Here is a 60,948-nt window from a genome sequence, read left to right on the forward strand (position 1 = left end):
TGTAAACATTTAAAAACCTCACATATTATGTAATTGAAGCAATTAAAAGTAAAAGATTAAATCTAAAGCTTAGTGAGACTTATATTTTGACTTATAAATAAGGTATCAAAGTGAGTGCAGTTTATTTAGTTATTTATTATTGTTGAGGAAAACTTGTGATAAGACAATCTCATATTATTATTTTAAAGAATGAATTTTCAAATATAATTTTAAGAATAATCTATTATTTTAGAAAAAGAATATTTCTTTCGATTTTTCAGAAATGTTATTTGAATTTATTTTAGAGCATAAATTGCCCACAAGTACTTTACATGGTATCTATGTTCTAATTATGAATGATTTCAGTATGAACAACCCAAATTGTGATTTTTATGATCATAAGTTGAAATCGATTCTGATATGGGAGTATGGATTATTAAATGAATATGGTATGATATGAAAGTCCATTGTATGTTAGATTGAGAGTCGTAGGTACACTTGACACGCTAGGAAGTTGAGTCAAGTTCAAGGTAACTTATGGTACATTCATGTACATTACATATGGCACCGTTAGTGCGCATGATATGATTTGCCTTGAAGTGCATCTTATGATACAGTTATGATGATTGACATCGTGATGTGCCTAGTGTGCACCTTATGTTATACTCATGTACCTTGTATTCTCTTACATATATATTTGGCTAAGAAGGTAAATATGAAAGTTATGAAAAGTACATGAAAAAAAATATAGAAATGGAATGGAGTTTATAAAATATGTATGAATGAAAAGAATATGGAATGTTTGTTATATCTGATGTTGATTTACATTATTTTTGATAAAATCATGAGATAATGATTTTCAGGTTTTCAAGAGGAAAATTTGAATAGTCGGTTTGAAAGTTGTAATGTTTTTTTTAAATTAAAGATTTATGTTTATAATACTTTATGAAATTTATGTTTTATCTCTCTTTAGTTATGTTACTGCCTCACTAAGTTTTTGTTTAGCGCATGATGATTTTCATGCATAGGTTCGGATAGAGAAAGGAACGTGAAGTGAGGAGCCTCCTAAGCATCTTTCTAGAAAATCATACCTAATATCAGTATGAGTAAGACATCTTATTTTTAACCTACTAGTGGCATGTATATTATATATGTATGTTACTTTATCGGATTTGTTTTTAAATGGCCAATAATTAGGACCATTTTTTTTGTTAGTCTAGTTATATATATATATATATATATATATCTTTTAAATGATTTCCTAATTAAACAATATTTAGGTAATTTTAAATAGTTAATGAAACAACACTAAACTACCTAATTGTTACCTAAATCTGGATTTGTTTTGAACGTTTAATATTATTTTATGATTTTTCACGATTAATGAAATAGTGTAAAAGTTGGAACATGAAGGTTTTTGGAATGAAACAAAATTTTAAGCATTTATGATCAAGGGCATCATTTTGAATGAACTAGTGGTTGATTTATTTGATATTGAATGAACTCTTGTTTTGTAATTTGTTTCAATTGCGAGCCTGAAGCAAGGGCACCATTTTTTTATCAAATTCTATCATTCTTTTGAGTTCTAAAATAGAAGAAATGAAAAAGACATTTTCAAACAAGACAATTGCTCGAGAACGAAGGAGATCCTTGAAGATGATGAGGTTTTTCCTTGCCTGAAGTGTTAGCCAAGGCAAGAAAAACAAAACGATGCAGAAGCAATGAAGACATTTCTCAATTTCAAAAGATCAATAGGCTCGAGGAAGAAATATCTCACACTTCTTTGTAAAGTTATCAACATTAGCAATCCATCAGGAAGCAGACGATTGTCCTAGTAAGATGAGGCATGATTTATTTTGAGGTTTTCTCATATCTCAGATCATAGCAAAGATTCAAGACATTTCTGTTATAGGAATTGATCATTTCTTGAGTGTTCATCTGATTGAGACGTTATAAAAAGAAAGCCTTAAGCTATTTTCATGGGCAAAAAGGGCATAAAGACCGTACACTTGACATATGAGTGTGCATAAATGCATAATTTTTACATTTATATGACAAAAGGGGAAGAATACAAAGGCATTCAATTGCATTCGTATTTTCATGCATAAATGCATAATTTTTATAGATTTATAAGACAATGGACATTGCAACACTAGAATGACATATGAATGCATATTTAGGCATTTGGAAAATATAAGCATGCACATTCATTTCATTAATTTAAATGTTCGACAGGAATTCAAGAAGTAAATAAAGATTTCATTTCATGATTTAGTACATAACAAGAGGATTTTAGCGAAGAACCAACTCACATTTTCACCGTTGAAAGAATCAGATCTCAGTAAAGAATTGAGGACAACCGAGTCAATACCTTTAGGTACCTTAAGCACATATCACTGACATATAATATTTTTTGCAGGTTTCAAACTCTTCAAAGAGAGGATAAACCAATCAACATTTCCAATGAAGGGTTCATAATTTCAATGAGGGAGAAGGAATTCATAATAAGAAGAACTTGTTCAACGTTAGCTCATCCATCACATAAAGAGTTGGATTAGCATTTTCAATGGAATGATTCGTAATGAGAAGAACTCGTCCGATGAGAGAGAAGAAGCTCCTAATGAGAATAACTTGTTTGACCTTAGCTAATCCATCACATAAGGAGTTATATCAGCATTTCTAGTGAAAGGGTTCATAATGAGAAGAACTCGTCCGATGAAGGAGAAGAAGTTCCTAATGAAAAGAATTTGTTTGACCTTAGCTCATCCATCACATAAGGAGTTGGATCAGCATTTCCAATGGAAGGGTTCGTAATAAGAAGAACTCATTCGATGAGGGAGAAGATGTTCCTAATGAGAAGAACTTGTTCAAACCTTGGCTCATCCATCACATAATGAGAAGGATCAACATTAAATTTTTGTTCAATTTCATCACATAAGGAGTTAGATCATCATCAACATTTCGCTTTATTCCATCACATAAGGAGTTGGATCAACATCACCATTTTGCTCGATTCCATCACATAAGGAGTTGGATCATCATAACTATTTCGCTCTATTCCATCATATAAGGAGTTGGATTAGCATCAATATTTCCCTTGATTCCATCACATAAGGACTTGGATCAACATCACCATTTTTCTCGTTTCCATCACATAAGGAGTTGGAACAACATCAATATCATTTTTTAGTTGATAGAAGACAAATGAAATGGAAAAACTAAAAAAATTCAAAAATAGAGAAAATTAGAAAAAAGAGAAAAAGTGGAAAAAATAATAAATCCTCCGACGTACAAATAAATATCCATTTTACCTTTTGCAGATCCACTAGTTATGAGATAAAGGCAAATCAAAAGAGAAATAGATCGATCAGTTGAAAATACCAACATGTGAGATTAGGGCAAATCAAGTGGGAGGATTTTCAGATATAGAGAAGCAGATCAATTGATTGAAAGGAACAACATGTGATATTGGGCAAACCAAGTGGGAAAATTTTCAAATATGTTGGGGCAGATCATTTGATTGAAAGATGGAGAAGTGATGAATTGACGAAACATCAAAGAAGAACATTGATTATCAGATTCGGGTTGCGACTGAACCCGAAAAAATTAGGCTATATTTTATCTTTGCTTAATTTTTTTACACATCAACGAGCAAAGAGTGGTAGTTGTAATACCTAATTTTTCTTGGTATTTGAAAAGGAATTTCAAGGCAATAAAAAATCGATTCGAGTGGCCTTGGTGTAATGGATGAAAAATAGTCCAAAGGGTTTTGAGAAATATTAATTAAGATTAGTGACCATTTATGTTGATTTGGTAAATTTATGACCCAAATTAAAACCATTATTGTGGAATACCCAAATAAATGAACAAATTTACAAGTCCAATACAATATTAACACTAAACCCAAATTTGCCTACCCATTTACAATATTTTTTCCATTCTTTCTTTTTCTTTGTTTCTGTTTTGTGTGTGTACATGTCATTTTAAATAATAAAAAAAAGATAAATAAAGAGAGAGGTTTGGGTTTATCTTTGAGAGTAGTCATCGTCGCCTTAGGTCGCTGAAGTCGAGAAATCGAAGTGTCTATCTAGGTCAAGGGGGTTTAGGGCTTAGTTTGGTTGTTTTGGCCTTGTGTTTAGGTTATAGGTTGTAGATCGGGGTGATTGGGTTCATTTGAGGTAGGTTTTGAGTTTATAGACCACCGTAGACGATGGTCGAATGTTCGGGAAGGCCACCAATTAGTAGTGGTCGGCGGCGTTTATGGGAGTTTGGGCTTCTAGCCAAGAGATAATAAAAGGGGGAGAGTTTTTTTCAGTTTGGATTAAAAATGAATCAAAAAAATGTCTTTTATAGCCAAACTTTTGGGTAAAATTGCATTTAAGTCCACTATCTCTACTGTGTTTTTTATGAATTGGTCATCTGTTTGTCTCTTATTTTATTTTATTTCGAAATGCACGTCCTTATAACGTGGTTTACATTTTTTTTGTGTTTCCTTAATTATTATGAATTAAATTTATAGGTTATTTATGTTTAGATCCCTAAAATTTACGTGTTTTCATAGCTTGGTCACCAAATCCTCTATTTTTTATTTATTGCAATTTTGGCTCATTTGTTTCCATTTATTTCTATTTGGTTACTGTTGTTAATTTGTTTTATTTTTTAATTAACCATTGTTTGTTTATTTTTTATGCAATCTAACCCCTGTAGTGAGCTGCTTTGGGCTAAGATCATCATTATTTTTTGTCCAAATAAAATTCTAAAATAACACTAACTTCTATTTCACTAACCATTAGCTTTTACCTTTTATTCGATTTATATTTCCTTTATTTATATTTACGCACTTTATTTTTATGTTATTTACATTTATGCTCTTTTTTATTTTATTTTATTTATGTTCTTTCATTTTTTTGTTTATATTTAAGTATTCTATTTTTCTATTGTTTATATTTTTGTCCTTTAAATTTATGTACTTTAATTTATGTCCTTTAAATTTCTAGCATTTATATTTGAGTCCTTTTTATGTTTCAACATTTATTTCTTCTGTTTGCTTGAGTTGTGTATTTTATTATATCTTAGCTTTAGACTCTCATGTTTTTTAGCTTTGTTTCATTTTTAGTGCATGTAATTTATTCAGTATACATTCAATATAAATGGAGGCAATGCATTTTTGTATATGGATTCTATGGAAAAGTCTCCCAGGTACAAGGGGAGTGCGTTTCCAAGGATTGTTCATACAAAAAGTTTCTTTTATATGGGTAATCTATGGAACAATATGTTGATATAAGGGAAGTGTATTTTCGAGGATTGTTAGTATAAAAGAATTCCTTTTTAAATGGATCATATTTTAAATATCATTCAAATTTACATTTTTCAAATATAAAGATGATTTATAATCAAATAGGGATCGATTTTGGGCTTTGTGGGGGTGCTCGTCCATCCACACATGTAAGTTTAGAAACCATATTTAATTTAAGTATGAAAAATTTTATATGGACAAATGAATAATGTTTTTGAAATGTTTTATTTTATACTACTTATTGCCTCACTAAGTCAAAGACTTAGCATGTGGATTGTTTCACACGTAAGTTCAAAGAGACCAGAAGAGTAAAGATTGGAAGAGGATAACATAAGCAGTGAAAATTAGATTAGAACCATTTAAAATCATAGGTTTATAAGTTTTGTACATTTTGTTGGCATTATCCCTGGTTAAAATGAAATGCTCTGATAAGTTTTTTTGTAAATGTAAATTTTAATGGTGTTTATGTAAATGATGAATTATATGTTTTTCATTTGAATTAGAGAGTTGTACTCTTTATCTTTTATAAAAATGTTCTACTGTTCAAAAGAAAATTTTTGTATTGTCAACTATTTGTTAAAGGTCAAAGATTTGAAAAGGTAATGTGGCGCCTCGAATTCGTATTCGGGTAGGATACGGGTTGGGTGTTACATTTATTAGTATGAGAGCTATGGTTTAATTGATTGTATGTTTGAAATGAAGAAGTTTTGTTTTAAACAGTGTATATGCCAAGGAAAAGATAAATTTTTATGATATGATAAGGTCATTATTATGTTGTCCTCATTGATAGAATAGTAATTCCCTCTTAATAGATGTTGGATTTTTTAGGGCTCCCGAAGTGAAGCGGGAGAAGGTCATGAAGGAAGTAGTAATTCGCTTGCCCCAGTTAGGCAAGGTGAAGAACATGTGTCTCAAGGGGTGCCTATGCAAGATCATGGAATATTTTTCAGAACGTTGGACGCTATCCTGACATGTTTCCAACCTTCTGCTTCTTCAACTCCTAAGATGAACGTAGCCAAAGAATTGAAAGGATTAGGAGCATCGGAGTTCAAAGTGAAGCTGAAGAAGGTCTTGTGGCTACAGACCTTTGGCTGAATGATATAAAGATTGTGTTTGAGGGTCTTACTGTTCTGAAGTGGAGAAATTAGATGGAGTTGTACCGTTGCTAAGAGGACAAGCTCAGATATGGTGGACAAATATGTCGATGAGAGCTACAAGGGATCAGTTGACATGGTCGTTTTTCCTGGTGGAGTTCAAGAATAAGTATATTAGGGATCAATTTATTCACCAGATGAAATAAGAGTTCATGAGCTTGAAACAAGGGAATCGTATGGTATATGAGTACGAGTGTGAATCTAATAAGCTAAGTCGATTTGCATCGGAGTTGGTTCCAATAGAAACAGATTCTTGTGACTGGTTTATGAAGGGTTACACCCTAGATTGAAAGAATTAATGTTAGCATTGAATCTTTCAACGTTTCAAGAAGTGGTGAATAGAGCTAAAACTTTAGAGCGAGCTCAGAATGAAAGATTTGAGGAACAAAGGAGCCAGTGGAATAAGAGAGTTAGTGCCTCGTCAAGGGTATCGCAATCAAAGAAAAGTTAAGGTTCAGGTTTTCGACCCCAATCAAGATCTGAGTCAGCTGCATCCTCAGGTAGAGGATCCAATCCGGGAAGAGCTGGGCCAAATCAATCAGTAGAATCTGGAGCAGGAAAAGCAAATCAATGTCAACATTTTGGTAAGCAACATAGTGGCATTTGTAGAATGGCCTCTGGAGCATGTTTTCGGTGTGGAGACACCAGACATTTATTCGGGATTGCCTATTAATGACTAGAGGAGCAGTACAATCTGAAAGATCTGCTGTTGTACCTTAGAGGGGTAAAGGATGAGGCAGGGAGATGAATCAATCTGAGTCGACTAGTAAACCTGAAATCCGTTCAACTGCTCAGGTCTACAACCTCAAGACTAGTGAAGATCACGATGACCAAGAGATCATTGCAGGTACTTTTCAGTTATGTGAGAAACCTGTTTTGGTTTTGATTAACCCATGATCAACCTATTCTTATATATGTAGTAACTTGGTGAAAGAATTGAAAAATCCATTAGAAGCTATAAACAATGATGTGATAGTGTCTAACCCATTGGGGCATAGTGCTCGAATAAATCAGTGGTGTCAAGGGTGTCCATAAAGATTCAGGGAATTGAATTCCCTGATAATCTGATGGAATTACCCTTTGATGAGTTTGAGATTATTTTGGGAATGGACTGGTTATATCGGTATCATGCCAATGTTGATTATCGATTGAAGCGAGTAATTTTATAAGTCCTGAGGGATCTGAAGTGAGGGTGATTAGTGAAAGATTCAATCCATTAACAATTGTAATATATGTAATGTCAGCCAAGAAATTGATACTGCAAGGATACCCAGCTTTTATTGCAAATGTAATTGATGTTCGAGTTAAGGATTGAAAAATTGGAAGATATTCCCATTGTTCGAGAATTACCAGAAGTATTTCCAGAGGAATTACCAGGGTTACCTCCAGATAGGGAGGTTGAATTTCAAATTGAAGTTATGATGAGAACATCACCTATTTCAATGACCCCTTATAGGATGGCTTCGAAGGAACTAAAAGAGTTAAAAGTTCAATTACAAGAGCTTCTGAATAAAGGATTTATCAGACCTAGTGTATCACCGTGGGGTGCGCCATTATTATTTGTAAAAAAGAATGATGGGTCGATGCCCCTCTGTATTGATTACCGACAACTCAACAAGGTGACCATTAAGAATAAATATCATCTCCCTAGAATCGATGATTTATTTGATCAACTTAAGGGAGCTGCGATGTTTTCTAAAATCGATCTATGCTCGGGTTATCATCAATTGAAGATACAAGAGAATGATATTCCAAAAATGGTATTTAGGACTCGATATGGACATTATGAATTTGTAGTTATGCCATTTGGATTGACGAATGCCCTTGCAACGTTTATGGATCTGATGAATAGAGTTTTTCAACCATATCATGATCAGTTTGTTGTTGTTTTTATTGATGACATTTTAGTATATTCAAAGACAACTGAGGACCATAAGGCTCATCTTCGTGTGATTCTTCAAATACTGCTTGACAATAAGCTTTATACTAAGAATTCTAAGTGTGAGTTTTGGCTATCGGAAGTGGCTTTCCTAGGACATGTGATTTATGTAAATGGGATTCAGGTAGATCCCTTGAAAATAAAAGCTATCTTAGACTAGGAAGTTCCAAGAAATGTTTCTGAAGTGTGAAGTTTCTTGGGATTGGCAGACTATTATCGAAAGTTCGTAACATACTTTTCGATGATTTCCTCCCATTTAACCAAGTTGTTAAGGAAAGATGTGATTTTCTCATGGACAAGTAGATGTCAAGAGAGTTTCGAAATTTTAAAGAAGATTCTTATGGAGGATTCAGTGCTAGTGTAACCAGAAGCAGGCAAAGAATTTTCCATTTTTAGTGACACTTCCCTAAATGGTTTAGGATGTGTTTTAATGAAAGATGGAAAGGTAATTGCTTATGCTTCCAGACAGCTTAAGCCTCATGAAAAGAAATATCTGACGCATGATTTGGAGTTAACAACATTAGTCTTTGCACTGAAGATTTGGCGCCACTCTTTATATGAGGAACGATGTTTTATTTTCACTGATCACAAAACTTTGAAGTATTTGTTAACTCAAAAAGAGCTTAACTTAAGGAAAAGAAGATGGATAGAGCTACTTAAAGATTATGATGCGATCATATATTATTTTCCTGGGAAAGCTAATGTAGTAGCAGATGCTCTGAGTCGGAAGAATTTTGTTGCTTTACGCGCCTTAAGTGCTCGATTTATGTTGAAAAGTAATGGTGCTCTGATGGTCGAATTAAAGATAGTCCTTTATTATTGGATTGGATACAAAATTTGCATAAGTAGGATGATAAGTGATTAGTTTGGTTCAAGCAAATTCAGAAGGGTGAAATCACGGACTTTGAAGTTAAGTCAAATGAATGTTTATATTTCAGAGATCGAGTTTGTATTCCCAATGATGAGGATTTAAAACATGATATACTTTCTAAAGCACATTGTAGTCCACTAACTATGCATCTAGGGGAAACAAAATGTACCAAGATCTGAAATAGCATTTTTGGTGGCCAGACATGAAAAGAGCTGTGACGGAGTTTGTGTCAAAGTGTCTTACTTGTCAACAAGTGAAAGCTGAACATCAGGTGTCTTTGGGACTTTTGCAACCAATTTTTATTCCTCAATGGAAGTGGGAAAGAGTTATGATGGACTTTGTAACTGGATTACCTTTAACACCTAGCAAGAAGGATTCAATATAGATTGTTGTGGCTAGATTGACTAAGACCGATCATTTCTTTCCGGTTCGAACAGATTATTTGATGGATGCGACTTTATACCTTAAAGAGATAGTTAGATTGCATGGAGTGCCAGTTTCAATAGTATCCGATAGAGATCCAAAATTTACTTCAAGATTTTGAAAATCTTGACATGGAGCTTTGGGTACTCGATTGAACTTTAGTACTAATTTTTACCCTCAAATTGATGGTCAACCAGAATGAACCATTAAAGTGCTAGAAGATATGTTAAGAGCATGTGTGATTAATTTTCATGGATCATGGGAAAAGTATTTATCGCTTGTGGAATTTGCATATAATAATAGTTATCAAGCAAGTATTAAAATGACACTGTATGAAGTGTTATATGGAAGGAAGTGTAGAACACCTCTTAATTGGTATGAATTGAAGAATAGAGAGGTTCATGGTCCTGATTTGATAAAATAAGTGGAAGAAAAGATTCAGGTAATCCAGCATAACCTTAAAGTGGCATCAGACAGAAAAAAAGTCATATGCAGATTTGAAGAGAAAGGAAATCAAATTTAAAGAAGGCAACAAAGTTTTCCTCAAAGTATCACCTTGGAAGAAAGTACTTCGTTTTGGACGTAAAGGAAAGCTCAGTCCTAGATTTATTAGACCTTATAAAGTCTTAAAATGGGTTAGACCTGTGGCATATCAGTTAGTGTTGAAATATGTTTTGATATAATAAATTTTAAGGCAAAATGTTTTTGGACTTGAATTGAATTTATTCAAAGTTTTCAAAAGGTTTCAAAAATAATTCAATGTCCATTAAATTCGAATTTGAGCAAAAATGTTAAGAGGTACCGATACCCCCAAGGGTATCCATACCCCCTTGAAGGTAAAAATTCCAGAATGCAAAGAGGGTACTGATACCCCGCCAGGGGTATCATACCCCCTTAGCTGCAATGGCTAGTAACATATAGTTTAATTTGAATTTAATGAAGAAGTACTGATACCCTATGTAGGGGTACCGATACCCCCCATTATGGGCAACATATTTTAGTAGAAAGATCACCACCAAACGGCTCCAAAACATCCTCAATGGCTATATACGACTTCAAACACATTCCAATCTATAAATACAAGCTAAGGACACTTGAAGAAAGAGAGAACAACTATCCAAGAAATCAAACACAAGAAAAAAGTTCTTCAATCTTATTTCATCTTTCTCTTGTAAATATTTTGTTCTTATGAGCTTAATTCTTGTAAACACCTACCTTATAGAGGTTTTCTTGTTTACATTTCTTATCCTTTTGTAAAGGGGAAAGGTTCTAGCTTATCCCGTGTAAAAGCTAGAGAAAGGTTCTAGTTTAGCCCGAAAAAACTAGGAGTTGTAAGATTATCTCTTTGTCCTCAAAAGAAAGAACAAATTAGTGAATTTGTTGGAAAATCCTTGGTGAGAAGCTAAGGTAGTGGATCTAGACTTGGTTGATAAGTCGAACCACTATAAATTGCTATGCAATTCTTATTTTTCAATCTCCTTACTCCCTAAACACAAAAACCGTTCTGACCCCTCTTTACAAATCGTTCGGTTGTTGATTCGAGCTTCCGAAAATCCCAACAATTGGCATCAGAGCCTAACTCGTTAAGAAGGTTTAGCCACCTTGAGACGATCTTCGAAGAAGCTCTATCGATTCCTGATGCAACCGACAAAGAAATGGCTTCAACCTCCGGTGCTTATTACCTTGACGATATACCTATTATGGAATCACAACCGCTCAACAAGCCACCCTTTTTTTATGGATAAAATTATGCTCATTGGAAGAATAAGATAATGTACTTTATTCAAGCCTAAGATATAAGAGCTTGGAACTCAATCATGAACGGCTATTCCTCTCCACCCGTCAAGTACAACGATTGGAGCAAAGAAGAGTAGAAAAAGTTCCAGCTTAATTCTAAGGCTATATATATTCTCTTTTGTTCTTTAGGCCCAAATGAATATGGAAGAATCTCATCTTGTTCCAATGCCAAAGAGATTTGAGACAAGCTCCAAATCACTCATGAAGGAACCAACGAAGTGAGGGAATCAAAGAAAAGTTTTCTCAATATAGTTACGAGAACTTCAAGATGAAACCCGATGAAGACATCAAAGCTATGACGGATAGATTTTCCGTGATTATCAACGGTCTCAAGGAATATGAAGAAGTAATCCATAATGAGAAGCTTGTAAGGAATATGATCTACTCTCTTCCAAATGAGTGTCAATCGAAGAAGACGACCATTATCGAAGCAAGAAACCTAAAGTTTCTCACTCTCGATGAGCTAATTGGTTCCCTTCTCACTCATGAGATGATGGTGAAGGAAGATGAAGAAAGGGAAGATAAGAAAAATAATAAGAAGAATGAGGTAGACATTGCCTTCAAATCCACAAATGAAAGCTATCGAGATTCAAGTAATGAGGTGGATGAAGACGATGATGAATAAGAAGAATAGATGATCAATCTCTTGAAGGAACTCAAGAGATTCATGATTTCCAAGGAAGTGAAACATGAATCAACAAAGAATAAGAGTCTCCCGGTGTGCTTCAATTGTCAAAGAAAAGGGGCATGTCAAGTATTAATGTCCTCTTCTAAAGAAAAAGGGGAAGAAGGCATTTGTTGCATCTTGGAGCGATGAAGATGATTCCAATGATGAAGATGAAGTAGTAAACTTATACCTCATGACCACTCAAGAAGAATCCGAGGTATCTTCTGACTCAAATGAATTTAATTCATATACGTTTGATGAGTTACAAGATGCTTTTAATATGTTATATTTGGAGTTTGAGACCATGAACTCCAAATATAAGAAAATAATTTCAAAATTTAAAATCGAAAACGATTTTATTTTGAAAACAAAAATAGATTTTGAAAGCCAAAATGGAATTTTGAAAAAGGATTTAGAGCTTTCAAAAATAAAAATCGAAAGTTTTGAAAAATAAAATTTTGATTTAAAAGTTAAGCTTGAATGCTTAACAAAAGAAAAAGAAATCATTTTAAATAATTCATTTAGTTCAATAATGACAATATGCTCACATTGTCATTATCATGGTCATAAGGAACATACTTTTCCTTTGAAGAAAGAAAACCATTTTAAAATTAGACAAGTATAGATTTCAAAAGGAACAAGGGGCATTGAAACTAACGTTCAAGGATCCAAAGCAATTTGGATACCAAAATCTACTTAAATGTCTCTTGTACGTGTGTGGGAGCAATGGTGATAAAAGTGAAGATATTCAAATGCTCTAGCCACACATGAAAAATGAATGGGTAACCTCTAAGCTTAATGCTTTTAATTTTGGTTATTTGGTTGCTCATTTGATTTTAAGCATGCATGAGTTTTGGTTTTAAATGATTATGCATCATTGTTTTAATCTCATGTATGTTGAAAATATGACTATGATGAACATTTTAAAGTTATATTAATTTTTAAGAATTTTTAGTTCATCATAATAAAATTTTGGTCAAAATTGGTTTTAATGCAAATGATATCTCTCTAACAATTGATATCAAAATTTTTGAAATGCATAACATTTTTGGAAAACTTTATCCATATGATCTTAAATTCAACAATTGATATTGCATAAAGTATTTTAGACTTGGATACATTGAATTTCATGTACTACTAACATGTTTGTTATTCTTTGTTGAAATTCAATTTTGTTTAAGTGTCTTTGTTTTAAAGTTATATTTTGTTTGGAATGCATTTATTGAGGGGGATCTTTGATTTTCAAATGATTTTTAAATGTCAAATTTATCACTTACTCTCCAAAGTTATTTTATAACTTTAAAGATTGAATTATTTTTTATATAACAAAAAGGGGAAGAAGTTTGGTTTGAAAAATTCAATTTCTTAATGGAAAAGGGGGAGCTTAACATTTTCATATATTGTCCAACAATTGGTAACAATTGGTATGTTTTTAATAATTGATATCATTTTGTTAACAATTGGTATCTTTTTCATAAACTTTTTATTAAGGGGGAGTTTTGCCAAAAACAATTTTCAAATGTTTTGTTATATCAAAAAGGGGGAGATTGTTGAAATATGTTTCGATATAACAAATTTTAAGGCAAAATGTTTTTGGACTTGAATTGAATTTATTCAAAGTTTTCAAAAGGTTTCAAAAATAATTCAAAGTCCATTAAATTCGGATTTGAGCAAAAATGTTTTTGGCTATTAACAACTAGTTTAATTTGAATTTAATGAAGGAGTACCGATACCCTATGTGGGTATCGATACCCCCCATTATGGTAGCATATTTTAGTAGAAAAATCATCCCCAAACGGCTCCAAAACATCCCCAACGGCTATATACGACTTCAAACACATTCCAAGCTATAAATACAAGCTAAGGACACTTGAAGAAAGAGAGAACAACTATCCAAGCAATCAAACACAAGAGAAAAGTTTTTCAATCTTATTTCATATTTCTCTTGTAAATATTTTGTTCTTATGAGCTTAATTCTTGTAAACACCTACCTTAGAGAGGTTTTCTTATTTACATTTCTTATCCTTTTGTAAAGGGGAAAGGTTCTAGTTTATCCTGTGTAAAAGCTAGAGAAAGGTTCTAGTTTATCCTGTGTAAAAGCTAGAGAAAGGTTCTAGTTTATCCCAAAAAAACTAGGGAGTTGTAAGGTTATCTCTTTGTCCTCAAAAGAAAGAACAAATTAGTGAATTTGTTGAAAAATCCTTGGTGAGGAGCTAAGGTAGTGGATGTAGACTTGGTTGATAAGTCGAACCACTATAAATCGCTGTGAAATTCTTTATCTTTCAATCTCCTTACTCCCTAAACAAAAAAACCATTCCGACCCCTCTTTGTAAATAATTCCGGTTATCGATTCGAGCTTCCGAAAATCCCAACAGTTAGTTTTGCCTCCAAATTAGAGAAGATCCATAATTTCTTTCATGTATCTATGCTCAGGAGATATAGATCAGATCATTCGCATATCTTAGCGTACGATAAAATAGAAGTTCAAGATGACCTTACTTATGAGGAAGAACCAGTACAAATTTTGGCACATGAAGTCAAGGAGCTGAGGAATAAGAGGATTCTATTGGTTAAAGTGCTATGGAGAAATCATAAAGTAGAAGAGGAGACATGGGAATATGAAGAGGACATGAAACGACAGTTTCTCATCTCTTTGTTCAGTGAAAATTCGAGGACGAATTTTCTTTATGGGGAGATTTGTAATACCCCAAATATCAGGTCAGTGATCAAAATGTAAGAAATTTAAAATTTAGTAGTGTAATTGAAATAAGAGATAAGTTCAATGACTAATGGTTGGATATTTTGTATTAGGAGTTAATTGTAAAGAAGGAAGAGAAGAAGGGCAAGATGGTCTTTTTCAGCATATGAATTTTTTTATCTATTTTATATTAAGATATATTAAGTGGATAAGTAAGAGAATTATTTGGATACTTAGTTTGTTTACTTCTTCTTCTCTTCGTTCGTGCCTTCTTGGTTTAAGGTGAGTTTTTTAAAGTTGTTGATTTTCTTCATTTATGGGTTGGTATTAAAGGTTTAAGAGATAGAGAAGATTAATGAAGCTTGAAAATAAAGAAAAACTAAGTTAATAAGGAGTTATTAGGGAATGATTAAGATGGGTTTTGAAGTGAAAATTTGTAAATTAGTTGATAAATGGATTTTAAAGGGAGAATTGACTTGTCAAATTCCTAGATAAAAGATTTGAAGTGTTAGAAATAACTTATAACATGTTTGATTAAATGATATGATTCTTAGTATTAATTATATTATTGAGAAATTCGGATGTTATAAGAGGATTAGGGAAAATAAGTTATTAGTATGAGTATTAGTGAGTTTGAGGAAATGATTACAGTTAAAATTAAAGGATTTAGATGATTTTGGGTTAAAATTCGAAGTGGATGAAATGAAATATGGGAAAGAGTATCGGTACTATAAGAACATTACCGATACTTCAAGGCTAAATCAATTAAAAATCAAGGATTAATATCGATACTGATATTGGGTATCGATACTGAGAAGGGAGTATCGATACCAAGAGTAAGGTATCGATACCATTTTGAAGCTGAAATTCCAGTATGTCGAAATGGTATCGGTACCAAAGGGGGTATGTATCAATACCAACAATGGGAAGTATCGATACTGTAGGGGGAGTACCGATATTACTAAGTATGAAAAAAGAAATTTAATATTTCTTGCTGATTAAGTTATTATGATTGAGGATAAGTGATTCGAATTCTGATATTTATTTTTTATTGTTTTTTGTGGGGTCAACTCGATACTATAAGTTTCAAACAAGAGAGTAAAGGACTTCAGTGAGGCAAATGTGAGTGCAACTAAATCGTTTATATTGGATTTAAAGACGACTTGCGACAAGCCAACTTCAAAGTTTTTGATCGAAAACTATTTTTCTTTCAATTACTTTATGCAATATATTATGATATTTTATTCAAGTATATTTCAAGTAAGTTCTATTGTTAATTGTATTGGAATGTGAACATGTGATATATGTGAATATGAAATGCCCTACGTGTAAATGCCCTACATGAGAATGATCTACGAGAATGTTCTATATGCAAATAAGATACATTTTAAATAATGGAACTTAACATAATTATAAGTTAAAGCCCTAGGTGTATATGTGAGAATTAGGGGTATAATTGGCATGCCAAGAGTCGAGGGTTTATGCGGTCCTTCGGGACAATCTATGTAAACATTCAGGATATTTCTATGTGGTCATTCGGGACAATCTATGTGATCCTTCGAGATATTTCTACGTGGTCCTTCGGGATAAATTCTACGTGACACTTCAGTGCAAATTATATGAGTTGTGGTGACATCAATTGTGCACAACCTCAGTGTACTCAGATATCTTAAATTCTCAATGTTATACGTTGGGCTAAAAGAATAAGGATGTCAGTTAAATAAAGAGTGATTTAATGTAAGTTTAAAAACCATATTTAATTCAAGTATAAAAACTTTATATGGATAAATAAATAATGTTTTTGAAATGTTTTATTTTATACTACTTATTGCCTCACTAAGTCAAAGACTTAGCGTGCGGATTGTTTCACACGTAGGTTCAAAGAGACCAGAAGAGTGAAGATTAAAATATGAAAGCATAAGCAGTGCAGATTAGATCAGAACCATTTGAAATCGTAGGTTTATAAGTTTTGTACATTTTGTTGGCATGTATCCCTAGTTTAAATGGAAATGCTCTGATTAGTTTTTTTGTAAATGTAAATTTTAATGGCGTTTATGTAAATGATGAATTATATGTTTTTCAGTTGAATTAGAAAGTTGTACTCTTTATCTTTTATAAAAATGTTCTAATGTTCAAAAGAATTTTTTTTTGTATTTTCAACTATTTGTTAAAGGTCAAAGATTGGAAAAGTCAATGTGGCGCCTCGAATTCATATTCGGGTGGAATACGGGTTGAGGTGTTAAACTTACAACCTTCTAAGGTTAATAAGGACTTCGATTCTGGCCCATTACATACTTGTAAATCGAATTTAGTCTAGGGGATCACACCACTAAATGTGTGCATCATAATTGATATTCAGACAAACACTTAGGATGATTTCCATATGTAATTTGTCAGACCCACACGAAAAACCACAATGCTCCCGTGAGGTGTGATGTTTCCCCTACTTAGGTAAAAAGGGATGAAGCTCAGGTATAGAGCTATGATATGCAATAATCTTAAATATATTCATAGAAGTGTAAACATTAACCAGAGAGAAAATCTTTTTCAATTTTTAAAAGAACATAATGAAATGTAAATTAAATAAATTTGAACTCAAATTTTCCAAATTCCAAATATAGGGTAATCAACTAGTGCCTCGACTCTCAATTTGTTTTAGAAAACAAAATATCATCAGCAGAATCACCAAGCTATCGCAAGCGACCCCTTTGGGGAAAAGCTGACTAGTTGCAACGATGGTGTTTTTTCGTTTAAAAATATTTTCAAATGTAGGGAGTCGTCGCCAATCATTTTAAGATACGATTGAAACACCATAAAAATTGGGTAATTTTAATAAAACATTTTATTTTTATCAAAATACCAAGTTTGGGGTCTACAAAAACCAAAAAATAGGTTCGGGAGTCGGTTAGCGTGGGGAAGGGTTAGCACCTCCACAGTGCCTAGAAATTGGTACCTAGTTTATTATGCTATATTTAAAATAAAAAATTTTGAGTTTGAAGTTTTATTTAATTTAGAAATCGCTATGGATGCAAAGTTTGAAGAATGTGTTCATTTATTAAAGCAAATAATATTCACCCCCAAGCATGAATGTGGGAGATCAATTATTGTGCCCAATAATTGGATATTGTCTCGAAATTTAAAAAAATAAAGATTTTGAAAAGGATGTTCATCTACATCAGGAATTACCAGCGGTCACCCATTAAGCATAATGCGGAGGATACACCATTAACTCCTTGGTAAATCAACATTGCCTTGTTATTTTAAATCCAAATGCAAGCAAACAACTTTTTATTATACTTTATTAGGCTAGATGAGCTTGTTAAGGCTTTCCCTAACCTAAAGTGACAAATTATCTAATTTAAAGAACTTAAAGATCTAAACCTAGAAATGGAGGCTACACTATTAATCCTATTTGATTTTAACTAGTTATTGAATCGAATAATCGAGATGGTCCCTTGGGCATTTAGGCGAGGATAAACTCAGATTACTCCCTAAGTTAAAGGACTAGATTGAAATCTGACCTAATCTGAAGGCTTTAATGAAATACCTAATTTAATTATGTTAAAGTAAAATATAATTAAAGTCTAAGGACTAGAATGTGTAAAGTCTAAAGCTAAAGGACTAAATCTAAGGTTAAGGTTCAAATTGTCAATCAAATTAATTATTTAAATCGGAAAGTCAATTTGAATCCTTGGGCATGAAGGCAATGGCCAAATTGAAATTCCTCTATTTTAAAGCCTAGGGACTAATATGTAAATAATCTAAATCTAAAGGGCTAAAGCTGAAATCTAATTATTAACATGCTAAGATTAGAAATAAATAAATTTAATCTAAATTAACAAGAAAATATACCTTAATGAGCGTACTAAATTAAGAAAAGAAAACAAAATAAATATGATATCAGATACTCTGATTCGAATAGCCTAAAAAATGATAAGTTAGTAAAATAATTTAAAAATAGGGACTAAATTGAAGCTAAATAAAAAACTAGGATTGAATTATAATTAAATAAATCAATTTCAGATTTAGGGACTAAATTATAAAAATAGGCAAGTCTAGGGACTCAATTAGAACTAAGTATGCAAATTAGTATAATGACTAAATTAAAACAAACGTAAAATTAAGCAAACAATTTTGTAATTTAATTAGTGACCTAATTGTAAAAACAATGCAAAAGTAGGGTGACATGTAAGAAAATAAACTAATAGTTAATATTAAAACATAAAAATGATAAATAGTAAAATAAGGAGAATTAATTTGAAATGATAAGGAAATAATAGAAAACAGGTGACCAAATTGAAAAAATTCGAAACATATGATGACTGCAGAGAGGGTTAGAGACTGAGTCTTAATCACATGAACATGGGGAAATACGCTGCCGCTGTCGCCGGTGGTTGTCGAAGCCCAAAACACACCTTCCGACTTGTCTTGACTCCATGATTACAAATCGGGGCTCAATTATGTGTGATTCGGAGCCTAGCTCCACGAAAATGATCAAGAACGTATTTACGTATGTTTCTCCTGGGGACACACCACGCCTTCTCATCGGTTGGATTAGTCGACAGAGGCTTCAGTCGCTGGTGAAGATTTGGTCGAAAGGCATCTCCCTTTTTCTTTTCTTTTTTTGGTTTCGAACGAATATAAAAAGGCTATTGTGGATTCAAATGGTACTGAAAAGTACCTAGAAATGTTTATGTTTTTTTTCTTGTTTATTTCGGAAAAAATGGTAAACTTATTCCTATTGCTTGCTTTATTTTGGAAACGGAGAAAACAATGTCGTATTGCTTTTGAAAATGGAGGAAATGGTCTGTTTTCCATTGCTAAAAAAAAAGTGGGAAGACCCCTGTGATATTGCTTTCGAAAGAACCAAGGGAGAGATCCCTTTACAATGGCTTTTGAATGGAGAAGTTTTGTTCAATAGGGAGAGTGTCCCTTACAAATTGTTTTTGTGTGGGTTTTATAGAACCCGGTTACACAAAAAATAAAAATTACAGAAATTTTCTTGTTTCTTGCATGTGATCTTTGATGTGTTTTGGGTACTCGATTGCTGCCATAGAATGCTCGGGGACCACTTTTGTGCACGGCTGGTCTGTTGGTGATGAAGCATTTGTGAGCTTGGGACCACTAATGTGCTTGGTGAGAGAAGACCAGCGAGGAGTAGGGGACCGACTGGGTTGTTGCACGAAGAAACTGATTGTTGCTTACATGGGGACCACAGCTGGAATACTTAAGAAGTGGGAGGTGAGAGGATAAAATAAAACTGGAATTGATTTGAAAAATTGATTTTTTATATTTAATTTGATTCTAATTGACTTCAAGTTACAATGTCATAAATTCGACTCGAAAAAATTTTAAGTTCAAATCAAGTTGTAAAATATAACTTGAAATTTTTAGTAATTAGTAGATTTATTTTCAAATCAAGTTCTTAACCTTGAGGTCATGAGATCGAGTCCCATGGAGGGCGTTTCATAATTTGGAGGTCTCCTACGGAAGTTGCACTCAATCTAGTCTTGTGGGCAGCCTACTATCTTACCTCCCCTTACCCCATTACATATGGGAACAAGGGACAACCAACCATATGAAAAAAATATGAAGAAATATATTTCTATTGTATATATGGTTATAGAAAGTTATTTAAATTAGAATCAAATAATATTATACTATTAAAAATATTTACAATTAAAATTAAATAGAAACTTGAAAAATCGGCTCGACTCGAATTTTATAAATTCGACTCGGCTCAAAAAATTCAAGTAAACTTTGAGTTGTAAAATAGGATTTGTGAACTAAAATAATTTAAAATTTTTTAACTCAACTCGATCGAACACTCACCTCTTACCTCAAGGCGGCTACCTGAAGGAGGATGAGAATTAGGGACCATCAAAATCCTAGCATCTCCACTGTCCAAATCTGAGCCAGATTCAACGGTTGGTGTATAAGGCTCTAGAAGTTTCTGTTCCTTAGGCTTGATATAATGGATTACAATTTGATCTTTGTAATATGATCTGTAAAATAAAATAGAAATGTTAAAATAGTTAATTAATAGTTATATAATTATTAATGAAACTTATAAATATGTACTTTAATAACTAGAACAAATTAAACTCGTATATTTAATTACAATGATATTAAAGAACATAAAATAATAAGTATAATAATAATAATATAATAATAATAAACATCTGAGAAAAATTTCGTATAAAAATGAGTATCAAAATCTATCATCATAAAATTTATGAAATTTTAAAACTTTTCACGTGGTGGTGTGTTTGAAAAAAAATTGTAAAATGTTAAAGTTAACTAATACCGAATATTAATAATTATTAAACGTTTATTGATAATTATGTTAGAGTCAACAAAATTTAATAATCGTCGTAACGGTTAACCGGCCACTTAAGTTAAATGGTAATTGCCCTTTTTTATTTACCAAAGCAGGGTAATTGCTATTAGAATATAATTAGTCATTTGTCAGTTGGGCTCATATTGAACTGGCCCGTAACTGAATTTAGTTGAAGTTGTCATAATATTGAAGATTCTAGAATAATAGATTCTTGGGCTATATATAACCAAGTTTTATAATAAGTTAAAAACTTGAATTTTGTGTGTAACACTAAAAAAATAGATGTAATGTAAACAATTAATGAAATGTTCTAGGAAAGTAAGATTGAGAGATTCTTGTTTAGATACCAATTCATTAGCTAATAGTAAAAATGCTTGAATTTCAACTAACAATTCCAACTCATTGACGCAAATCAACTTATCTCAGTGGTTACGTTATTGTTTCTAGAGGTCATGGGTTCGAGCACAAGCGACAACAGTACGATAATTGAGCGTTCACTATTAAATAATTAAGAATGTTTAGAACATATATTACTTTGTAATTACCTTTACTTAATAAAAATACAATTCCATCTCACTAGAAAAGATTAAGAAAATTGAAAGAAAATAAAGAAAAGTAAATATTATAATATAGTCGAGTATTTGTCAGTTGATCTCATATTGAACATCTCCATTGATGAATTTAGTTAAAGTTTTTTAAATTAATTTAGGATGATTACATACGATAGTATTTATTTATTTTCTAATTTTAATTAAAAATTCATATTTTTTTTCCTTTTCTATAATTTTTTCATGAGCGTGCGCAAATAGAACCCATTTATTGGTTTGATTAATAAATTATGATAAAAATAAATGTTTCCCACCTCTCCTACTCAAAGTAAATGTCTATCTAATTTGGTCCAAAATTAATGGCCAGCAATCTGATTGCTTTTGATATTCAGCCACCGGCTGACTTTGGTTTTCTCCCCTTTCCTTTAATTAAATCATTTTCGAATTATTATTGGCTTATTATTTTAATCAATGATTACATATCGAAATGAAAACTCAGTTTTAATTTATTGATGTTATAATTGTTGTAATGATATAAAAATTAGAAATGTAAATGCATTTAAATATATAATATATTATATATTAAATCATACGATACTAGAATAATATGGAAAATATATTCGAAATTAATAAATGAAATCGAATCCATCATTCGACACTAATTAAAGCACGTTTATACGTTGATGATGCTTATGCCATGAATGAACGCTAAAATGAGCATGTACATCTTTTTTGAAAATAACAAATAGAGAAAATAACCTCAGTGACCAAAAATACCTTATAATATACGATTTTATTCAACTTTTTTTGTATTTGCCAAAATGACCAACTAAATCGCAATGCGATCGATAATTCGCAACGCGATCTCCGGTATCGCAAATCAGTTTCCAGATTCGCAACGCGATTCTGACTATCGCATTGCGATAGTCCAAAATCGCAATGCGATAGCACTGTTCACCGTTGCGATAGCACTGTTCACCGTTGCGATAGCACTGTTCACCGTTTGCGATAGCACTGTTCACCGTTGCGATAGCACTGTTCACTGTTGCGATAGCACTGTTCACCATTGCGATAGTGATCAAAATAAGAAGAAAACTAATCAATAATGATCTTGAAGGTAGTTTACCTGAAAATAAATATAGTTGAAGGATCAAATCGTGAATGAAGCTGATTGTTATCTATGAGCATTGTTTATCATTCTATCTTAAAGATTTTTAATTATTGAGTAATGTTTTGTTTGTGATGATTATGATGATAGTGAGCATTGTTTATAATGAAGCTGAAAACTGTACAGGGAGACCAACACATGGTTGGCCATATGAATTTTCTATGAACCAATTTGCTGCTGGGTTTGAAGCTAAAACATTCCATGGTTTAGTATTTGTCTGGTCTTGATTGATGAGCTATCATTGTCTCTCTGAAATAATGCATCAGTTTTGGTTCTAGAGATGTTTCACTGACATACTGGAAAAAAATTTACTGTATGAAAAAAAAAAGATTAAATGAGTCTTAAATGCATCAACATCTGTTAATTAAGAACTAGACCTATTAGAATAATATTAGAAAAAGAAAATGCACTTGGATCCAGATCTTGTGAACAGTACTATCGCAACAAAAAAATCCATTCTTAAACAAAATTAAACTTAAATAAATCCATACACCATTAAAGAGAATTCAAACAAAAAAAATCCCAAGTTTGAAGCTTTTTTGCATCCTTCTGGACAGAAAACAATAGTAATATCGCAAATTCTCAATGTGAACAGTGCTATCGCAACGGTGAACAGTGCTATTGCAACGGTGAACAGTGCTATCGCAACGGTAAACAGTGCTATCGCAATGCGATTTTGGACTATCGCATTGCGAATTCGAAAAATCGCAACGCGAATTCGGAAAATCGCAACACGAATTCGGAAAATCGCAATGTGATAGTTAGAATCGCGTTGCGAATCTGGAAACTGATTTGCGATACATGAGATCGCGTTGCGAATTATCGATCGCATTGCGATTTAGTTGGTCATTTTGGCAAATCCAAAAAAAAGTTAGTTAAAATCGAATATTATAAGGCATTTTTGGTCACTGATGTTATTTTCTCTAACAAATAATGCCGTCATTTTGAAGTCCAAATATTCCTTTTATTTTAGGGTAAACTACATCTTTACCCCTAATTATCATTTTTGTTCTGTTCTAGTCACTTAACTTTTTTTAGAATCATACCTAATGTTTAGTTTGATATCATTTTGGTCACATGTTGTTAAAAAAGTCAAAGGTAATGTTGAAATCTCACCATAAGATAATGTCACGTCCTTATTAAAAAAAAGTCGGGTAAACTACACGGGAGACCACCAAACTATGGTCATTAATCAATCTTGCTACCGAACTATTTTTTGTCTGAATTCGACCACTAAACTTTTTAATTGATTCAATCAGACCACCGCACCGTTAATTTCAACAGACTTGGTGACGTGTCCGTAAATAAAACTGGTATAATTACATATTTGGTCCTTAATATTTACATATTCTATCAATTTAGTCACTATTTTAATTCAATTAAATAAATTTAACTATCCAATTAGAATATGACATGTGTCAATACATGATTGGAAGATTTTATTTATGAATTTTAAATTATTTAATTAAATAATTTTTAACCAATTAGGTGGTGACACGTGTCACCACCCAATTAAAATGGAAAATAAAAAAACAAAGATGCAATTAGGGAGACTCGAACCTGCATCCAAGGGGGAGAAGAGTAACCAAGTGCCTAAACCACTAGGCTAATGGTCTCCAATGATTTTAACTTACAACAATTTACATTTGACTTGTACGGTTAAAAAAATTATTTGCTTAAATAAATTTCAGTTCGATCAATGGTTACAAAAACAATTCGGTTAATTCGATTCGGTTAATAATTTTCAAATAAAAGTTGGTTCGATTAATGGTTAAGGAAAAAATAATTTATTTGAAAATTATTAATCGAATCAAATTAACCGATTTTTTTAACCATTAATCGAACCGAAACTTATTTGGAAATTATTAACCGAACCTAATTAACCGATTTTTTTCTTTTACATTAATCGAATTGAAATTATTTGACCGTTAATCTAACCGAAATTTATTTGAAAATTATTAACCGAACCAAATTAACCGATTTTTTTCTTTAACATTAATCGAATCAAAATTATTTGACCGTTAATTCGAACCGAAATTTATTTGAAAATTATTAACCGAATTTGTTTCTTTAACTATTAATTGAACCGAAATTATTTGATCGTTAATCGAACCCAAATTTATTTGAAAATTAATAACCGAATAAAATAAATTATTTTTCTTTAACCGTTAATCGAACCAAAATATATGAAAATTATTAATCGAACCAAATCAACCTATTTTTTTCTTTAACCATTAATCGAAATTTATTTGAAATTTATTAACCAAATTAACCTAATAAAATAAATTATTTTTCCTTAACCGTTAATCGAACCGAAATTTATTTGAAAATTATTAACCGAATCGAATTAACCAAATTTTTTATGTAACCATTAATCGAACTGAAATTTATTTAACCAAATAATTTGTTTAGCTGTACAAGTCGAATGTAAATTGATGTAAGTTAAAACCATTGGGGACCTTTGGCTCAGTGGTTTAGGCACTTGGTTGCTATTCTCCCCTTTGGACGCAAGTTTGATTCTCCCCAACTAAATATTTGTTCTTTAATTTTTCATTTCAATTTGGGGTAGTGACACATGTCACCACCTGATTGGTAAAAATCATTTAATTAAATAATTTAAAATTTATAAATAAAACCTTCCAATTATGTTCTAATTAGATAGTTAAATTTATTTAATTGAATTAAAATAGTGACTAAATTGATATAATATGTAAATATTAAGGACCAAATATATAATTATGCCAGTTTTATTAACAGACACGTCACCAAGTCTGTTAAAATTAACGGTGCGGTGGTCTGATTGAATAATTAAAAAGTTTGGTGGTCGAATTGAGATAAAAAATAGTTTGGTGGTCTCCCGTGTAGTTTACCCAAAAACGCCTAGGGTTACTTTTGCTCCTGTAGGAGGCCTAATTTATCAGTTTCACCCCTATCGTATTTTTGCATCAATTTAGCCATCGAAGTTGTTTACTTGCATTATATTATATCGTTGATCGTCTTGACTAACAGAACCATTAGTTTTTACTTATATGGACGCTAGTTGTTTCCACGTCATTCAATATTATTGATGTGGCATTTATATAAAATAAATAATTTTTTAATATTAACTAACCTATTTTGGGTGACAAAAATCCTAAAATTATAACATAATCTCTTAATCACACCTCTACCCAAAATCCAAAATTAGACCTCTACTCAGAAATCTCGATTCAATAATTTCCCAAAATCTCTAAAAATCTCCAACTTAAAATTAATCGCCTCAAAATTTTCTCTTCTTTCTTGATCGTCATCCCCTTCTTTCAATGTCATCCCCCTTCTTTCATTGTCATCCCCAAGTAGGTAATGGACTTTCAATTGCTTTTTATTATCATTTTATTTTGTTTTTGAAATTGAAAACCCTTTCATATTTCTCTTGATTTTCACCCATTTCATTTATTTGCAAATCATAAATCCTAAATTTCATTCCTTTACCTTTATTTTTGTTTGTTGAAGAGGTTATAAAAGTTCTTTGCTTTTAATATGGCATCAACATTTGGTTCATCGTCTGGAGGTCGTTGGAGTAAAGTGTGTTCGAAAACAATTTGGGGAAACGATCATGAAGATATTTTGTCAATGTGGTGTGAAATGTTCGATGTCGATTACAAGGAAGAATACCCAAAATTTAGGAAGAAGGTTTTTGAGCTATTTAAATTTTAGGACAAACGATTATGGGTTTTTTCGATGTTGTGGTGAACCACTCTCAGAGAGCTAGGTTTGTTATTTATGAGTTGAAAAAGGAGAATGATACATTGAAGAGTAGGTTAAATGGAAAAATATGAAGATGATTCAGTTGAAGCAAGTTTAACCGAAGGAAAAAAATACATAAGCAAATTAATAAGGCAAATGAGAAAGTGTATTGTTATTGGATAAAAAAGGATATGTACTTTAAAGGGATGATGATATCTTGGGTAATATGTGTGATGTTGGTAATTTGTATCATCTTTCACTAAAATTTAATGATAATGAAACTTTCTGCATGTTTTTTGTGTTTTTATATAATTTGAAAAAAATAAGACATAATATATCATATAATTATATAAAGCTTAAACAATAATAAATAGTATTATCTATTGAACAAAATGTCAACCTTAAACAAAATAATTCCATTGTTTCAATCAATAATCAGTACATATAGCTCAATTGGGAATTAGACATCCAATAATCAATATATATGACTCAATTGAGAATTATACAACCAATATTAAAGTTTACCAATAACAAAATGATCATATACATCCAATAACAAAATGTCAAGTTTACTCAAAACAAAATAATTTCTTTCCATCACATACATGTCCCTTTCAAATTCATCCCAAATACAATTAAAGCTTCATCCCTAATGAAGTTTTGTTGTTTCTATTTGCATTTGTTTCTTTTGTCTAAGTTCATCAAATTATTGTTGTTTAAGTTACCTTGTAGTCACTGCATGTTTCCCTTTCCATTTCAAGCCAGTCCCTTTCCAAGCATGTTGGTATTGAAAAGTTGATGCCCTAATATTCCTTATTAATGTATCTCTAAGTACCCTTTCATTTGGTAAACTAGACTATAAAAAGAAATGTTAAAAATCATATAGTTCAATATCTGTAAATGTGAAACATAATGAATAAAATAACTCACATTTAAAATTTCATCTTCACTTATTATGTTTGTGTATAGGTACATACCAACCAGTTTTCTTCTTTTTTGTATGCAACAGATCGTTTATCTTTGTCCATCAAATTTCTTTTCTTGCTTCTAGTTATTGGACCATTGTGTTAGTCTAACATGAAATATAATCAATCTTAGATGACAATATTGATATAAAAATACAATAAGTGGTCAAATTTATATACAATAAAGAAATATGAAAAGTTGTTGTACCTGACAGTTTACTAGAAGAGGATATGACTTGAAACTGGTCTAATTCTGGTCTCAATGTTTGTTGATCCATCATTGATAATGGTATCCGCAATTTTTAAAAAAAATAGGTGATATTGTTTATTGTAACTAATTAAGATTTGCTTGTACTTAAAGGTTTGCAGGAAGAGGCTATGAAAGTTCACATGGTCTCATCACAATTCTAGTGTAAGTTGATCCCTTGTTGACAGTTGTATCATAAATTTGAAAAATAAAACGTTAGAGTTGTTAAGGATTATTATAAAAAAATCAAGTCTATATCATTTGCAATGTAGTGAATGTTTATTATAAATAAATAAAATATTGTTTTCCTATCCAACAGTTTGTTTAGGTACATTTTTCAAGACAACTACTTCTTATGACCCATTTGCATGCAAATGCTACATGTCATTTTGCAATCCAAGTATATCCACTTGCCAAATTTGTTCTTAACAAACTCATCCTTTTATTTTTTGGTATTCCTAGCATAGGTTTCAACTTAGGAGGTTGAATTAGATCGTCCAATCTTTTTTGTCATAATTTTTTCTCCTAACTAGTTGTAGGGCTGGAATGTAGCTTTTTGTATATTGTTTCCTACTATAAGTTGAAAAAACCTTTGATTTTGATAAAAACATGAATTTTTAAGTGTTCTAATATGTTAAAATTTAAATTCTACGATTCTATAAATAATTTGTTTGAAACTATTTTCAAGTGTTTTTATTGTGAAAAATAATCATAAGTGTTCTTGAGTGATTACATATTTTAAAATATTGTTTTAAAGCTCAAAACACTTTATTTTAGCCAAAAACCCCTTTTAGTCTCGAGAGCAACATGCCAGTCTCGATACCAACTTTTCATTAGGCTTTTTTGGTACCGATCTTGATAGGTGAGTAGCGATACTCAAATGAACAATATTGATACCGAGGGTTCAATGACTATAATTTTGATAGTTAGGATGCTTGGTTTTGATACCCACTACCTGGTATCGATACCAAAGGTACAAATGAGCATTAAATGCTCAAAATTAATAAATCTAACGGCTTTAATCAACCACCTATGGCTCCAAACAGCTATAAGGGTATTAGAATACATAAAATGGACCAAGATTCAAAATGGAGAACAAAAATAAAGATTATTGCAAGATCAAACCAATATCAAAAGAGTTTTAGAGCTAAAATTACCATATTCTTTGTAGCACAATTGTGAGCTTCTTTGTTTATTTTACTCATGTGTGATTTGACTGAGAGCTAAATTATTACGAAAACATATTTGCCTTGTAAGGTTTTCTTTTTTTCCCTTTATTTGTAATTCCTCTTGTGGAAAGAATGTAAACAAGGTTTTGGGGTATAAACCTTGCGAGTTATTGTAAGGTTACACCTTGTCCTTAAAGGTTAGAAAATCTATTGGATTTGAGAAATCCTTAATGTGGATGCTACGATAGTGATGTAGACTTGGTTTAGAACTCGAACCACTCTAATTTACTTGAATAAAATTTCTATTTTTTTGGTTGCTTTCACCACAAATTTTTAAAGGTCAATTCACCACTTCTTGGCATATTTCGATTGATCAATAAAGTTAACAATTGGTATCAGAGCAGGTCTCTATCGATTGTTTAACAACCTTAAGAAGGTCCTTAGAGAGCTCTATCAACTTCTATAATCAATCGATAAAAATGGCTTTAGCCTCTGGCTCCTACTACATTTAGGATTCTCAACCGGTCAACAAATCACCATATTTCAATGGAGCAAATTATGCCTATTGGAAGAATATGAGATGAACTTTATTTAATCAAATAATTTTGGAGCCCGAAACTCTATCATGAAGGGCCACTTTACTCCAACCAATGAGATGGAAGATCAGAGTGAAGAAAAATTTCCAACAAAATGCCAAGGTCATGCACATTCTATTTTGTACATTAGATCCAGATAAATATAGAAGAGTCTCCTATTGATCAAATTCCAAGGAGATTTGTGACAAACTCCAAGTCATTAATGAAGGAACCGATGAAGTGAGGGAAACAAAAATAGGTCTTCTCAACCATATCTATGAGAATTTTAAGATAAAACATTATGAATACATCAAAACTATGAGAAATAGATTTTCTGTGATTATCAACGATCTCAAGGGATATAGAGAAATCATCCTAATGAAAAGTTTGTAAGGAAGATTATTTAATCTCTTTCAAAGTCTTGGCAATCGAAGAAGACAATGATCATCGAAACAAATAACCTAAAATCTCTCACTATTGATGAGATTATTGGTTCCTTGCTCACTCATGAGTTTATGGTAAAAAAAGATGAGCAAGAATAAGAGAAGAAAGAAAATAAAAAGCAAGTTTGTTTTGCTTTAAGATCATCTACACTAAAAGAATGCAATTCCGACAAAGATGACGATGAAGAAGATGGAGAGATGGCCAAGCTCTTCAAGAGATACAAACGACTCATGCCATCCAAAGATAAAGAGACGAAGCATTAGTCGAATAAGGAGAAATATCTCTTCATATGCTATAATTGCCAAAAAAGGGATATGTGAAGTATGATAGTCTTCAATTGAAGAAAAATGGATCAAGTAAACAAAAGAAAAAAACACTTTTGTGGTTGTATGGAGTAATGAGGATATCACTGATAATGAAGATGATGAAGTAGCCAACTTTACCTCATGTCCATTCAAGAAGATTCAAAGGTGTCTTCTAACTCATCAAATTCAAATTCATATACATTTGATGAGTTACAAGATGCTTATGATAAATTAGTGTTAGAATATGAAGTCATGATTTTAAAACACAAAAAGATTCATTCAAAATTGAAAATGATTCACATTTTAAGGCTGATAGTGAACTTGAAAGCAAAGTCAATGATTTGTAAGAAAAATTAAATAATTTTGGAAAAAAGAATATATAATTAAAAAAATTTCTTTCCAAAGTTTATTAGGATCATCAAAAGAAAATTGATGATCTTAAGAAAGAAAAAGCTAATTTTAACAAAATTATCAAAAATAAATTTGAAAAAGAATATTGATCCAAATCAAATTTTGTCAGAAATGGCTTTTACAATAAACATATTCATTCTCCTAGATTTTATAAAGGAAAAATGAATAAGAGTATATGGGTTCCTAAAGGGATCATTGCTACCAAAAAAATATGGATATCCTATCTCCATAGATACCCAATGGAACTAAATTGTTTGAAACTAACACCAATGGACCCAAAATGATTTGGGTACTAAAAACTCTATAATTATCTATTGAAGATGTGTTGGAGCTATTGTGAGCAAAGCAAGCTATTTTGGAGCTCTAAAACACACTAAGAATGACACTTGAAGAAAGGGAGACATAAGAAATCAAACTTAATTCAAGTTCCAACAAGTCTTAATTTCATGTAACTTTATGTCTTTATATGATTTTATATGTCTTTATGCTTGACTGTGTCTCCCCACCTAGTGCTCAATTGTAATTAGTTAGGGGGAGTTAATATTGCATGAATTGTATCTTTGTGGCCTTATATGTTTATTTTGATATATTTTGGCCCTAAGTTGCTTTGTGGTATGTTTTGGATCTTGTTTGATCTAGCAAGTCATCACTTCAAAAAGTCCATAATATACAATATAGTAAAGTACCTAGAAAATACTCTAAATTAGTATCAAATAATAATTTTTAATTCATAAATAAGTTTCTAGTGTAATCCATAGTCTTAAAATTATTAGATGCTTATCTGGAAGTTTTATAGGGTTAAAAATGTCAAATTTGACATTTTCAAGCATTTGATATCGATACCACTAGCTTGGTATCGAAACTAAATCTCTAGTAGCTATTTTTGATATCGATACCTGATAGAGAGTCTTAAGACTGCTTCTCTCGGTATCGAGATGGGCTTTTGTACGCATTACAAATTGTTATTTTTTCTCAAAATTCTCATTTTTATCATCTTCCTTAAAACCTTGATCGACTTCCCTCTCAGATCCACTTATTTTAAATTCGTTCTTACTCAAATGTTCACTCAAATTCTTCATCCATTCATCGTATCAAGTGGATTTGTATCAAGGCTCTCATAAAAATACTATTGTCGTCAAAATTTTGAGGTAATTTCGTTTGAACCCAAATTTTTTATTTTTAAAATTTATACTAAAAATTGTTTTAATCATGTATTTAATTTATTTTTTTCTCAATAAAATCTTTTATATTCCTTTTGAACACTTTTACTTTGCCCATATATCATGACTATCACAAAATCAAAAATGGTTTAAATAGGGTTTTAAATTTTCTTTAATTTATACAGTATACAAATAATTTTGTTAATTTTATTGGTTTATTGAGATATATTATGCCTGTTTTTATTACAAGAGGATAACACATTCACCATTTTTTCTTAAAACTCTTACTTTTAGGTTTGTCCACCAAGTGTTCGACAAAATTCCCAAATGAAATTTTTGCGAAAATTTTGCCTTTCTAGCCACTGTTTTTGTTTCACAATGCCTCCTAATATGAACCTCAAGCGACTTAGGACTAGTGGCACAACTCATCTGGGTCAAACCTATAGCTCCGCAAGCTTTGAGAATGCTTCATTTATGGATTCTAATGGCTTTAATCTTTTCAATTGATTTTTTAAGATTAAATCCCTTCGAACCGAGAATATCATTGATCCAAACTTTCTTATGTCGTGGTTTTATCAATTCAATATTTGTAAAACTTTTGTTTCGTAAGGTTGGTTGTACTTAGTTAGCATTCATTCTAAGGTGAATCCAAACCTTATTTGTGTCTTCTTTTGCAATGATATCTCTGTCCATGAAGAAAATGGTGTAAACAAGGTCATTGGGATTAAGTCATACCTTATGCGAAAAACGTTTAGTCTTAGCCCCTCTTCCATTGCTACCTATCTAAATATTAACGATAATGGCTCCTTCAAGGACAATTCATATGTTCAAATAGAAATATTTCCAAATGATAGCCCTACTTTAATAGTGTTTTCCGATCATTTTCTTTTACTCCTCATTACTTGGTTACAATTATTGGTGGTTTTATCATGCCAATAACAATATTCGTCCCAACTTTTCCATCATCATATTCTTAGAGCTTGTTAGTGTTGTCTCAAAAGGAGTAAATTATACCAAAACTATTCCCTATGGTTGTATCCTTAGTTTTATCTTTAGGGAAAAACTTTAAGTGTCCACCTCCTTTGACCCTCCCATTCCTCTTATTAGTGTCATTGATCCCAAATCGGTCACCAAGGCCAATTGGGATTTCGATAAAATTTTTAGTGAGTGAGATTCTTATAGAAGATAACACTTAGATGACTTTGAGGAAAAAGAAACAAAATGGAAGTGCCTTTCTTGTCACTATCTGAAGAGGAGATTTCTATGAAGATCATGTATGACTACATGGTTCAAAACTTTGGGAACTTGAATGCTCATAAAGCCACTATTGATCATTTCTTGGAACATATTGAGAATGATGTTCGCTTGATGTGTCATCTTTTGATGCCTCCCTCTCCTTCGTCACCGCCTCCAGAAGAATATGCATTTTTATATTGTTTTTTAGGACATTTGCATTATGACTAGTTTTATGCACTTTATGGAATTTTTTTATATATTTATTATGTTGGAACTATTTATTTTGGTACTTTTGTTTTAATTACTCTTGTTGGTAATTTTATGCTCGTAAATTTCATTATTAATGTTAAGCATAATTTGATCTTCTCTTACAGTGTTGAATATTTAAGTTCTCTATTACACTAACATAGTTTTCTTTTTAAGCTTAATTTAATTTTTTATAACAAAAAAGGGAGAAATATGTGTAAGTGAAAATTTTGCTAGCCAAAAATATTTTTACAAAGAGGGAGATTTTATTTTTCACAAAATTAATATAACAAATCATTTTTAAAGAAAATTTTCACAAAGGGTTTTGTTATATCAAAAAGGAGGAGATTGTTGAATCAATCTTTGATTTTGATATAACATGAATTTTTAAATTTTCTAATTTGTTAAACTTTGAATTTTAAGATTCTATAAATAATTTTTTATAAACTATTTTCAAGCGTTTTTAATTGTGAAAAATAATCGTAAGTGTTCTTGAGTAATTACATATTCTATAAATATTTTTAAAGCTCAAAACACTTAATTTTAGCCAAAAACCTTTCAGTCTTGAGACCAACATACCAGTCTCGATACCAACTTTCTAGTAGGCTTTTTTGGTATCGCTACCAAGGTTTGGTATCGATATTGATAGGTAGAATCGATACTCACATGAATAATATCGTTACTGAGGGTTTAATGGCTATAATTTTGACCGTTAGGATGATTGGTTTTAATACCCACTACCTAGTATCGATAGCAAAGATGTAGGTGAGAATTAAATGTTTAAATTTAATGAATCTAATGGGCCTAATCAACCACCAACAGCTCCAAATGGCTAGAAGGGTTTTAGAAGACATAAAAGGGAAAAAGATTCGAATGGAGAACAACAAGAAAGATTATTGCAATATCAAACCAACATAAAAAAAGTGTTAGAGCTAAAATTGTCATATTCTTTGTAACACACTTGTGAGCTTATTTGTTTATTTTACTCAATTGTGATTGGCTATGTAACATCTCAATACCGGGTTAGTGACCAAATTGTAAAATTTTAGAATTTGGTGATTAAAGTATAATAGTTCAATAGTTCAATGATTTATTTGGAAATATTTCCTGAAAGTTATTCGTAATTATCAAAGAAATTAAAGGGAAAAATGGTCATTTGTCTGGAAAGATATTTTTCCCCTTGATAAGAATGAATCACGTTGGGGGAGAGTTATCTGGAAACTCTCTTATTCTTCTTCTCCTCTCTTCTTCCCGTGTGCCAAGCTAGAGCAAAGGTGAGTTTTCTGTTTTGTTGATTATTTGTTGATTTTAAGAGTGGATTTTGATCATTAGATGATAACTATACTTAAGGAAAGCTTAAGTTATCTTAAAATCAAAAGATGAAGAAGTTATGAGAGATTAAAGGAAGGAATTTCTAAATGAATTTCTAGAAAAAGAGTTGATAAGTTGAATTCTAAGTTAAATTTGACTTGTCATCAACCTAATTAAGGAATATGGAGTGTTAGAATTGGATTTAAAACATGTTGAAAATTTGGTATGATTCTTGAATTTCATAAAGATGAGATAATATTAAGGTATAGATGAGATAAATGAGTATAAATGAGTTTAAGCATGTATATGTGAGTTAGGAATATGAAAGGGAATGGAACATGAAGTATTGAAGCTATAATAGTGAATTTTCGTGCTTGAATAGTGATTTCTGGGTAAAATTTATAGATTTTAAAAGGGGTATCGATACCCTAGGCAGGGTACCGATACCTAAAATAGGGGTGTACCGATACCCTATAGAGGGTACGATATACCTACTTTAAACAAGAAATAAAATTAGTTTTTCTTTTAGTTTAAGAAATGGAATATTAGAATATACCAATTAGAATACTGATATGTATAAATGTATTACTATGTAGATATAAAACTTAATCCTGTTCCGGAACAATCGAAGAATTAGGATTGAATCAACGCAAGCAAGGCCAAGGTGAGTGCATAATATAAGGATAATATAATGGAAATAAGACTTGCGATGAGTCTATTTCCTAGGTTAATTTCATAGTATAATGGTTATGAACATGCATACATTATAGTTTTTATTAAATATGCATAAGTCATATATATTTACATATGATTTGATACATGTTATATGAATCATGTTATATGATATAAGATGGATGGTTATATGCACATATGAATGTGATTGAAGAAAAGACATATGTGATCCAAAGGAAATGACAAGAGTACATGTTTATATGAAAAATAATATTAATGCCCATGTTATGTAATATGAGAGCTCTAGGTATAGTTGGCATGCCAAGAGTCGAGGGTTTCATAGGTCCTTCGGGATAAAATTTCATATGCCACTTAGTGGGACTTATACGAGCTGTGGTGACAGCAGATGTGCACAACCTCTATGTACTCGAATACCTTATGTTCTCAGTATATACATGGGCCTATAAATCATATGAAAAATGTGTATGTCCTTATATGTTATAGTATTAGTATTGTATATATATTGAATCATAGGAAATGATATGGAATTCTGATTACTATGTTGCATGTTCATATTCATAAGAAATGCTTTATCATTATAAGTTTATGCCTCACTAAGTCTATGACTTAGCGTGTAAGTGATTTACACGTAGGTACAGAAAAGCAAGAAGATCGATCTTAAGAGCAGTAACACAGTATATCATCATTTGAAGATCAGATCAGAAGAACCATACACAGTATGTCTGTTTATGTAATATATGTGTTGACATGTAAATCGAATCATTTAATATGTATGCTCTGATAAACTTTTATAATGTTTTAAACGTATATATGTAAATGGTAAATGTATAGTTATGAAAGTTTAAATTTTATGAGTTTTATATAAGTGGACCGAAATTACTGTAGCAAGGGTATTTGGACACTGTAACAGGGTATCGATACCCATGTAGCATTTTGGAAAATTTTTAGAATCGATACTGTTCACGTACTGTTCATTACTATTTACAGTACTGTTCATTACTGTTAACGGTATTGTTCATACCGTATAGTACTATTCATAAAACGTTTCTTTCCTTAAATTTGTTATAACGAACATAATTCAACGGTATATTATCATATTTTCTTAATATAAGTCCAAACATTTTGTATTTTGTAAGAATATTGTTTTAAAAAGTCAATGTGACATCTCGGACTCGTATCCGGGTCAGGTACGGGTTGGAGGTGTTATAGGGTAAGAGCTAAATTATTGCAAACACATTTATCTTGTGAGGTTTTCTCTTTGTTTCCTTTATTTGTAATTCCTCTTGAGGAAAGAATGTAAACAAGGTTTTAGGGCATAAACCTTATGAGTTAGACATTGTCCTCAAAGTTTAGCAAATCTAACTGATTTGAGAAATCCTTAATGTGGATGCTAAGGTAGTGGATGTAGACTTAGTTTAAAAGTCGAATCACTCTAAATTCCTTGTGTAAAATTTATATTTTTAAGTTGCATCTACCATAATTTTTTAAAAGCCAATTCACCCCCTCTTGGAATATTTCTGTAGATCGATAAAACTTACATTGTACCATTCAAAAATGTAGGTGTGATGGTCCTTTTACTTATGGTACATTTCCTAGATAGCATGGCAACATGGAATTCCAGTTAGCTCTCATTCCTTGCAGGTACATATTTGGTTTCTGAAATCCACTATGTGTTCATCTTCACCGTGAGTCACCTTGAATTCTCCATCACCATTCCAAACCATACTAAACTCGTTGGATTTGCTCATAGGCCTCTCAAATTATGTTTGGTTTCTAAAATCAACTGTATGTTCATACACTTGAAATATTTGTTGCTTGTTTCTTCAAGCTTTTTCAATTGGCCCAAATGATTGATAAGTATCACAGTGTTGGGTTTTGTTTAGTTCAATTTGACTCAAAGTATTAAGAATTTAATATAAATTCAGAATATAACAAATTATCATTTTACCTTTATTGGGTTTATTTATTAAGAATTCTTCCGGAATCAAAATACCTAAAATGCGCCTATGAGCATGAATAATGGAATCACTCCCAATATATCTAAATATTAAATTATTCTAAAGTAAATGTTCCTAAATATATTCCTGATGCACTCGAATCCTAAATGGTCCTCAAGTATCAATTTCTAAATATTTGACTAAATATGTTAGTAATCGAACCCTTTCAATAATGGACCTCGATTTTGAAATACAATCAATATATAGAAGTTCCATATTTTCACTCCCTGATAAATATCAAGTGCCTCTGAAAAATAAATAAATCTTCTAGTGTGTTTCTTGTGTACTAAATAACTATTTATCTATTCTGAAATATGATTTGTTATATGATTCGATTTATGAATATTTTATCTGATCGATGTTTCAATTTCCTGATTTACCATTTATGAACTATGTTACCCGATATATTCTTCCTGGTTACTATTATATTGAGAAATCCTAATAATATTAGTTGCTATATGAAACTATTTTACAGAGAAAATGTATGGGTAAGATTATGGAATTATGGAGGATCAACTCTGATCAAACTGGTAATTCATTATGGACCTAATGTGACCCTTGGGTAGGCTCTTAGGCCCCAATATATTCCTTAAGTTGACTCCTATACCCAATGAATATAGGGTAAGTCCTTATGGATACAGTTCTGAGGGACTATATTTTAGTGTTCGGGTGTAGGATAATTATGTAATTTAAATAAACTTTATTGTCACTTTTACAATATTCTACTAGATCACGATTCTGATATTATAGTTTACTGCTCAATTTGATTTTTATTGGGTACTATTTAGGTGGGATTCTAAAGCTCTGAAGTTTAACTGTAATTAAGCTGGTAATTCGTTATTAACCTAAGGTGACCATTAGGTAGGTCCATAGGCCCCAAGGTACTCCCTTAGGTTGGCTCTTACGTCCAATGGGCCTAGGGTAAGTCCTTATGTATATAGTTCTATAGAGCTGTATATTGGTGTTCGGGTGGAGGGATTACAATGATTTTAAAAATATTTTTTCTTGAAATAAACTACTACTGCTATTTTTAAACTATATGTATACTTATTTATGGCTTTATGGGAATACCCTAGACAACAGTTTTCAATCTCCTAAATCTATCTATCTGAATGCTTCCTCTAAACTATACTGTTACCTGAAGATTTAATTAATGAACCTCAACTCTCCACTAGAACATGTATAAGCTTGGATCATTAAGAAAGTTTTATGTTTTTCCATATGTTACTTGTCCTTTAGTATCATCTGGTAGTTATGTATTACTAAGCTTTTCTAAAGCTCACTTTTTACTCACCATTTCATGTTAAAGGAATTGATCATGTGCAGTATTGACATCAGTAATGGGAGTTCCTTCAGCATTGCTTGTAGAGTATGGTACACGTGTAATTAGGAGGCATGTAGGTCATATTTTGTATATATATTGGCGTCTGTAACTTGTTTTGATATTGTGTATGATTGGATTCTGTTTTTAATATATAAATATTTTCTAAACTTGTATAATTTATTTATAAATTTTTTTACGATGTGAAATGGTTTAACAAAAAAATATTTTTTCTGGATTTTTGTGGGTCGCTCTGGTGGTCCTAATGTGACACCTCGAATTAGATCGGGTTACCTGTATTAATCTGAGGGATTGTGCTTCCAAGATTTTTACGAATTAATTCAATAACATACCCTCACATATTATCATATTCATCAGTGTAAGAATCCCTTTTATTTTGAAGCACTCATTTTTTTAGCTCTTTGACACTAGTTATAACTACATATGCACCTAACTCATGCTTGCACTTTTTTCTCAAAGTATCAACTTTCGTATTTAGGCTAGATAAAATCCTATCCCTAAATTTCTTCTCAATAAACTTAGAATTTATCATTTTGTTCTTATTTGTATTAAAACACTGATGGACATGAGTGTATGTTTTCACAATAAGGCAGTCAAACTTACGAACAAACCTTGCAATAATAATCAAGGACAACCATCCTGGCACGTCACCTTTACTTTCTTTGTTCACTTTTGATAAACCTTAAAGAAACACACTTTTTCTCTCTTGATACTTCACTTTCAACAAGATACTTTCTCTCTCATTTGGTTTTCGATTTTTTTTAGCAAAGGTTTGATTTTGGGAATGTCTTGAATCAAGAATTTTTGGTAGAGTTTTGATTTTGGGAATAATATGAATCATGATTTTTGGGTAGAGATATGATTTTGAGATTTTGGGTAGAGGTATGATTAAAGGATTAAGTTATACTTTTAGAGATTTTTGCCACCCAAAATAGGTTAGTTAGTATTAAAAAATTATTTATTTTTTAAATAAATGTCACATCATCATCTAGACATGTTAGTAATATTGGCTGACATTGAAACAGTTGGTGTCCACATAAGTAGAAACTAGCTATTTTGTTAGTCAAGAAGGTCAACGGTATAATATGATGCAATTAAACAACTTCGAAGGCTAAATTGCATCGGTATTGAATGTACCAATGGTACCTTATAGTACAACCATGAATTAGAGGTATAGCCTAAATCCTTCATATTCCTAATTATATCTCAATAACATGGAATATCTGGATAAACTTGTAACTTTTTAACTTTTCCATCTATATACTCAAATTTACGCAAACATGCAAATTTACCTCCATGGTGATATTATAACATAAAAATTTCTGGTTCAATACCCATCCTGTAACACAACAACCATGATGTTAATTAACGCATTAATAATTTAATAATAGCAAAAACTTCCATTCATCCAAATTAAATTAGTAAACAACATGAAAACAAAGAATCTTTGAAATTTTCAATGAAAAACAACTTGTAAGGAATATATTTAAAAAAAAAAAATAGGGAATTTAAATTATTTTTCAGTCAAAATCATGGGGACCATGTCAAGAAAAAATAAGCAAAAAGATAACAAGGTCATGTAAAACTGTGTCAAAGTGTATATCAACCAAAACAAGAAAAAAATTATGGGTGTTCAGTTAAAAAATTAAAACATATAAAACCAGTCAGAGCAAGAAATGAATAACCCTAAAGAATAGTACAACTTTGTTGAAAACATTTTGATGTTTCGATATAACAAATAAGTACAATTGAATTTTAAGATTTTATTCGATTTAAAATCATATATTCGAGTAAATTATTTGAATATAAAAAATATTACTCCAAGTTTTCAAATGTCAATTTTAATCCTTACTTAAGTGTAAAATTGTGTATGGGTCTTAAAATATTTTTGAAACAATTTTTACAAAGTATTTCGAACCATAATTAGGCCAAAAATATTTTTTATTAAGGGATGTACCGAGACACTCTTGGATGTGTTGATACATACCAAACATCGAATTCACTTTGTGTATCGATACACAACTAATGCATCAATACACTCCTGGCTCCGAGAAACATCAAATGTAATTAGTGTACTGATACACCCCAAGTGTACTGATACACTAGGTCAACCAATGGTCGAAATAATTAAATTTTACACTAAGTGTACCGATACGCCTTGAGAGCGTACCGATACACCTATGCTCCCAACTAAATTTTTAAATGGTATTCATACCACAACGGCTCTATTGACTTCACCAATGATCCCCAACGTTCAGAAGTGATCCAAGGTGTATTTAAACAAGCTCAGGAGCCATTGATCAACAACAAGAAACAAGCATTGAGAGAGAATCAAAGAGAAAGCATCAAGCCTCATTGTTTGAGCATTTCAAGCCTATTTTCATTCAATATTCATTTTCCTTTCAAGAACACCATTTGTGCTCAATTGTATTATTCTTAAGTGTTCTTTCTTTATTTTAGAATTGTGCAAACATCTTGCCTAGTGAGGGTTTTCTGTAAGTTTGCGAAATTTGTATTATTCTCTTTGGGAGAGAGTGTTCTCAATAATTTGGGGTATAATTCTTGAGGGAGTCGTAAGGTTATTCTTTGTCCTCAAAAGAAAGAACAAATTAGTGAATTTGTTGGAAAATCCTTAATGTTGATAGCTAAAGGTAGTGGACGTAGACTTTGGTTGAGAAAGTCGAACCACTCTAAATCACTGTGCAAATATTTTCTATTTTCTGCAAAATCTTCCACCAAAATTTTAATTCCCAATTCCCCCTCTTGTCCGATTCGTCGATCGATTAACTCAATAATTGGTATCATAGCTACACTCATTTAAAGGTTTAACAAACTCTTGATTTGATTCGGGAAAAGTTATATCGATATTTAAATCATCAATGGACTCCACTTCAAACTTCGACTTCATTCTTGATCCAATGCTCGTCAACAAGCCTCATTTCTTCAATGGAGCTAATTATGCTTATTGGAAGAATAGAATGAGATACTTCATTCAAGAAAGTGACATGGGAGAATAAAATATCGTGGAAGATGGATAAATCATACCTTTCACTCATTCAAGATTGTGGAGTGAAGAAGAAACGAAGATGTTCCAGCTCAACTCAAAGGCTATCCATATTATATTTTGTGCTCTTGGACCAGATGAATACGGGAGAGTTTCATCTTGTACAACCACCAAGGATATATGAGATAAACTACAAGTTACTCATGAAGGCACAAACGAGGTAAAAGAATCTAAAATTAGTCTTCTAACTCATAGCTATGAAAATTTCAGGATGAAACCGGATGAAGACATCAAAGCTATGACGGATAGATTTTCCGTGATTGTCAATGGTCTCAAATCATATGGAGAGATCATTCCAAATGAGAAGCTTGTGAGAAAGTTAATTTACTCTCTTCTAAAGGCTTAACAATCAAAGAAGACGACAATTATCAAGGTTAAAAATTTAAAATCTTTAACCCTCGATGGGCTAATTGGTTCTCTCCTCACTCATAAAATGATGCTTTAAGATGAGGAAGACCTCGAGAAAAAGGACGAGACAAAGAAAGAGACGGAGAAAAAGAAAAACGTTGGAGTTGCTCTCAAATCTACAAAAGATGAAAGTGATTCGGATGAAGATTACGATGACGAGGAAATGACATTATTTGCCAAACGATTTAGAAAACTAATGAAGCCCAACAGAGGAAGAAAATTCAAAAGAAATGAAGGCTTCAAAACTGAATAAAAGGAGAATGACCCTATCATTTACTACGAATGCAAAATGTCAGGGCATGTCAAATACGATTGCCCACAATTGAATAAGGGTCAATCCAAGAAGAAGCACAAGGTATATGTGGCTACACAGAGTGATAATGAACAATCCGATGAAGAGGAACAAGTAGTAGCAAACTTGTGTTTAATGGCCATCGGGGAGAATTCTCAGGTAACTCCTAACTCATCTGATTTTGAAGATTGTTCTTTTGATGAGTTAGTAGAGGAATACACTGGGTTGGCTTCGGATTATGAGAAATTATTTTCAAAATACAATAAAGATATTTCAAAATTTTAAAACAAAATAATCTCATATCCAAGACCAACAATGATCTTGAAAGTAAAATTAATGAATTGCAAATCAAACTAAATGAGTTTAAAAAGAAAATTTTGATTTGCATAATTTACTTTCAAAGGTAAACAATGATCATCAAAAAGAAATTGATGATCTTAAAGCTTCTTTTGATAAAGTTGGAATAAAACGTTTTGAAAATAGAGAAAGTTCAAAATCCAACTTTGTTAGGAAAAGTTTTAAAAACTACAATAATAGAGGTCCCCAAATAACCTCAAATAGAAAAATCGTTAGAAGTATATGGGTTCCTAAAGAACTCATTACTACTAAAGATAAGGATATCCTACACAAATGGATACCCAAGGGGACTAGGATTTTAGAAACTAATGAATATGGACCCAAAAGAAATTGGTTACCAAAAATAAAAAATTAATCTATGTTTGTAGGAAAAGGAGCATTGCTACAAGATGCAAAATACAAGTTCAAATTCATGGATCATTGATAGTGGATGCTCAAGACACATGACCGGAGACAAGAGCCGGTTTATAGAGCTTAACGACAAAAATGGAGGATTGGTGACCTTTGGTGACAATTTAAAATGTTACATTGAAGGTATAGGTACTATAGGTAATACCTCTTTCATACAAATAGAAAAAAATATTATATGTGAATGGGTTAAAGCATAATCTATTGAGTATTAGTCAATTATGCGATAAAGGATACAATGTCTTATTTGAAACAAATGGTTTTAAAATTGTTGACATTACATCTAATCAGATTATGCTTATTGGTCATAGAATATGAAACATATACATGGTGCATTTAGATTCTATTAATATGACTAACTTGTTCCTAGTTTCTAAAGATGAACATGATAGTTGGTTATGACATAGGAGACTAGGACACACTAGTATGAGTGTTTTACAAAGACTAATTCAAGGAGATTTAGTAAGAGGGTTGCCAAAACTAAAATTTGATAATGATAAAATCTATGATGCATGTGCTAAAGGAAAACATAAAAGATCTTCCTTTAAATTAATTAATGATGTATCAACTAGTAGAGTATTACAATTGATCCATATAGATCTTTTTGGGCCAATTAGGACCACTAGCTTGGGTGGAAAACAATATTGTTTTGTATTGTTAGATAACTATTCTAGATATACTTGGGTTTTATTCTTAAGTACTAAAGATGAAGCATTAGAAAAATTCATCACATTTTTAAAAGTAATCCAAAATGAAAAAGGTTACTCTATAACTAGTGTTAGGAGTGATCATGGTACTGAATTTGAAAATCTTGGATTTACTGATTTTTGCAATTTTAATGGTATTAACCATAATTTTTCAGCACTTATAACCCCTCAATGAAATGGAGTTGTTGAGAGTAAAAATCAAACTTTAAAAGAAATGGTTAGAACCATGCTTTGTGAAAACAATTTGCCAAAATATTTTTGGGCGGAAGCCACAAATACCGCTTGTTATGTTATAAACCGAGTATTAAGCCAATTTTAAAGAAAACTCCATATGAACTTTTCAAAAATAAAAAGCCTAACATTAGTTATTTTCATCCTTTTGGATGTAAACGTTTTGTTTTAAATAACGGTAAAGATAATCTTGGCAAATTTGATGCTAAAAGTGATGAAGAAATTTTTCTGGGTTATTCCTTAAATTCTAAAGCTTATCAAGTATTTAATAAAAGAACTTTAGTGGTAGAAGAGTCCATACATGTTGTTTTTAATGATAATCCCCTTCCGAGGAAGGATTCTTGTGTTGATGATGACGTAGGTATTGTAAATACAAATGACGTTAGACATGACATTGGAGAACCATCATCAAAGAAGAAATAAAAGATGAGGAAACTCACGATGTTCTCGAGAATCCAACCATTGGAGAAAAGGAAGTCTCTTACCCAAGAGAATACAACTATGTAAAGGATGGTGAGATAATAGGTGATCCATCCAAAGGGGTAACAACTCGATCTTCTCTTAGAAATATTTGTAATTATGTTGCATTTATTTCATGCATAGAGCCTAAGAATATCAAAGAAGCATTAGATGATGAAAATTGGATTATGGCTATGCAAGAAGAATTAAATAAATTTGAGAGAAGTAAAGTATGGACATTAGTTGAAAGGCCTAGTAATAAATCTACTGCAGGTACTAGATGGGTATTTAGGAATAAGCTTTATGAAAGTGGTAATATATGAGGAACAAGGCTAGACTTGTTGCTCAAGGCTATACTCAAGAAGAGGGCATAGACTATGATGAAACATACGCTCTCGTAGCTAGGATGGAAGCAATAAGAATGTTATTAGCATTTGCATGTTTCAATGAATTTAAATTATATCAAATGGATGTTAAAAGTGCATTTTAAATGGTTTTATAAAAGAAGAAGTACATGTGGAACAACCTCTTAGTTTTGAAGATTCAAAATGTCCATATAATGTTTTTAAATTGTCAAAAGCATTATATGGTTTAAAACAAGCTCCTAGAGCTTGGTATGAAAGATTGTCAAATTTTTTAATTGAAAAAGGTTTTTTGAAAGGGAAGGTTGACACTACATTATTTTTAAAGAAAAAAGGTAAAGATTTATTAGTAGTTCAAATTTATGTTGATGATATAATATTTGGTTCTACTAATGATGCTCTTTGCCAAGAATTTTCTAAGCTAATGCAAAGTGAATTCGATATGAACATGATGGGGGAGCTCTCATTTTTCTTGGGACTCCAAATCAAGCCAAGAAAAGATGGCATCTTCATCAATCAAGCAAAATACGTCAAGGATACGTCAAGGAGGTAAATGTGTAGATGCTAAATTATATAGGTCTATGATTAGCTCTTTGCTTTATCTAACCGCAAGTAGACCAGACATTATGTTTAGTGTTTGTTTATGTGCTAGATTTCAATCATGTCCTAAAGAATCACATCTAAAAGCCATTAAGAGAATCTTTAGATACCTTAAGGACACTCCTAGTTTAGGACTTTGGTATCCTAGAGACTCTAACTTTAGCTTGCATGCCTTCTCTGATGCGGATTATGGATGATGGAAAATAGATAGGAAAAGCACCTCCGGTACTTATCAATTCCTAGGAAATATGTTGATTTCATGGTTTTCAAAGAAACAAAATTGTGTTGCATTATCTACCACTGAAGCGGAATACATTTCAGCTGGTAGTTGTTGTGCACAAGTTTTATGGATGAAACAACAACTTTTAGATTATGGAATTGAAGTAGGTACCATACCTATCAAGTGTGACAATACTAGAACTAAGCACATTGAAATTAGACATCATTTCATTAGAGATCATGTCATAAAAGGAGATATAGTTTTAGAATATGTTGATACTTTGCATCAATTAACATATATTTTTACAAAACCTTTAGATAAAGAGAGATTTTGGACACTTAGGAGAGAATTAGTTTAACTATCCTATCTTGACTTAGTGTTTAAAATGATTTTAGCACTTTTAATTAGAATTGGAAAATGCTTATAAAAATAACATTTTTTTACTACATTCTTTGCTAATAATTAAGGGGGAGTTTATGATATTTAGTGAAAATTAATTATATGTTCAAACAAAATTTAAGGATAGATTAGATTGATTGAACATTGTTAATTTTCAATATATGAGTTGCCAATACCACTAGAGCTAATTAATTTAGCATTTTGAGTGTTTAAATACAGATTTTAACATTTTTGTACACAATATATCGATCACCCTCACTATGAATCGATACACTATGATAGTATATCGATGTATTCCTTGAATGTGTATCGATACACTCAAGAGTGTATCGATACACCCGTCAGGGTTTAGGCTTAAAATCTCAAAAATTATCATTTTTTCCTAAAACCTAAAAACTCTCTCTTGCGCCGTTCCCTCTCAAAATCGCCCTAAATCTCCACTTTTGATCAAAACCTTCTATTCAAGTCGTTACTTCAACTCCTAAACATGCTACAATCAAAAATGCGTGCAAACAACACTACATTCCACTCAATCCCAATTTTTCAAGGTATTTTTTCTAAAACCCATATTTTAATGATTTTGAATTTAGGACTAGTTTTGATTAGTTCTAGATTGAATTATATATCAGGCATTTGTTAGATTGTAGTTTAGAACTATAATATACAACTAATTTCATCAAAAACACACAATTTTGTAAAAAAAAATAATTTCGAAATAATAAAAAAAATATTATGACTTTAAAATTGTTGTTTTTGATTTAATTATGTTGTTTTCATGAAAACTATACATAATATGATTTTTCAAACATTGTTTTCAAAAATTGTCCATTAGGATTTATTTAAAGAACCTTGAATATTGCGGACTCATATTGAGTTTTGGGATTGATTGTATTACATACATGTGTTTTCAAATTACATGTAACCCTATCCATTCTGATTCTAATCATGTCTAAATGCCCTAGGTCATCCTCTACTCGGTCTTTAAACCAACCTCCTATTCCTCCTCCCAATCCAAATCCAAACTCGAACGAACTGGAAATGACAATTCTAAATTCATGTTTTAATCAACCTAGTCGTAGACAAGATCTCTACCATAGGTATGTTAATTTATTCCAGTCATATAAAATCTGGGAAGAGCGTATTCCCTATATCCAAGCTATGGTCGATATGAAATTTGAATATCTTCCTACCCTTAAATCTTGGAAATTTTATAAACTGTTTCAGCTCCAGCCCATCGTTTATCACCAACTAGTCCGTATTTTCTATTCCAATGCGGTGTATGTCTAAAACGAGTCTCGTACTGAAACCAAAGGTATTCAGTCTTATCTCTTAGGCCAATTTGTTTATATTGACTCAGACACAATCGCTTCCACATTTGGGTTAGATAACGTGGGATTAGATAATAAAAGAGAAATTGTGGCTACACCTTACAAAGCTAAGGTTAGTGCAAGTACCTTACAGACTTATCACGAGCGTTTCCTTCACTTGATCATCTCTTGGTGGTTTAAACCATCCAGAAGTAGATATTCTATGCTTATAGTACTAGACCTTTGGTGGATACATTTTATCCAAAAGAAAAAGAAAATAAATCTACCACAAATCATCTTTAGTGAGCTAGTCGAAACCGTGAACAATGTCCTGTCCAAATATGTTGAAATCTTAGTTTACAGTTGTCTTCTTAGCAACTTGTTTATCAAATCCAACCTTAGGGTCTCGCTTGATGTATTCATCCCTTTTAAGAACACAATAAATTTCACAACCTTGAAGAAATCGAAATGGTCTGGGGATAAGGATCATTGGGTTCGATCCACCGAGAAAACACCAGCTAGCTATTCACAAGCTCCACCGGCACCAGCAGTGGACGATGATCCAAAGTTTGAACAGCTTATGCGTGACATTGATGATCACATACCCGATGACGAGCCGACACAGCAAGAAAGTCAGATGCCTCCATACTTTCGATCGTTTATGGAGAATCTTGACATGAGGGTTGCATCCATCGAGTCTCATTTAACTTCTAATAACGAAGCGATGAATCATCGTTTCAATGTTATGGACGAAAGGGGTGACGTGCTTACATGTGATGTGGCCAATATATGGGCACATTTATCACCTCCTGCTTCATCGATGGACGATTAAACTTTTTCTTGCTTTGTTTTCTTAGGTTGAATTGAACTTAATTGTTAAAACATTTGGATGTTTTGGATTGATATGTTTTAGATGTTATGGATGTTTGAACTTGAATGTTTATTTATATTTATTTGGTTTTGATTGCTTGAATTTGGTTTGAACTTAATGTTTATATTGGTTTATTAATTTTGCTTCATATACATTTTAGTTGAATATGACCAATTTACCATTTCACATTGATTATTAATATTTTTTATGAACTAATGGCTAACCTTTCTCTTGATTGTGATCTTAGCATCTTAAGCTATATCTATCAAAATATCAATTGGATTATACACTTGTTTAAAAACGTTTTATAGAGTCTTTTTGATTTAGAAAAAAGGGGGAGAATTAAGTAAGATGGGTAATTTTCAAAATTGATTCCAAAAATGATTTTCAAAGAAAATCTTAAAATTACTTAAATATTTTGTTATATCAAAAAGGGGAGATTGTTGAAAACATTTTGATGTTTCGATATAATAAATAAGTACAATTGAATTTTAAGATTTTATTCGATTTAAAATCATATATTCGAGTAAATTATTCGAATATCAAAAATATTACTCCAAGTTTTTCAAATGTCAATTTTAATCCTTACTTAAGTGTAAACTTGTGTATGGGTCTTAAAATATTTTTGAAACAATTTTTACAAAATATTTCGAACCATAATCGGGCCAAAAATAATTTTTATTAAGGGATATACCGATACACTCTTGGATGTATCGATACATACCAAACATCGAATTCATTTTGTGCATCGATACACAACTAATGCATCGATACACTCCTGGCTCCGAGAAACATCGAATGTAATTAGTGTACCGATACACCCCAAGTGTAGCGATACACTAGGTCAACCAATGGTCAAAATATTTGAATTTTACACTGTGTACCAATACACATTGAGAGTGTATCGATACACCTACGCTCTCAACTAAATTTTTAAATGGTATTCACACCACAATGGATCGATTGACTTCACCAATGATCCCCAACGTTCAGAAGTGATCTAATGTGTATTTAAACAAGCTCATGAGCCATTGATCAACAACAAGAAACAAGAATTGAGAGATAACCAAAGAGAAATCATCAAACCTCATTGTTTGAGCATTTCAAGCCTATTTTCATTCAATATTCATTTTTCTTTCAAAAACACCATTTGTGCTTAATTGTATTATTCATAAGTGTTCTTTCTTTGATCTAGAACTGTGCAAACATCTTGCCTAGTGAGGTTTTTCTGTAAGTTTGCAAAATTTGTATTCTTCTCTTTGGGAGAGAATGTTCTCAAGAATTTGGGGTACAATTATTGAGGGAGTTGTAAGGTTACTCTTTGTCCTTAAAAGAAAGAACAAATTAGTGAATTTGTTGGAAAATCCTTAGTGTGGATAGTTAAGGTAGTGGACATAGACTTTGGTTGAGAAAGTCGAACCACTCTAAATCACTATGCAAATATTTTCTAGTTTATGCAAAATCTTTCACCAAAATTTTAAATGCCAATTCACCCCTCTTGGTTGATCCGTCGATCGATTAACTCAACAAACTTAAAACTCTAAAACTTATCGATTAATGTTTGCTCTCTCAACGAGTTAGAACTTTTTCTCTCTTTATACTTCACTTTCAACAAGATGCTTTCTCTTTCGCTTGGTTTTCGATTTTTGTTTTGGAAAAGGTTTGATTTTTGCAATGTCTTGAATCAATATTTTTTTGTAGAGGTTTGATTTTAGGAATGGTATGAATCGTGATTTTTGGGTAGAGATCTAATTTTGAGATTTTGGGTAGAGGTCTGATTAAGGGATTAAGTTATAATTCTAGAGATTTTTCCACCCAAAATAGGTTAGTTAATATTAAAAATTATTTATTTTTTAAATAAATGTCACATCATCATCTTGACATGTTAGCAATATTGGCTGATGTTGAAACAGTTGGTGTCCACATAAGCAGAAACTAGTTGTTTTGTTAGTCAAGACGGTCAATGGTATAATATGATGCAATTAAACAACTTTGAGAGCTAAATTGATGTGAAAATATGATAGGGGCATAATTGATAAATTAGGGAATACTATAGGGACAAAAGTGACCCTAATGCATCAGTATTGAATGTACCAATGGTACCTTATAATACAACCATGAATTAGAAGTATACCATATATCCTTCATATTCCTAATTATATCTCAATAAAATAGTATATCTGGATAAACTTGTCAACTTTTCCATCTACATACTCAAATTTACGCGAATGCACAAATTTACCTCTATGATGATATTATAACACAAAAATTTCTGGTTCAATATATATCCTGTAACACAACAACCATGATGTTAATTAACGCATTAATAATTTAATAATAGCAAAAACTTCCATTCATCCAAATTAAATTAGTAAACAACAAACAACAAAGAATCTTTACAATTTTCAATGAAAAAACAACTTGTAAGGAATATATTTAAAAAAATAAAAAATAGAGAATTTAAATTCTTTTTCAGTCAAAATCATGGGGACTATGGAAAGAAAAAGAATAAGCAAAAAGATAATAAGGTCATGGAAAACTATGTGTCAAAGTTTAAATCAACCAAAACAAGACAAAAAATTATGGGTGTTCGGTTAAAAAATTAAAACATATAAAACCAGTCAGAGCAAGAAATGGAGAACCCTAAAGAATAGTACAATTTAAATCTCTAAAACTTATCGATTGATGTTTTATCTCTCAACGAGATATAACTTTTTTCTCTCTTGATACTTCATTTTCGACAACATGCTTTCTCTCTCGCTTGGTTTTCAATTTTTTTTGCAGAGGTCTGATTTTGGTAATGTCTTGAATCAAGATTTTTGGGTAAAGGTTTGATTTTGGGAATGGTATGAATCGTGGTTTTTGGGTAGAGATATGATTTTGAGTTTTTGGGATTTTGGGTAAAGGTCTGATTAAGGGATTAAGTTATAAATTTAGAGATTTTTGCCACCCAAAATAGATTAGTTAATATCAAAAAATTATTTATTTTAAAATAAATGTCACATCATCATTTAGATATGTTAGCAATATTGGATGACGTTGAAACAGTTGGTGTCCACATAAGCATAAATTAGTTGTTTTGTTAGTCAAGACGGTCAACAGTATAATATGATGCAATTAAACAACTTCGAGGGCTAAATTGATGTGAAAATATGATATGAATGAAAGTTATAAATTGGGGTCTATTACAGGGACAAAAGTGACCCTTGTAATCACCATTTTTACCTTAATCCAGCTAGTTCCTCGCTCCAATTAGCACCCGCCAGCAGCTCCACGTTCCAGCAGCTTCCACCAACGACAGTTGATTCTCTACTCTACACAGTAGCTGCCAACACCCCAACCATGTTGTGGATTCCCCTGCTCCAAGTTTCAATAGCTTCAACAACAGTTGTCCCTCCTCCTGTGACTTCCAACAGCTTCTAGTAGGAGCCAGCTGCCCTCTTCATTCTAGCTCAACTGCCATGCCCATGGACTCAAATGTTCCACGTCGCCGGCAGCTCCACCCGTGGTCATTAATGCCCCACGTCAATGTTCAGCCCATCATTACAAAACCAAAGATAATGTATTTTTTTTACATGTAAACTGGGGTTATAAAACCCCCAGAATAGTATGTAACTTTTTACAGAGAGCTAGCAAAAAATACACAAAGAAAGTCATAAATAAAAAGCACTACAAAGGTTATTTTACATTTGATTTTTATTTTCAGTTTTACATTTTATTTTATTTTTTTCGAAACAGCAAGATACATAAAAAAAGTAAATAAGAGTAGTTTTGCCTTGTTGGTTCTTCGCCGGAGTATAGGTCATCGGCGAAGCGTAAGTTGAAGCGTCGGGGAAGAAAGGCTTGAGTTTTTCAAGTCTTGTGCTTGGTAGTTTACTCCCAAATCGGGACTTAGAGTTTTTTTAGGAAAGTTTTAAGTTCGGGTTTTGTTTGGGGTGGTCAGAATAGTGGATGGCCATCGATTTACGATGGTCGACGACGAGATGTGGGGTTTTTATGGCTCTTGGTCGTATATGAAAGAAGAATAAGGGAGAGGCTTTTCTCTCTATTGAGAGAAAATATGAAGAAGATAGTAGCTAAGTTAGTCAAATAGGGGAATATATATATATATCTTAGGTTTTGGGTTATTTACCTTTAAGTCACTCCATTTTATTGTGTTTTACACTTCGGTCACTGAATTTAAGGTTAAACTATGTTTCAATCCACATATATTAGATGTGTTTTGCATTTTGGTCGCTGAAGGGTTCATTTAATTTTCAGAGTAAATCATGCTAAAGTCCATGTACTTTAAGCATGGTTTTTCATTTAAGTCGCTAGTTAGTTTGTTAATCATCCATAAGCCATTCTAGTTTAGGTGTGTTTTTTATTTTGATCATCGATATTCTTTCTTTATTTTATTTCAATTTTTGCATGTTAATTTCTATTTTATTTTATTTTAGTCATTAATTAATTTTGTTATTATTTTATTTATCAATATGATACTATAGTTTTATTATTTTTATTTTGGTCATTGTTTAATTGCAATTTTTTATTTTTTTATTATTGCCTTTTATGTTTCAATACTTTAAATATAGTCCTTTAATTATTTCTTTTTATTTTTTATTCATTTCATTTTAGTCACATGAATATATATATATATATATATATATATATATATATATATATATATATATATATATATATATATATATATATATATGAAAGTTTCATAAGTATTACTTGACTGATTTCATAATTTGATTAAAGGATAATATTTATTTATTTTTAAATATTAAGAAAGGATTGTCTTAAAGTAACTAGATGTACTATTTTGATATTTTAAAATAAATAAATACCCTACTTATAAAAACCTAAAAAAAAATAGAATATGCATACTTTAGTTATATTCATTTTGGTTATATCAAATTATTTTAATATTGAGTTCTTGGAAAGAATTATCATATTCTTATTATTTCATATGGAAAGAGAAATATCCGTCCTAAAGTATTTTAGGGATTATTTTCTCTTCGATTGGAAATATTAGAATATTTTCTATTTTTCTTTAGAATTTTCTACGATTGAATTTGGAATAATAGGATCGTAACTTAAATTTTTATTTGAATTCTTAGATTTTCACTACTAGAGACAATTTATAATCAATGGGTACCAATTTTGGGCATTGTGGGGGTGCTAATCTTTCCCCATGCGTAATCGACCACGAATCCCTTTTTATTACTAAAAAATAATGATTTTCTGGTTATATGTAGACTAGTTTATCTTTTAAATGATGTTTTCTTAAAAACTTTTTTAAAAAGTAATTTTTAGGTATTCGACCTACCTAACCCAAAAAGGGTCGATGATGACTCCAAAACATTTCATTGAAAACCATTTATTCACTTGCTTTTCTTCAAAAAAAACGTCGTACCGGGCGAAAATCGGTTATGACAACCCTTAAGCTAAACAAAAAATATCATATCAGCAGTTCTATTAATTTTTTTAATGGTGAGTGATAAAAATGAAATTAAAATGTAATGTTATATGTGATTTTGAAAATAGTTGGATGACTACAACATAACAAAAGTGATAGTTATGGTACTAAATGTGTAGTTTACCTTTTATTTAGTTTTTGCTTTTCATTCATTGAATAAGAAAACGCATCTTTTAATTGTTATTTTTCTAGAACCTATTTCATGCCGAAAATATACTCCTTTTCAAACTGCCTTTCACATATTAAACAAGTTCAGTTTATTCAGATGATGGAATTCGGACAATATTCTAATAGAATATATTTTCTATTTCAATAACTGATTTAATTTGTTGGCCTAATATTATTTTAATTTAAAATTAATAAAAGGGTAAATATTTTAAGATATTTAACAATTGATAAAATAATCTTTAATTATATTTTTAAAGTATTTTAATTTTCAATATTTTATTTTTAATTAAAATATCCATTTTATAAAAATATTAATTAATTATTCACATTTATTGTTAATGTAATATTTTTATAAGTATTTAATTATAGTATTAAAAATTAAAAAAATTGAAAAAAAAATTAAAGTAAAATTCATGATGTTTTAAAGGTGACTTATTGAAGATATGATTGTACTCACCGGTCGTACACTCATACACTCACGCGCCAACCAAATTCAACAGAAACCGAATTGAAAGAAAAAAAAGTAGTACACAAACCCCCTAATCACACACCGGAATTCCTTTCCAAATTTCAACTATCAACTTTCTTTTACTCTTGTTTGGGTCACTCAATTTTAATATCATACCTATTTTGATCACTCAAGCCTAAAATTAGTAACAAAAAAGTGATGTGACGAATTTTAGGATTTCTTGGTCGCCTTCAACGATGACCAATGGTGGTCAGCACAACAAACGATGGTCGAAATCTGGATAGAGAGAGTAAGAAAAAGAACAAGAGAATGAAATTGTTTTATTGTAAATTTATTTTTTCGAAAATATATTGTTTTAGTATCATTTGACATGACAGAACATTGATAACTATTTAACGGTAGATTGCTCATAACAAGATCAACATATATAAATATTAGGGTAAATTACGCTTTTAGTATCTAAATTATTAGTTTTGGTTTGTTTTAGTGTCTAAATTTTTTCAAAATCATACTTAAAGTTTAGTTTTTATTTCATTTTAGTATCTCTATTCAAAATTTAACATTAAGTTTCGAAAAAATTGAAAGTTTATGTAATAAAACGAGCCAAAATTGATAGTTTAGGTGTTAAATGCGTTAAGTTTTTAATAGTGTTGTATTAAAATGAAACAAAAAACTAAATATTAGGTATGATTTTGAACAGGTTAAAAGTTTAAATATTAAAGCAGATCAAAACTAATAGTTTAGATACTAAATGCATAATTTTATTAATCCAACTTTAACCAACTCGGTCATACAAAAATTAGGGTTGTTTGGTTCGGGGAATGTAGAATTCTCATAGGAATGGAATTCACATCCCCTTGTTTGGTTGATCGGAAATCTCATTCCCGGTAATGTTTTATTACCAATAGTGGATTTTTTTGGGTATATTAACGGGAATGTCATTATCTTCATTCCCTTAGGTGCTGTTGGATTACCGGCGTTTTGAACTAAAATGCCCTTAATTTTTTTTCAAAAATATCCTTCGTCTTTCATTGAATAATAAAAATTCTACGAAGGTTAAATTACAAATTTATCCTTAAACTATTTTAGATTTACAAAAAAATCTATAATTGAAATTTTATATAAAGTTAAGGGGTTAAAATAAAATTTTACCTTTTAATGAAACCTTTTTATATTTTCAATTTTGTAAAAAAATTATATAAATTTTATGAATTTAATTTTTTTAAAGAAAATATATAAATATTTTTCAACTTGTTAAAGAAACAAATATATAATAAGGACAATTTAATCAAATATATATTCCAATAATATTTTATTCTTTTAACCAAACACAGTAATCTTACATTCCTGCTAATTAAACTAACCAAACACAAAATACAACATTCTCAGTAATCCTATTCTCTAGAATCTTTTATTTTCACTGATAATTTTACATTCCGTGAACCTAATTCACCCGAATAATTAAATCGTCGGGAAGGGAAATAATTAACAAGGCATAGATATAACAAGCCCATCATATTTCGTGGAAACAATGGCACCACATCTTTTCAGATAAAATGGTTGGTCCATCTTATCAAAAGAAATTTCCAATCATTTTGTATGACTTGTTTTGTTTATATATATATATATATATATATATTAGTTTTTAGGGTTTCGTTGCTATTCATTTAAAATGTGTCATTTTGTGGTTGAACACATATTGGGCTATTAAGATTCACCCAATGATGCATTTGACTTTTCTTATGTTTTTGTAAATCTTACATTAAAATAATTGATCGAATCACAAAAAACTTTTAATATTTTTCTAATTTCCTTTTTGTTAAAGAGAGCTTTATTGGTTTCACTACGGTTATTTAGGAAATTAACAAGTGTCCAAGTACTGAAGAATCATTCTCTTGATGTGATCCCCTTGGCTAATAGTTTAATATTATTAGAGATGATCATAGTTGTAGGTTTTCCCATGGTCAACCTTTGTATATATAGGGGGAGAGAGAGATAACAAGGAGAAGGATAGTTCAGACTTGAGAAATTTCAAATTTGCCTATATTCGTTTCTCTGTTTCCCCTTCTCTTCCATTGCTGAAACAGAAATTCTAAGCTTGGATGGGTATTCATGATGATGGTGCATGTAAAACTGCTCTCGTTCTCCGTTTAGGACTCTCATCGACCGTGGAGTCGCCGTCGAAGCCCGATAACAAACAAACTCCCAACAGGAATCCATCGTTTCTAAAGTTCGAAGCAACGAGCTTTGATGATGAACCCTCGCTGACGTTGGGGCTCTCTGGTGGCGGTGAGGTTGATGTGAAACCTGCGGGTGATTTGTATCGTCAAGCTTCGACTGTTAGTGCTGTTTCTTCGTTTTCAAGCGGTAAGGTGAAGAGGGAGAGAGAGGTTAGCAGTGAGGAATTAATGGAGGTTGAGAATAATAATAATAATTCCTCTAGACTCAGTGATGAAGATGAAGAAGGCGTTAATGGAAGAAAGAAGCTCCGGCTCTCCAAACAACAATCTGCTCTTCTCGAGGAAAGCTTCAAACAACACAGCACTCTCAATCCCGTAAGCTTTCAACAATTCTTTTGATTCTATATAAATATTGGATTGATTAATCTTTTGATTCTATATTTTATGCTTAACAGAAACAGAAGCAAGCTTTAGCAAGGCAGTTGAACTTGAAGCCTAGACAAGTTGAAGTATGGTTTCAGAACAGAAGAGCAAGGTAGATTAAACAGCAAACATAATCTGGGATTCCATCATATCTACCAAATCATTGAAATAAACTTGTTTTCTTGGGCAGGACAAAGCTGAAGCAAACTGAGGTGGACTGTGAGTTGTTGAAAAAGTGTTGCGAGACACTGACGGATGAAAACAGGAGACTGCAGAAGGAGATTCAAGAACTCAAGGCACTGAAACTGACTCAACCCTTTTACATGCAAATGCAAGCGGCCACCCTCACCATGTGCCCATCTTGTGAGATAACAACCGCCGTTGCCGACGCCAATGCCAATTCCAACACCCCGTTTTCGATGGCTTCGAAGCCTCACCATTTCCATAATAGTAATCCCTTAAGCAGTCCTTCTGCAGCTTGTTGATTAAGTTTTTCGGAAACTTATTCGTATCAAAAGAAAGAAAACACCACCCAACAAGCCATCAAACCCTTTATTATTTGGTTGAGGGCTTCTAGTGAATTAAAACTAGTTTAATTATTTAATTAATTAATTTGTAGAAATCACTCATCTTCCCCCCCCCCCATACATGTATGTAAATGTTGAATAGAAAATATATATAGCATCTATGAAAGTATTACTGTTTTTGTGTTTATAATTGATTCTTTTGTTCCGTGTGTAATTGTGTATTTCTTGTTTCGATCAAAATTTCCCTTCAAGTTTATATTATTAGCTTTAATTAATTATATGGCCATGGATGAAACAATGAATATAAAAAGAGATGATTTGACGCTGGCATTGCTTTCATTTTCCTTTTTAATTGTAGAAATAAAATTGCACTTAATTATATTTAAATATGAAAGAAAAATAACTACATTGACTATCATTTCAAAATGAAAAGTAAGGACTTTTTCCCCCAAGAAAACTTGCTTTGAAACTTCTTACACACTTGTCAAAAAGAATTCATGTTCAAAGAATTTAATAATATATTATTATTTTTACATAAATTTAGCAATATAAAATATTATGTGGAAAAAATGGTACAAAGGTTCATCCCATATTGATGGGTGGAATAGTGTCCACCTTTTTAGGTGTCTAAGAAGAAATATGATTAAGTGAGAAAGGAAAAGGTTGTGGGGAAGGAGGTTTTCTCTCTAATTTCATTTGTTTTATATGCACGAAAGTATAATCTACAGTTTTGAAATATAAATACATAAGTACATTAAAATTTATAGGTCAAATTATGGGTTTGGTCCCTCTACTTTGATGGAATTTAAGATTTATTCTAAACTTCAATCTTACATGGTCTAATACTCTATCTTTATAATGTCCTCAATATTTTTGTTTATCATAACATTTTTTGGTATAACCATCGATATTCAATCTATTAATCTGAATTATGTAGTGTAGAGGATCAATATTGGGGTGACTTTCCCAATCTAATTGATCTATTAATAAATGTCAGTATCAAACTTCTAACTTTACTTAAAAGATATGGTGTCTCATCCCACTAGGCTAACTTATCATCCTATCTATAACTACCCTAGTTAAAATAATCGTGTATATTTTTCTTAAAAGCAAGCTTCCTATTTATCATGCTGATATTTTTTTTCTTCCCTTGGAATGTGAATATTGAAAAAAAAACGTGTTAGTATTTCTAGTAAATGGACCAAATCATGTCAAATTGAAACACAGAATAAATAATAAATTTGAACATAATATAGAGGGCCGAAAACACAATTTAACAAGAAAAATATATAAATATAGGAGAAAAGTAGGAAAAACGAAGCAGGAGACTGAGTCAAGAAAAATAATTTTAAAAGGAAAAAGGGGTGAGAAGCGTGTAGAAAAAGAAAGGGACGGATGATTCAGTTGAAAAACCCAGAAGGAAGAAAACGAAAGTTGAAAAGGAAAAAGAAAAAAACAGGGTGTGGTGAGATGCTCGGTGTTTAAGGGAACTGGTGTGGTGGGTCATGCATCATCCACCCACGTGATGTCCCAATGGGCAATGGCTTTTTTTTCACCATCACGAGCCTTGGTTCCATGCCCTCAAATCCCCACACTTTCTGAATAAAAATCCCAAAAAAAAGCTACATATTCTACACTTTTACGATAGAAGGAATCTAATTGTCTCTCTTAGGTTTCATCACTAGATCAAGTTGAGGGTATCATGGTGGTGGTGTTCCTTATTCGCAAGTTAAATGCATGTATTCGTTACAGGCACGCTATCATCATTGCTGTCCAATCTCCACACTCGACAGTAACATGAATTATTACAAACTTTTCCTTATCAAATACTACTACTACTACTTATGCCCACCGCACTTTCCTGGAAAATCAGGGTAACTTTCCAGTAATCTCTCTCATTCTTCAGTTTCTCTTTATCATTATATCAAAGTTATCAAATCTTTATCATTATGAATCATTATGTACGTGAGTGCCGACGTAATTCATACATAAAGAAAGTAACAGCAAAAGACAGGTGTCTTGAGTTGGATAATTTGTCGGTCAATGAAGCATATTTTTTTGTTGGATATGGCATTTTCGGACAGATCTTTTGCATTAGGTGTTTTTATTTATTTTTCTTCAATTAAGGTTTGATGGAGTAGCAATTAAGCTGGTTTTTTTTTATAAAAAAAAAAACAAGAACAACAACAACAAGATCCGGTTAAAACAAAACAATAAGGCATTTACGTGTTGTTTTGTATGCACTGTCGCCCTCCAATTATGGGTACCTTGAGTGCAACTCTTTTGCTCTTCACCATAATCAATTATGCTCTCATCTTTCATTTTCAAATAAATAAAGAAGAAAGGTAAAAACATTGTCAATATCAAATTATTTATAGTACTTGGCTTTTTGGACTAGGGTTAAAACATTTCAATAATGGTTCCGGTGAGTGAAAAACTAATTTTACTATTTTTAATTCAAATCTTTTATAGTCACATTAAATAATGATTAAATATAGCATCAAAATAGATCAAATCGTTAATGGATACTTTCCCAATTCTATTTTCTTCATTAAATAGATTTGAATTAAAAATTTCATTTAAATACATCGAACTCATTTCACTTAACTACGTAATATTTTTCATAAGTATTACTTCAATAGGTATTACCTTTAATAAAACACGATGTAAACTATTTTAATAGGTTTTAAGAACCTATTGAAATGTCTTAATAGTAAAAAAAATAGTATTGTTCTTTTTAAAATTTATTAATTTAAACAGTTACGTCTACAAGATGTATGTGTATTATCAATGACTAAAAATATATTAATATAGATGAGAAAAATAATGTAAAATTAAAAAAATAAAATTCAGGGAGTAGAAGTTATTTATAACTTTTTAAGACACTGAACTTTAACCGTAAACGGATTTGGTAGTTGGTTGTGGTTATGCGTTTGGTAATGAGACGGCTGAGCCTGAGTCGTCCGTGACTAAGAAGTGGTAATTTCCAATTGGGGGGAGGAGCCGACCTAGGAGAATAGTTGGTGTGTAAGATTAAAGCAACCGTAATTAAAGGGTTACGCCCAAACTTTTTCAAAACCCCATTAATGATCTTGCACCACAAAGTCAAAATGAAATCCATGATTTAATGTAAAAAAACATGATTTCGTAATCAGCCTTGTTGACAAGATTGCAAACATATTGTAGACTATTTTGAGTTTTCAAATCAATTTTCTTTCCCCATGTGAATGAAATTTCCATGTTCAACCTAGCTTGTGAAAGAGGTAAACAGGTCAAACAAACCTAACCCAAATTTTATTGAACTAAAAATTGAAGATATGGA

General features: G+C 31.3%; 1 protein-coding gene across 1 annotated transcript; it reads left to right on the forward strand.

Moving 5' to 3' along the window:
- Nucleotides 1-56,531: 56,531 nt before the first annotated feature.
- LOC120216399 (homeobox-leucine zipper protein HAT22-like) lies at nt 56,532-57,813 on the forward strand. The gene is made up of 3 exons (XM_039213835.1): nt 56,532-57,051; nt 57,132-57,211; nt 57,290-57,813. The coding sequence occupies exons 1-3, from the start codon at nt 56,599-56,601 to the stop codon at nt 57,582-57,584; spliced, it is 828 nt and encodes a 275-aa protein (XP_039069766.1). The 5' UTR covers nt 56,532-56,598; the 3' UTR covers nt 57,585-57,813.
- Nucleotides 57,814-60,948: the final 3,135 nt, after the last annotated feature.

The sequence above is a fragment of the Hibiscus syriacus genome, unplaced genomic scaffold (assembly GCF_006381635.1).
Source record: "Hibiscus syriacus cultivar Baekdansim isolate YM2019G1 unplaced genomic scaffold, ASM638163v2 tig00110160_pilon, whole genome shotgun sequence".
NCBI classification, from domain to species: Eukaryota; Viridiplantae; Streptophyta; class Magnoliopsida; order Malvales; family Malvaceae; genus Hibiscus; species Hibiscus syriacus.

Bases quoted from the DNA above. Each gene is read 5' to 3' on its own strand.
- LOC120216399 (XM_039213835.1), top strand. From the start codon at position 56,599: ATGGGTATTCATGATGATGGTGCATGTAAAACTGCTCTCGTTCTCCGT. The intron at 57,052-57,131 runs GTAAGCTTTCAA...TATGCTTAACAG, and splicing joins AACACAGCACTCTCAATCCC to AAACAGAAGCAAGCTTTAGC. The intron at 57,212-57,289 runs GTAGATTAAACA...TTTCTTGGGCAG, and splicing joins TTTCAGAACAGAAGAGCAAG to GACAAAGCTGAAGCAAACTG.